Raw genomic sequence first — 56,666 nt, 5'->3', positions numbered from 1 at the left:
TTGAATAAAAGTGGTCATTGTGTTTTCGTTTTAATTTTTTTCAAGGTATTTTTTAATTTCTACCTTGATCTCATTGTTAATCCATACATTGTGTAGTAGCATGTTATTTAGCCTCCATGTGTTGTGTTTTTCAATTTTCTTCCTGTAATTTGATACCATTAGTCTCATACCATTGTGATTAAAGAAGATACTTGATATTATTTCAATCTTCTAAATTTATTGAGACTTCTTTTGTGGCTAACATGTGGTGTATCCTGGAAAATGTTTCCTGTGCACTTGAAAAGAATGTGTATTCTGCTGCTTTGAGGCAAAATGCTCTAAAAATATCAATTAAATCCATCTGGTTTAATGTGTCATTTAAGGCCACTATTTCCTTGTTGATTTTCTGTCATAATGATCTATCCATTGATGTCAATGGTGTGTTAAAATCCCCTACAATTACGTTGATCTCTCTTTTTATGTCAGTCAATATTTGCTTTATATATTTAGGTGCTCCTACGTTGGGTGTGTAAATGTGTACAGGGGTTATATCCTCTTGTTGCATTGATCCCTTTATCATAATGAAATGTCCTTCTTTGTCTCTTGTTATAGCTTTTATTTTAAAGTCTTTATGTCTGATATAAGTAATGCTACCCCGGTTATTTTCATTTCTATTTGCATGAAATATCTTTTTCCATTTCTTTACTTTCAGTTTCTGTGTGTCTTTTCATCTGAAGTGGATCTTTTGTACATATATATATGGGTCTTATTTTCTTATCCATTTAGCTACCCTGTGTCTTTCAATTGAAACATTTTTTCTATTTACATTTAAAGTGATTATTGATAGGAATGTAGTTATTGCTATTTTATTACTCATATTTAGTTCCCCTTCTTCTTTTTCATAACTTTGAATATATCAGGCCAATCCCTTTTTGTCTGCAAAGTTTCTGTTGAGAAATCAGCTTAAAGTCTTATGGGAGCTTTCTTATAGGTAACTAACTGCTTTCCTCTTGCTGTTTTAAGATTCTCTCTTAGCCTTTAACCGTTGATTTTAATTATGATGTGTCTTAGTGTGGGCCTCTTTGAGTTCCTCTTGTTTAGGACGCTCTGAGCTTCTTGTCTATTTCTTTCACCAGGTTAGGGATGTTTTTAGTTATTTTTTCAAAGAGGTTTTTAATCTCTTGCTCTCTCTCTTCTGGTAACCCTATAATGTGAATGTTGGTATAATTGATGTTGTCTCAGATGTCCCTTAAACAATCCTTAATTTTTAAAAAATTTTTATTTCTGCAGTTTCTATCCAGTGTTTTTTGCTATCTTATCTTCCAAATCACTGATTTAATCCTCTGTTTTATCAAACCTGATACTGATTTATTCTAGTGTTTTGTCATTTCAGTTACTGTATTTTTCATTTCTGACTGGTTATTTTTCATGGTTTCTATGTCCTATTATATGCTTCCTATATATTTGTTGAAGTTCTCACTGAGTTCATCTATCCTTCCCCTAAGTTCATTGAGCATTATTATAACCAGTATTTTGACTCTGTATCTGGTAGATCAGGTTTGTTTTTTTTATGGAGTTTTCTCCTGTTCTTTCATTTGGGACATGTTTCTTTGTCTCTTCATTTTGGCTGCCTCTCTGTCTTTGTTTCAATGTATTTATGTTTCCCAGTCTTGGCAGCATAGTCTTATGTAGTAGGTGTCCTATAGGGTGCAGTGGCACAGTTTCCCTGGTCATCTGAGCTAGGTGCCCCAGTGATGTCCCTTGTGTGGGTTATATGTGCCTTCCTCTTGTAATTGAACCTTGATTGCTGTTGGAATGTCAATGGATTGAAGTGACCCTAAGGCTGATTGGCTCTAAGGACTGGCCGTGACCACACAAATGAACTGCTGACTCCGTGGAGTGGGATTCACCCTAGTGGGACTCTTGTGCCTTCTATGACCAAACCTTTGTGTGTGCCATTTTTTGCTGTTTGGGTGCTGCTCTATTGTAGTCTGAGGCCAATCATCAGGTATGTTTGTTCTGGGGCCTCTTGGGAAGGGCTCTGGTACAGGCCAAGGTCATCTGCTGCCTCTGACTGACCTGGGGCCACCTGGTAGAAGCTACAAAGTGATCCACAGTTGGTAGCTGCCTGTGCTGGGGCACACTGTGAACTGAGGCTGGCTTCCACCAGTGCTGGACCTGGATCCACTCAGCAAGAGGCACAGGGCACACTGAGGCCAGCTGCAGCCTCCCTTGGGTTTGTAGACTTTTGAGAGTTTTTAAGAAAGTCTGCAGTGTGGGTGAAGGCGGATTGCCTGTGACGCACAGCCATTGAAAAAGAGGCTTGGGCTGTTCTCCAGTTGGGTGGGGCAGGGTCTTAGGGAGTCACCAGGGTGGGGCAAGTGGATGTTCAACAGGTTAATGTAGATTCTGATTTGGCACTAGCTTACAGCTGCAGGCTTTGTGTGTGTGTTCGTGTGTGTGTGTAGGGGTGGGGCACAACACAGGAACAATGGCTGCTGCCCTTCCAGCCCTTTCACTGAAACCTCATAATTTAGTTTCTCGCTGTATGTCCCTGGTGATTTTCAAGCTCTGTCCCTTTGCTGAAGCTTAGGGTGAGTGTTGAAGTCTGTTCACTGGAGTGAGCGATTCCATGCATGGCCCCTGTAAGAGGAACTCTGGGTTCTCAGCAGCCCTCCTCTCACCCAGATGGAATGCCTGCTGATTTTCACAACAAGATGTTGTGGGGGCTCCTCCTCCTAGCCCTGGTAGTCTGGGCTGGGGAACTCAATATGGGGCTGAGACCCCTCGTTCCTCAGAGGGGAACCTCCGCGGCTGAGATATTCCTTCTGATTCTTAACTGCCACACCGGGGTGTGGGATAGTCTATTTTGCATTGACACCCCTCCTATCAGTCTTATTATTTTATTTATTTATTTACTTACTTATTTATTTATGTTAATCCTTACCTGAGGATATCTTTTCAATTGAAATGGTGCTGTCATTTCTGTCGTCAGTAGGTTAAAATAAAGTTGCAAAAATGATGTCTACCAGCACTTTGGCCTCTGGATAAAGTCCTTACAGGTTACTGCTTCTCCAGTAGCCTCTTTAAATAGGTCTCCCTCACTTATGGCCTAGAAGCTTTGCAAATGGTTGTTTTTGTGCTGGATCTCAGGGAACGTGGGTCTGTGTGCAAGCTCTTTAAGAGCAGTTTCTCTGTTCTCTACAGTTCTTTTTCTCCTGGTCTTAATCCCCATTATTTTTCAAAACCAAATGTTTTGCATAATATACTCCAGGTCCATCCATACTGTCTCAAAGGGTACGAGAAGTGAAATAAGCCAGGTAGAGAAAGACAAACATCACATGATCTCACTTATATGTGGAATCTAAAGAACTTAATAAACTGATTGACAGAATAGATTCAATGACATGGAAGCATGGATCAGACTGATGAATCTCAGAGGGAAGGAGGGGGGTGGGTGGGTGGATGGGGAGAGATTAACCAAAGAACTTATATGTATATATGCACAAGCCAAGGACACAGGCAATAGTGTAGTGAGGGACTAGGGAGGGGGGTGGGGTGGAATGGGTCAATGGGGAGAAAAAGGCACATCTGTAACATTTTGAACAATAAAACAAAGCAAAACAACAACAACAAAAACCCAAATGTTTTGGGGATTCATTTCTTCAGTGTCAGCCCCCAGAATTGGGGTATCTGATGTGGGGCCCAACCCCTTCACTCCTCAAGGGAAAGTTCCTTTTTTGGAACAGAGGGATCTCTCCTACTTGTGGGTCACTGCATCTGGGGTAGTATCCCAGGTAAGGCTGTGTCTGCCCCTCTTGTAATTCTCAATGCATCTCTTTTGTCTTTTATTGTGAAGGCACTGTTCCTCTAGTTCAGAGGACATTTTTTTCCATATGTAGCTGTAAATTTGTTGTATCCTTGGAAGGAGGTAAGTTCAGGGTCTTTCTATGCTATTATCTTGAACCCTCCTCCTTTCAGGTATTTTCTTTTACAGTTGACATACATTATTATATTAGTTGCAGGTAAATAACTTTCAGATATTTTTGATCATTCTCATTGTGATGATGAGATGCTTTATTAAACCTGAGGATCTGAAGATATAACTGCCTGAATAGATTACTATATTTCTGCTGTGGAGAAAAATAACAGTCCTGAGTCACTGCTTTTTGTTCATACCTTCATTAATATGTTTAATATAGGTCTGTCCCTAGAGCAATTTTTTTTCACTTTTTATATTGTAGTTCACTTAAACTTATATTCTTTGAACATAATTAGATTTCAGTATGACACCTGAGTCCTTGAAAAGACAGATGTAGGTAAGTTCCTTTACAAGTAAATATAATTGAACCTATGCAGTGGTTGCATTAAATTGAGTTCTTTCAGTCATTGTATACATATAGCAATTTTGCAAGAAGGGGAAAAATATAATAGGAGTGGCTGTTGAATGAGTAACCTCAAGCTGAGTTTTATGCTTTTGTCTTTTAAATCCTATAATATACCTAAAAGATAGAGATTAGAAGGCAGAGTGGTAGCTAAGATCAGTAGCCAGATGGAACATGCTGCAATTCAAATCAACTCACCAAGGGCAACACTGTCTGATATTTTCCTACAGCACTGTCTCACTGATATAATCCTTGTTAAATATTAAACAATGACCTGATCTTTGCTCTTGAACCTTAGGAAGTTCCTATTATAATCAGGTTAGTTCAGGCAGGTTGAGAGTATAAACTCAGCTCACCCAAGGAACACACTATTATGAGATAACTGTAGTGCCTGCCACTAAAAGTCAAGATTTCTTTGGCAGTTTCAATTCTTTCAGAATATATACATTGAGGTTGAACCTAAAAGGCTATTATGTGCATGCCCCAAAATTATATTCACCAAAGAAAAGGCCCTGTGATAGTTGAGTGAAGCATAATAAGTACATACCCATTAAATTATCTGGGGAACTTTAATCAATAAAACCCAATGCTTGTGAAGTTACTTTAGAAATAACAGAAGGCAGAATTTTTCAAATACCTCTCAGGAAGAAGGCAGGAACTATGTAACATTCCCTTGGTACTGTGATAGACTGGCAGAAATGGTTCCTCCTTTCCCCCCCTACATAGTAATTCAAAACCAGACAAAAAATATAGTTCTCCAATAAATATAAATATATGAACAACTATAAAACCCTATATTATTATAATTTTGGTTTGTAATGCGACTTTTTATTCTATTAATGTGCCAAGTTAAGGTCATTATTTAATATTCAACATGAATTATACCGGTAAGGGAGTGCTGTAGGAAAATATCAGATAGTATTGTCATTGGTGAGTTGATTTGAGGAAGGGTCTTGCCCATGGTCAAATAAGTGAATGGCAGATTGGAGTGGGACCATGTTTCTGAACTCCCAAGATGACTTCCTCCCAACAATACAATTCTGATTGTGCCTTCATTTCCTCTATAATCTCATGTCTGGTTTGGTCTGCCATTTCCTTCTCTCCACTCCCTGTCTTTAATGCATGGGAGGTTGTTAGGTCACTGTGTGACTCAGAGATTCTCTGTGGCCCTTGACTACTTTCTTAGAAGGATTGCTTAGCCTCAATTTACAAAGCTGTTCTGGGTGAAACTTATAGGAGGCCTTGGCCTTGGGCACTTGGCATTGTAATATTCTGACATTCGTTTCCCACCTCTGGAGGTGGCCCCTGCTTAAAAAGAGCTGATCCAGAAGGTCAGGCTTTACCCTTTGGCATATCTTGGAGTGCTGACTCACCTGCTGCCCTGTTGGTTACTGCTCCATCTTTCATCCTCTATCTATGTCCTCTGTTCCAACCTAGCAATTCTGTGTGTTATTTCCTTGCAAGGACTTTGACCTCCAGAGCTGTGCCGGACTCCATGGAGAGAGCATGGGGCCCTTGGAAGTGGCTTGAAGAAGGTTCTGGAACAGGAGGTGAAAGGAGCATCAGTAGATGGCAGGCCAGGAGGCAAATGCTCAACATAAAAGACCCTCACTATCAACTAGTTGGATAAGCTTGTCTTCCTAAGCTCTCTTGCTCTTGCCAGACACGGTGCTTGATGAAGAAATAAAACAGCCTGGCCAGTGTGGCTCAGTTGGCTGTAGCTTCATCCTGTACAATGAAAGTTTGTGGGTTCGATTTCCAGTCAGGGCACATACCCAGGTTACGGGTTCAGTCCCTAGTTGGGGCCCTTATAAAAGGCAACCGATCGATGTTTCTCACATTGATGTTTCTCTCTCTCTTCCTCTCCCTTCCTCTCTCTGAAATCAATCAAAAATCATGTCCTCAGGTAAGGACTAAAAACTATTATTTCTACCAAGATTTCCAGCCCAATTATCTGTTAATTTCCTTCTTCTGAGAACTTTGATGGCATATGCTCCAGGCAAAAAGGAGAAAGGAGAAGGAAAGCTAACATTCAGTTATGAGTATATTGGAATAGATACTTTTAGTACCCTACACACATCCCTGCAGACAGTTTCCACAATGAGGGCTTTCTGTGCTTTAGGGACTGAGGAGGCTCTCTGCCCGCTGCCATGTGCTTGCCTCTCTGAGGGACAGGTGAAGGTGCTAGCAGCTCATGTCCAAAGAAGAAATTCTTCAGAAAGAAGAGGTGAAAAAATATCCCAGCTTCCCTTTTCCTCAACACAATTCTGAGGCACATTCTGTACCATCGATCAGGTGGTGTGCTGTGGGCTGGAGTTCCAATTTCCCACAGCATTGACTTGCTCATGATCAGACACTGTATTTGCATCTCTACCTTCCTGGAGTCACTTCTCCATCCTCTCAAAATGCGTCCTGAGATCAAATCCTAAATTAACTTTTACATCCAAATATTTGTCCCAGGGTCTGCTTTTGGGAGAAATTCAAACTCAGAGCTCTATTATGTACCAGGGGTTTTTACATGCATTATCCCATTTACTTTTCACACAAGTCATGAAATATGCATTAAATTATTTCTAGAGATGAGGATTTTGAGGTTCAGAGAGGTTAAACATATTACTCAGGGTCACATAGCTGATAAGGGTAGAACCATGACTTGAAACTATGTCTGTATGACTCCTAAGCCTGCCCCATTTCTACCATTTCAAGCAACTTTAGGGGGAAACTTCTGGTTGTGGGTCAGGAGACCTAAGTTCTAGGTTTTATTCTACCTCCACATCAATGTGTGACTCTGGGCAGACCCATTGGTTATTCTTGGTCTAAATCTCACTTGCATTCCCACCTCAGGGTTTTGCACAAGCTATTCTCTTTGCATGGGATGTTATTCCTCCATTTTCTCTCTGTGTCAGATGTCCTGAAGACCACACTCAGGTTCAGTGATTTGCTAGAAGGACTCACTGAATTCATTAAAACTTTTGATTTATTAAAGCAAAAAGATACAGATTAAAATCAGCAAAGGTGAAAGGCACATAGGACCCAAACTCCCAGTTTTCCCCTCTCAATGGAGTTATACAGATAATCCTAATCTCTTAGCAATGATGTGTAACAGTATGTGTGATATTTTGCCAACCAGAGCTCAGCTGAGCCTTGCTGTCCAGGGTTTTTATTGAGTGCCCATGTGACTGACCTTAGTTATTCATTTTCTAGCCTTCAAAGGTCAGCCTGATAGAGCATGGCCCAAGACCCCCACCATAATTCACATTGTTGGCATAAACTATCTGGTATGTTCCATTGTCCCCAGGTATTCAAAGAAACTCTTCCTAGGCAACATATTCCAAAGACTTACATGTTATTGCCTGGAGCTGGTCAGGATCCGTCCTTTCTATGGAATGTGCAGGGTTTGGACAATGCAGCCTGTTGAGTTAACCCTTTACTACACACTCTCATAGCACTTTCTTGTCATTCAAGGCTCAGCACAAATGTGACCTCCTCAGAGAGGTTTTTGCTGACCAACCATCCTTAGCTACCCTCCCTCACTTCCTATCATTTTGCCTTGGTTTATTTTCATCATTGCTCTTCTGAATGCCATATATTTTCTTGTTTGTTTTTCATCTACCTCTTCCTTCTAGAATGCAAATTCTTTGAGAGTTGTTGCCTGCAAGGCCCAGGGTGAGGTGAGGGTCTGAGGCCCACTTTTCCATTCTCATAGGTCATACTACCAAACATTTGAGGGTTTTCTAACACCTGCTATTAGGAGGTTCATTTGAATCTCAAACACATGGCTAGTCAAGGTCAGTAGGGTGTCAGATATATAGTCATCATGGGCAGATACTCTGGGGCCAGATCATCTGAGTTTAAATCCTGGCTCTGTGGCTATGGTACCTTGCACAAGGGACTTAACCTTCTCTGTGCCTCAGTTTGCTCATTTGTAAAAGGGGTTGATAATAAGAGTACCTACTGCATACAGCTGTTTTGAGAAGTAAGGGGAGTGCTTAGAATGGTGTCTGGCACAAAGAACTTGTGATGACTTTTGGCTACTCTACTTCTAGGTTCAAATGTTTACTTCTGGTTTCCTTTGTCCCTGTGCATTTATGGCTTTTAAGAAAACCTCTTATTGCATTTTATGGGTCTTCTGGAGGCTTCAAAGGTAAATGCATGTGTTCAGCAACCATGTTCAAGTTTCTGAGAGGAATCTTAAAGATGAGGCAATTGGGAGAGAATAAGGCAGGCAGAGCAGCATGAGAAATAGTGTGAAGGTGTGAGGTAGCAGGGGTTGTGCATGGACCTGCAAAGACTCCAGTCTGATGCAGTGTGAGGTCTGAGGAGGGGCACTGGGAACAGAGCTGGGATGGTCACCTCTCACCTGGGTGAGGCACTGGTAGTGCCTGATGTGGGAAAGTCAATCCTGGTGGCACTCCGATTAGATGTGCAAAGGTTGCCCTCTGAAAGAACATCAGCCAGGTGGTTATGGTCTATGTCAGAGGTGAAGAGGGTCTAACTAGGGTGGGAGTGAGGGGGTGAAAAGGGGGTAAAGTTTGAAAGATATTTTAGCTCTTCAGAATACTGCTAATACTATCTTTCCTAATTTTTATAACAATAATTTTCAAATACAGAAAATTTGAACAGAAAGATGGAAAAAATTATATAGTAAGAACTCCTGTAACTGGCCACTAAGATTTTATGATTAACATTTCTTTATTTGGTTAATCACCTATATATCCACTCTATCCATTCATCAAGTCATTTTAATTTTTGATGCATTTCAGTGTAAGTTGAAGATTGATGATTTTTCACTCCAGCAGCAGGAGTGTAATTATTTCCACCGCTGAGATATCCCTCCCATTCCTTATCTGCTGCACTCTGGGTGTGAGACCTGGCATTCCATGCGTTGCACCTCCTACCATTCTTAACATAGCTTCTTTATTTCCTTAGTTATAGTACTTCTGTTCAGCTAGTTTTCATGTGGTTCTCAATGATGATTGTTCTGTAATTTAGTGGTAATTTTGATGTGGTCATGGGACGAGGTGAGCACATCATTACCTACTCTGCTATCTTGTCTGGAAATTCCCCCTTTCATGATATTCTTACATCATCCTTTATGTTTCTGTGGTGTTCATTGTAACTTCTTTTTCATATCTGATCTTATTTGAGTCTTCTCTCTTTTTTCCTTAGTGAGTCTAGTTAGAGGTTTGTCAATTTTGTTTATCTTTCAACCAGCTTTTCATTTCATTGTTTTCTATTATCATTTTGTTCTCTATTTCATTTATTTCTTTTTTAAATTTTTAAAAAATTTATCTTTATTGTTGAAAGTATTACAGATGTCCTCTTCCCCCCCCCATTAACCCCTTCTACCCTGCACCCCAGGCTTTCATCACACTATTGTCTGTGTCCATAGGTCATGCATGCTTGCATATAAGTTCTTTGGTTAATCTCTTCCCACCCACCCATCCACCCACCCCCTCCTTCCCTCTGAGAATCATCAGTCTGTTCGATGCTTCTATGTCTCTGGATCTATTTTGTTCTTTAGATTCCACATATGAGTGAGATCATGTGATACTTTGATACTCATCTTTCTCTGACTGGCTGATTTCGCTTAGCATAATACTCTCTAGGTCTCTCCATGCTGTCTCAAAGGTTAGGAGATCCTTCTTTTTTACAGCTACATAGTGTTCCATGGTATAAATGTGCCACAGCTTTTTTATCCACTCATCTATTGATGGGCACTTGGGTTGTTTCTAGATCTTAGCCATTGTAAATTGCACTGAACATAGGGGTGCACATATTCTTTCTAATTGGTGTTTCAGAATTCTTAAGATATATTCCTAGGAGTGGGATCACTGGGTCAAATGGCAGTTCCATATTTAATTTTTTAAGGAAACTCCATATTGTTTTCCCATCTGCATTCCCAACAGCAGTTGGGTTCCCTTTTCTCCACATCCTTACCAGCACTTTTCTTTTGAAGATTTGTTGATGAGCCATCCTGACAGGTGTGAGGTAATACCTCATTTTCATTTTAATTTGCATCTCTCTGATGATTAGTGACTTTGAACATTTTTTCATAAGTCTCTTGGCCATCTGTATGCCCAACTTGGAGAAGTATCTATTTAGTCCTTTGCCCATTTTTTAATTGGATTGTTTGTCTTCCTTTTGTTAAGTTGTGTGAGTTCCTTATATATTTTGGATATTAACCCCTTATCAGATGTATCATTGGCAAATATGTTCTCCCATACAGTGGGCTCCCTTTCCATTTTGTTGATGGTTTCTTATGCCGTGCAGAAGCTTTTTATTTTGATGTAGTTCCATTTGTTTATTTTCTTCTTTGTTTCCCTTACCCTAGGAGATGTATCAGCAAACATATTGCCTTGAGAGATGTCTGAGATTTTGCTGCCTATGGTTTCTTCTAGGATTTTTATGGTTTTATGTCTTACATTTAAATCTTTTATCCATTTTGAGCTTTATTCTTGTGTATGGTGTAAGTTGGTGGTCTAGTTTCATTTTTTTGCATGTACCTGTCCAATTTTCCCAACACCATTTATTGAAGAGACTGTCTTTACTCCATTGTATGCTCTTGCCTCCTTTGTCAAATATTAATTGAGTGTAATGGCTTGGGTTGATTTCTGGGGTCTCTATTCTGTTCCATTCATCTATATGCCTGTTCTTGTGCCAGTACCAGGCTGTTTTGATTACATTGGCTTTATACTATAACTTGGTATCTGGTATTGTGATTCCTCCAACTTGGTTCTTTCTCAAGATTGCTGCAGCTATTCGGGTCTTTTTTGGTTCCATATAAATTTTTGAAGTGTTTGTTCTAGATCTGTGAAATATGCCATTGGTATTGAAAAGGCATTGCATTGAATCTATAGATTGCTTTGGGTAGGATGGACATTTTAATGATGTTAATTTCACCAATCTATGAACACAGTATGTTCTTTCACAGTATGTTCTTTCCCTCTATGTCTTTTTTCAATATTCTGTAGTTTTCCGAGTACAGGTCTTTTACCTCCTTGGCTAAGTTTATTCCTAAGTATCTTAATTTTTTTGTTGCAGTGATAAATGGGATTTTTTTTTTTTAGTTTCTCTTTCTGAGAATTCATGATTGGTGTGTAAAAACACCATCAATTTCTGGGTGTTAATTTTGTATCCTGTTACCTTGCTGAATTCATTTATTAAATCTAGTAGTTTTTTGATGGAGTCTTTAGGGTTTTCTATGTACAATATCATGTCATCTGTGAATAATGACAGTTTACTTCCTCTTTTCCAATTTGGATGCCTTTTATGTTTTCTTCTTGTCTGATCACTGTAGCCATGACTTCCAGTACTATGTTGAATAAGAGTGGTGAAAGTGGGCATCCCTGTTTTGTTCCTGTTCTTAGAGGAAATGCTTTTAGTTTTTGCCCATTCAGTATGATGTTGGCTTTAGGTTTGTCTTATATAGCCTTTATTTTATTCCCACTATTCTCACTTTGCTGAGAGTTTTTTGTTGTTGTTTTTATCAAAAGTGGGTGTTGGATGTTGTCAAATGCTCTTTCTACATCTATTGATATGATCATGTGATTTTTGTCTTTCAATTTGTTTATGCGATGTATCACATTTATTAATATGCGAATATTGTACCAGCCTTGCATCGCCAGAATAAATCCCACTTGGTTGTGGTGTATGATCTTTTTAATATATTCCTGGATCCAATTTGCTAATATTTTGTTGAGGATTTTTAGCATCTGTGTTCATCAGGGATATTGGTCTGTAATTATCTTTCTTTGTAGTATCTTTATCTGGTTTTGGAATTAGGATAATGCTGGCCTCAGAAAAAGACCTTGGAAGTGTTCCTTCCTCTTGCATTTTTCTGGAATAGTTTGAGGGGGATAGGTGTTAGTTCTTCTTTGAATGGTAAAACTCCACTGTGAAGCCATCCAAATCAGGGCTTTTGTTTGCTGGGAGTTTTTTTATTACTACTTCAATTTCATCATTTGTTATTGTGTATTTAGGTTTTCTGATTCTTCCCGACTCAGTTTTGGAAGATTGTATTTTTCCAGGAACTTGTCCATTTCATCCACATTGTCCAGCTTTTGGCATGTAGTTGTTCATAGTATTTTCTTACAATCCTTTGTGTTTCTGTGGAGTCAGCTGTTACTTCACAGCTTTTGTTTCTGCTTTTATTTAATTGGGTCCTCTCTCTTTGTTTCTTGATGAGCCTGGCTAAAGGTTCATCAGTCTTATTTATCTGATATAATAACAGTTGTCCTCCAGCTTCTTCTTCAGAACTTCAGGATATCTACAGTTACTGTTCTTTCTTCCATCTCCCTTTTTCTGTGCATCTCCAGTTCTTCCTTCGCTTGAGTCTTTTCTTCAGTGTCACTTTTGTCACATACTGCTTCATCCTTTTTGTCACTATTGTCATCAGAGGAAGTGCTTCTTGAGTCCTCATCATTTTTATCTTTTTCTTCAGTGGGGAGGCTTTTTAAGACAGAATCAACATCAGGCAACCGGCAGTGCTGCTTCTTTCTTCCTGTGCTTAGGTAAGCTACAGCTTTTCTTGACAATTTATGCTGTAATCTCCGATTTTCATCGGTGTAATGGAGGACATGATCTTCAGCTGCCCACCTATCCCAGCATCTGTTCCAACCATTAAAATGGTTTACATATTTTGGGACCTTTCTGCCTTTTTCATCTTTCCCAACAATAACATCCACAATCTTGGTATCGTACAGCACTTGCGCCTTGCCTTGGTGGGGTCAGGCTTGAAGCACAGGACTCTCTCCCCTGAGTGGAATTTAAATTTCATGCCCTCGCTTGTGCTCATTTGCTTAGAGGGTGAGGCTCCGGGGTGGGTGGGCAGAACACACGCGGTGGGGGCCTCTGTTTCATTTGTTTCTGCTCTGATTTTTATTTTCTTTATTCTACTAACTTTGGGCTTCATTTCTTCTTCTTCTTCTAGTTCTTTAAAATGTAATGTTAGATTGTTTATTTTATATTTTTCTTGTTTCATGAGGTAGCCCTGTAATGGTATAAACTTCCCTCTTAGCATCATTTTTTTTATGCATCCCCCCAATTTTGGTATGTTGTTTTATCACTTGTCTTTCTATATCTTTTGATCTCTTATATTATTTGTTCTTGACCCTGTAGTTGTTCAGTAGCATGTCACTTAATCTCCACATATTTGTCATTTTTCTCCAGCCTTCTTATTGTAATTAATTTCCAGTTACATACTGTTATCATAGAAAATATGCTTGGTATGATTTCAGTCTTTTTAAATTTATTGAGACTAGTTCTGTCCCCAACTCATGGTCTATCATTGAGAATGTTCTGTGTGCAGTTCAAAAGATGTGTATTCTATAATTTTGGGATGGAAAGCTCTGTAAGTATTAATTAAGGCTATGCAGCCCAATGTGTTATTTAAGGCCAATATTTCCTTATTGACTATCTGGATGAACTGTCCATTGCTGTAAGTAGGGTATTCAAGTCCTCTACTATAATTGTATTTTTGTCAGTTTCTCCCTTTAGATCTGTTAGTAATTGCTTTATATATTTTGGTGCTCTCAGGTTGGGTGCCTATATATTGATAAATGTTAGGTCTTCTTGATTGAATTGCTTCTTTTATCATTATAAAATGTTCATCTTTGTCTCTTACTACATTTTTTGTCTTAAATCTACTTTGTCTGATATAAATACTGCTATACCTACTTTTCTCTAGATACCATTTTCTTGGAGTATCATCTTCCAACCTCTTACTTGATGTCTGTTTGTCTTTGGATCTGAGTTGAATCTCCTGAAGGCAACATATAGTTGGTTTTTATTTTTAAATCCATCCAGCTACTCTGTGCCAAAAAGAGCCATTTAAACATCAATGAGATGGAAAAAGGTAAACAGTCTATACTCAGCAAACTCCCAACATTTTAATTATTTTTTTCAACTAAATCTTGAACGTATAACTCCTCTTCTTGCTAAAAGAAAATACATTACATGCCCAGCCAGGCGTGGCTTGGGTTGAGCGTCGACCCAGGATCCAGGCGATTGGGGTTCGATTCCCGGTCAGGGCACATACTCGGGTTGCGGGCTTGATCAATGACTCTCTCATCATTGATGTTTCTATCTCTCTCTCCCTATCCTTTCCTCTCTATGAAATCAATAAAGATATATTTAAAAATAAATAAATAAATAAATAAATAAATAAATAAATAAATAAATAAATAAATGAAAATACATTACACAATTTGGGGTTACTCTTTAATTCTTGTCCTCTCTCAGCCACTAGTTGAACTGTTTATGAGTTCACATGAGTAACACTTCTAGATGACCCTGCAGAGGGTCAGATATCTGACTACACAATGTCATATGTTCTCTTTAGTCATAGCCAAAACCAGTGGGATTTGCATCTAGGCTCCAGGCCATGTCAGTTCACAGGTCAAAGACTGGTCTGGTCTAGGCTCCTTTGGGAAGGAAAGACATAATTATTAAAACTCATTTTATAGGTAACTGAGACTAAGGCTGTTGAAATAATTCATACAGGGCCCATATATCAGTCACATTTGGTGGATCCCTACTTACAAGCTGTCTACATAACAGAGCATAGGCATCCCTGGAGTCCATGGAAAGCTCAGGGGCCACCTGGCACTGGTTCCCAACCACACCCTATCCTTGTCCCCATCTATCTATGGCATATCCTCACAAGTTTTTAACCATTGTGTTTGGCCAAAGTCAAAATCTCAGAAATGTTACCACTCCACAACCACTAGGATGACTATTTAAAAAAGTAACAAGTGTCAGTAAGAATGTGGATAAATGGAAAGCCTTGTACATTGCTGGTGGTAATGTAAAATGGTGTAGCCACTGTGGAAAACAGTTTGGCAGTTTCTCAAAAAGTTAAGAATAGAACTACCATATAACCCAGCAATTTCACTCCTGGGCGTATATCTAAGAGAACTGAAAACAGTTTCTCAAATGTATACATGTACCTGCATGTACAAAGCAGCATTTTCCACAATAGCCAAAATGTGGAAACAATGAAGAACACTGGATTAGTGGATAAGCAAATTATGGTATATATATTTAACAGACTAGTATTCAACCATAAAAGGAATGAAGTATTGATACAATCTGCAACAGGGATGAACCTCAAAAACATTACCTTAAATGTAAGAAGCCAGATACAGAAGGCTACATAGCATGATTCCACTTACATAAAACATCTAGAATGGGTAAATTCATAAAGCCAGAATGTGCATTGGTTGTAGTGAGGGGCTGGAGACAATAGATTATAGGGAGAAACTGCTCAAAGGGCACAGGGGTTTTTTTGGTGCAATGGAAATGTTTTGGAACTATAGAGGTAGTGGTTGTGCAACACTGTGAATATACTAAAGGGTACAGAATTGTTCACTCTAAAATGGCTAATTTTATGTTATGTGAATTTTAGCTAACTCAATTTTTTTTAAATCTCAGAAATGTACCCTAATTAGTACAATACAGATCACCGTGGGGCCTGCCAAGCGAAGTGGCTATTTCCAGAGGACCTGCCCAGTCTCCAGCCCCTTGCTGACTGCTCCAGGGCTGAGCATTGGCCCTAGAAGCAGAAGATCCTCATTTTGGCCTGTGAACTGATTACTTCCCTATTAGCAATAATAAGAGTGGCACGATTCAGACACTGTTCTTTTCAACCAAGAAATGACAAACATAATAATAATAATGATGGTAAGCTAGGCCATTCTTGCAGCCTGAGATGCCTTCTGTGTAAAAACTCCTCTGTCCATGGTAGTGTAAGGAGAGTGTCACCTCCACTGGGAAACCTACCCACCACTCCAAGTGGCTCTAGATCCCACTTATCTCTGCCTTCCTCAAGCTCCCAGTGCCTTTGGAGGTGTCTGCAGTGGAGCACCCCACCTAGGTCCTCTGCATAAGGCTTTTGTGATGGTCTTGTTTATAGTTTGACCCCATGGAGCATCATTGCACAAGGCACAGTGAAAACTCAATTCAGACTGATAGATAGGGCCCCATGGCTCTTGGGACAACTTTGTGACTGATTGGAATAGGGCATCTTATGCTGTAGGTCAGGAGTAGGCTGAACTTGGCTGGGCAGGGCTCCTGGAAAAAGTCACTGGGCTTAGCAGGCACCAGGGCAACGTGTCTCCTTGGGAACCTGCATGGGAAATGATGAGTGTTTGTTTTCTGAAGAGATTGTTCATTACTTTTATCTGATTATCAAAGGAGCCCAAGTCCTGACTAAAGGTCAAGAACTCCAACTTGTGAACTTCAGTGATTTTAGCTGAATGAACTGCTTGCTCTCTCCCTCCCCACGTCCCTTTGCTGTTCTTAAATCTGGTCAATTCACACAGCCTCAGAAGGGATAAAACTCTTTAATTTTTTCAGTGATTTTCAAACTATTCATCCTGAGATCCAGAGGCAGGATTTCTTACAAAAGCATGTAATGATATTCTTTCCATTTACAGCAAAAAAATTGTTTCTTTATTTATACATATTGAATTTATTGGGGTGACATTGGTTCACAAAACCATACAGGTTTCAAGTGTACAACTCAACAAAACATCATCTGCACATTGTATTGTGGGCAGAAACAATATTAAAAGAATAGAGCTGGGTCAGGTGTGGCTCAGTGGTTGAGCATCAACTTAGGACCCTGGAGGTCGCGGTTCCAGACCCAATCAGGGCACATGCCTGGGTTGCGGGCTTGATTCCCCAGTCGGGGGCATGCAGGAGGCAACCGATCAATGATGACTCTCATCATTGATGTTTCAACTCTCTCTCTCCCTCTCCCTTCTCTTTCTCAATCAATAAAGATATATTTAAAAAAAAAAAAAAAGGGTGGGTTACACAGAATAAATGTTTGTTGTTTTAAGCTGTTGCATTTGGGGATAATTTGTTAGGTGGCATAATAACTAATTTGCCTATTCTGATCTTTGGCTGCTTGTTTGATTCCAGCCACCATTGCAAGGACCATCTTTGCATATATTCCAACTTAATTTGTGTAGGTGTAGCCTGACAGTGCCTGCCACCTACCAAATCATCTGTAATACAGAAGTTTGGGGGAGTTAATGCCCCATGGGAAAGACATTTGACAAATGGGAGAGGAAACCAGCAGATACCTTCTTCCCCTTTCCTTCCATTGGCTGGGCTGTCCTAGATGTAGTGGTCATATGGCCTGACAGAAAATGGTCTCTGTTGATCAAAGAATCAATTGTTTTTGATAGCAATTGTTGCCCAGATTGGTAAGAAACCCTCAGTAGGGGTCTCCTTCCTTTATCATTTCATTCCTATTTTCTTTCACTCATGCTCCCCAGGGATCATATTCTGTAATAAAATAGTAGCACCAAAGTCTGTGTCTTGGGCTGTCTTTTCTTGGAAACCAGACTGAGAAATATTTATTCCCCGAAGGTTATTGTAAAACTCTATGGATATGATGTTTCCCTTGTGGAAAAATTTTGATTTCTGCTTAAATATTTTTAGGACTCTTTAGATTATTTAGCTTTCTATTTCTCCTTGGGTTGATTTTGGTAAATTATGTTTTCCTAGGAACTAGCCTATTGCTTTTAATATTTCAAGCAATGTTTTTCACAATTCTTAACAATTATGATTTTCTTGAGTTTAGGTTTTCAATCCACAAATTAAAAAAAAATTACCAGTATGTACTACTTGTTAACTGCTAGAAAGTGCTTGTTTTTGGCAAAGTGAATGCACAAGCAGCATGAATATTAATTGAACAACTGAGAAATGGCCAATTAGGCCCTTTTCCTTATAGACATGAGTACTGGTAGATGTAATTTTAGATTCCAAGTGATATATCACAAGTTTTACCCTTAGTAGCATACCTTATAGTTGGTACGATAGAATTAAGAATATCAATATTTCATGAAAATAGACTCATGAAATCTAGAAGCAGTTGCCTCCTAATGAGTCTTGAGAACTGCTGGCTTTTCTCTGATGTGTGGCCAGGTTGGAACCAGCCATGCCCTCCACATTCTCTACCTGCTTGAGTCTGGTCCACTGGAGAGCAGTGCCAACAGAGGTCTCCAGAGACTCTCAGATCACAGTGATGACAAGTTAATTTTACATAGAAAATTGTTTTGTTTTTCCCACCTCGAGAACAACCTCCCCCCCCTCCCCCCCACACACACTTAAATAAACCACTTCCCTAATGGTGTTTGCATTATTTTACATGACTTGGATGGCTGCTTCAGGTGATCATTCAGATCCTTCTTGGTCATTGTTCTCATTACTTGATTGCTGCCCAAATTTATCTCCCTGATTACTAGCTTACTGGCTGGTTACCAGCTTAGGAGATACTCACTGTCTCACTTGCTGTTCTTTCTTATTTGCAATTTCCGGGTTGTCCCTTGCTATCTTCCTGACTCATTAACCTTCAACTGTTTGATTCATTCAGCCAGTCTTCCATTCTTCCAACAATCACAACGAAGTGTCTGTGATGTGCCAGGCAGTATGCTGGGCCAGGGATTTGGAATCAAGAGGACAAAGTTCTTGTTCTGAAGGAGAAAACCCATGCTCTGTGTATCACATCTCCATCAGCAATTCTCATCCCTGGCAGCATGTTAGCGTGTCTTGGAGGAGAAAGTGTTTATTTTGATGATGTTGTTTTGTTTTTAGTACTGATCCTTTCTTCTCCTTTCAGATACTTTGGTGGGCCCAGGTGTCCATATTTTTAAAAGCTCCCCCCATGCACATGGATTGTAATGAGCATCCTGGGCTGAGAGTCACTCTTTGTTTCTCTGCAAGAATTGAAAGCTTTGGGACTGGCAAATCTTACCATTTGCTTAAAACATGCACATGTGGCAAGTGGACCAAGAGAAGATGAAGAAGCCAGTCATGGCCATATGAGCAAGTGTCCTGCGTTGGTACCCTGAGGCAGTTAAATTTTATCTTGTGGATAATGGGAACTGTTGGTGGACTTAAGCAAGAGAGACATGTTACAAGATCCATGTTTTACAAGGCTCTGTTGGCAGCCTAGTAGAGGATTTCCTAGATGAGGCGAGCCTAGTGTCAGAAGTACCTTAGGAGGCTACATGAACCATTAGGTTAGACTGTAAAGGCTTTGCCCTCCTTTTCAACATATTCTGAGATGCTTATTTTTTGCTTCATTTTACACTTCCTGTTTTATTCATTCCCTTCCACGTGGTCTTCTGAAAATTGCATACCATTCTCTAATTCCTCTTTCATTCATTGGTTTCATTGCCTTTTACTTTCTAGGAATGGAAACCTAAAAGATTCTGATTGTGATATGTCAGAATTGTTTGCAACATCCCTTTCCTGCTGAGATCAGTTCAATGAACACATAATTCAGTAATGGATACAAGGATGTGTGTGTCACTTTTTGGGTCACAAACAGTTCTGTACTGTTTTTGCAACTACAGTGGAAATGTGCCAGGCAGAGTAGAAGGAAAGGTCATCCCAAATGAGGCTGATAATGTGCCAAGTTATTTTAGGAGGCCCTTAGAATCAAAGCCAGCATGCCGCTTGCACAATTTGGAATAAGATCTGGCTCTGTGCCCCGGATTCATAGGTTAATTGCTTGGAAAGACTTTCTGTTCTCCATCCTGAGCTTTTGTTTCCACATCTGTAAAATGGGAATGCAAATAACAACACTGCTTATCTCACAGGGTTGTCATGAGAGTCAATTAAGAGAGACATGAAACAACTTCTTAAACTGTACATTGAAGTAGGGATGTTAATTCAGCTTTTCCTCTGGATTATCTTCCAACCTCACATGTTTGTCCTTTGTAAATATTCAAGCTTGCAACCCCTTCTTCTTACTTGTCTGTCTGTAGCGCTCTTTTTTCCCGGAGATTCCAGGTGTATGCCACATTCTGAATACAGTTATTTGTCTCTCTCCATCCAGTGGAGGCTGCTCTCAAGGATGGGACTGTATGGCTTGTAGCCCACAGCCTGGTGAGATAACTACAAAGAACGTTCATGCACTTGGCCTTGAATCAATGCACAAATGGGTAAATGTATTCATACGGTACACTTTCCAGGAGCAGCTATGGAATTTAACAGGTGCCTCCTGGAGAAAACCTTAACCCAAAGATGACACACTATGATGGTAGAAATTTCAGGCCACATGACAAACTTCCAAGTAAATGAAAGGAAGTGGGTGAGATAGTTGGGACTTTCTGCATTTTACCAATGAGATATGCACCTACTCAGTCCAGTTTTATGCAACTCTGGAGAATTTCTGGCCAGAGGGACTTAAGAATTGGCAGTGGGTATCACTTTCTACAGAAGGGCTGAAAGTGAGAAAGGATAGGGAGAAGGAAGTGTTTATACACAGCTTAAATGTCTCATTTCTTTGATTTTTAGGAACCTTTAAGGTTTTGTTCTTGACATAATTCATGACCAAGCAGACAGGGAACATGGATCTGAGTGATGATAATGAGCTAATGGAATTTACAGATGCACATATTCAGATCTCTCTCATCAGGTGACATGGACAAAGTATTACAGGCCTTCTCCTATTAGCTCCTCCTTAGTGCTCATTAAAAAATCCCCCATTGCTCAAAGCAGGAAGCCATCTGCTCTGACCCTCTTTGCCCCAGAAAAAAGCTCTTGTCATCTCTTTGGAGTCTTGCATGCTGTGTGTGCTGCCCATAGAGGGACATTTGTCATGTCATTGGTGGCTAAGGTGTTCAGGGTTCACTTGGGCATCCGGCTGCTGTTCTTCTCCTCACACCCGTTGGTCTTGGGCTTGTGTTCTTTCCAGAGAGAGGGAGCCATTCTTTGGTCATGAATCTGTCTAATTCCCTGTCTATTGCAGGACCCTCTGAAGGGTGGGACAGGAAGTAGAATGAATTGATATGCTTAGTGTAGCCATGACCATCTCGTTATTGCCTCTCCTTTGGGGGCCCCTTGTCAACAAAAATCCTGATGGATCAGTCTGAATATGCAGCAATGATGACTGAGGCACAGCCAGGCCCTCTTTTATTAACAATCCAGGAAGATGGGAGTGCTCACCAAAGAGCCACAGGGAAAGGACATGCAGGGGACCCAGCAATATCACTGCTACCAAATCGACTCCTCCAACCTTTCTCAATGCCCACTATGCATAAAGTATTCTGCTAAGGACTAGGGACATAATGGGACTAATACTAGACTGTGCTCTTAAGAAGATCTCAATCTGGTAAGGGACTGTGTGGAGACCGACAGTGTTACCGGAGGGTAGAGAGGACAATAGAATTGTCTGCAGAGACTAGAAGTTGCCCAGAGGATGAAGCCATTGTATCTGTTTAAGGATGTTGGTTAGGAAGACTCTAACAAAGCAGAATCTGTCTGAGGTAGGTTTTGAAAGATGAGTAGGAGCCTTTTAGGGGGCACAGGGAAAGAAAATGTCATGGGTAAAGATCTGTAGACCTAGCTTGTTTGAAGGATTTCAACTGTTTTTTAGTGCAAGCAGCCATGGAATAAAGGGCAGTTGAAAGATTTAATGCCAGGGGCTTTACTTGAATTTCTGTAACCTTTGGGCTTACTGATAACACCCAGTGAATTGTTTATTGATTTCCCACAGAATATGAACTCAAGGGTTGTTAAAGTGGGAGTGTCCATGATGCTTTGCTAATTATCAAGGTGAAGAGGGCATCTGCAGTTGGAGCGCAGAGGGCCCTTTAAGTGCTTGCTGCTCCAGCCCCACCCACTTCCTCACAGCATAAACAGGGAAGCATTCCAGGGGCGCAGAGTCACAGCGGGGTGGAGAAGGGAGCTTCGCACGCACACTAGCTGGCAAAGCGAAACACACTGCTGAAAGGAAAACTCAGGGGACACAATCTCAGAAGGAAAGTGGCCATGGACCTGATCCCAAGCTTTTCGGTGGAAACCTGGATTCTCCTGGCTATCAGCCTGGCACTCCTCTATCTGTGAGTTACTGTCCAGGCTCATATCCTCAGTAATCTTGGGCTTGGAGAGCTCTTCAGGCCTCCCTTTGCTTTATCTGTTTTAAAGTCCCAACGGTTAACAAAGGGGAAGTTGCTTAAATGGGAACTACAAACACGAGAGGAGTTATTATTGATCTTACCCTGAAAGAGTAATGCCCCATCTGCCTCCAACGCTCAGTTTCTGTAGCCTGGAGGGTTTGGTGACATTACTTGCTCCTGGGGTGATTTTCTGATTGACTGACAGTTTGGGTAGACCTAGACTAATTAACCAGAATTCAGCAGAGGCAGATTAAAAACAACTGGCTTCTGTGCAGTGGGGTCCTTAGCCCTTTCTCATCTTCGGGGATCCTGGAGGCACGAGGGAGTGGCCTGGGCTTTTGTGGAGTTACCTTCACCTTTCTAGTTGTGTCTGCTGCAAGAGATGTGGGCAAGGAATGGCCTTTGTGTCACTAGGTTTGTTCCTGCTTCCCTCTCTCCCACTGTCTGGCATAATTTACGTAACAGGGTGCACCCCAGACCTCACTGGGGCTGGAGTCTGCCCCCTCCTCTCTTCACACCAGCTCTTCCCTCTATTCTCTCTCTCCCCAATACGCCCCTCCTCAGTTCCCACACCGTGTAAGTGGCGGAACTATTACCCCTAAACGAGAAAACTTCAGAGCAGAAGAAACTTAGCAGAAATCTTGAAATTGTATTCCTTTCTTCCACTTCTTTCTTCTAGTCTTTGAGGAGGGTTGGCATCATTATAGAGATTTACTTTCCCCCAATATGAAATCTGCTAACTGCCTACGCAGGCATCACCCCGAAAGCCAATTTGGATTTGAATATTTTTCCATTGCCCAGCCAGTGTAGCTCAGTGGTTGAGCTTTGACCTAGGATCCAGGAGATCGAGGTTCGATTCCTGGTCAGGGAACATGCCGGGGTTTCAGGCTCGATCCCGAGCAGGGGGTATGCAGGAGGCAGCCAATCAGTGACTTTCTCTCATCACTGATGTTTCTCTCTCTCTCCCTCTCCCTTCCTCTCTTTGAAATCAATAAAAAAATATGTAAAAAATATCTTTCCATTAAGTTACAGTACAGGAGGATGAATCAAACCATCTAGCAGAGAAATTCCTTTCAAGCGTGAGATTCCTGGCACCATGAAACAGGTTGGGAGAGGAGTTATTTTGGACATGTGGGTAGGGAAGGCCCCTTCCATGTCCCATTTGACCTCTGTCTCAATTTCACTTTCATAAAGAGTAGGAAATCATGACATGAATATAGAAAATATAAACATTATTTTAATTCTTTGAAAGAAATGGTACGAATCCTGGGTATTATGGCAACATACTTTCTGTCTGATAACATTTTAAAATTAATCGATAGGGTTTAATTTCATTCTATTTAATACTAGATTTTTTACTGAGATAAAAACTCTTTCCAGCAAGTTTTTTTTGTAGGCTAAAAGAGAGCTGTTGGTTCAGGATTTGTGTCTACGAAAGTGTGTAAATGACCTCACCCTACAGAATAATGTCAGAAATATGAGTCCATTGTATAAATCTGTACTTCTATAACATAGATTGTATATTTGTTTTTAAATATACCTGCCCAGCCAGTTCTTTTAATCTCACAGTTCCGGTGAGTAAGCGAGATTGTGAGGCAGTGATGATAAGAGAGGCTTTTAGATGGAGTGGGAGAATATTTCTGTCAGATACTCCTGGTCCTGGTCCCGGTCCCACAGGGGGTCACTCACAGGGCAGCAGGGTAGGCATCTCATCTCCTTGAAGCCTGGGGATAGGGATACCGTCTAAATCATACTGTGTGGTCTGTGTGGCAGTGGGTCTGCCACTAGACACTGTCACACTGGATAAACAACACTGTAGCCTTAGAAGGCACTGGTACAGCCATGAATCAGCAGCTGTAGAGTAGACAATGTCCTCTTATGGCAACACAATGTAAATGCAAGAAAAATGATTGGCTTTAATGTTAGCTCCTTCACTTGCACCCAAAGCAGCATTTCCCTATCAAAAAGAGGAAAGTTGGAAAGAAGCCCAGGAATTCACCCAGCCCACCTCTGCCATGATGTGGAACCACATGAGCTTAGACACTATACCAGATCACTCAATTGCTGACATAGTCACTCAATTGCTTGGCCACACGTGAGGGTAACATGTTGAAAGTTCAGAAGCAAAATGGGTTTAATTGCTTTGCCATGGTTGTCATGGCAAAGGAAGGAACTGGTGTATGATACCCAGGTTTTGACAGTCACTGCACACACAACTGTATTAGCTTTCTTAGGAAGGATCCAAACACCCATCTGGGCCTGGCCAAGATGCCTCTGTTTTCCTTCAGCACAAATCCTTTCATGCAGCTTTTCTGGGTTTATTTTATCACATATTATAAGATTTGCTGGAGTTGTACAAAAGATTTGGAACCTGTACTGCCTTACAGGCTAATCTCCAAAGAAGAGGAGACAAGGTTTTAACTTTCTGGAACATTTTCTGGATACTCATTTATGTTGTACAATGCATCTTTTGCTATCAACAGGAAGGTGCTGAAGTTGGGAAGGACCCCTTTTAGCGGAAAGTGCTTCCAGGGCATGTTGAACCATTATACAGAGCCTACTTTTCAGCCACACTTTTCTTATTTGCCTCTATGGGGTGAGCCCAGGAGGCCTAGCAACTTCATCCTTAAAATGATTGCCAGCAGACTCTGTTTGTCCTCTGCTCTTCCATCTTTCAGATGGAGTGGAAGGCTTGCAAGGATCCCGAACCCCCAGTTGTGTGACTCCACGCATGACACATGAAAGATCAAATGCAGGCAGGGCTAGCATAGGAAGCACTGGCCTTACTGGGATTTTGAGATAGTTGATACACAGAAAAAGCAGTAAACTCACTGCCTTCTGAGTGGCCATCTTGATAAAATGAGTGAGCCCTGCACTGTGCTTAGCAGGTGAGCGTCACAGGTTGGAGGACCAGGTGCCACAGGGGAAGAATGGTCTAGAAATGGAGTCTTTACCCATTGGTCCCTTTATACAGTTTCTATCAGGAAACATATGGGTCAATCACCCTTCTCTAGAGCTCAAGTCAACCAGGTTGCCCGACAACAGAGACTTGGGTGTGGCTGAAAGGCACTCACATTTCTGCGATGCCAATGGAAGCCCTGAACACAGTTCTAATTCTATAGAAATAAGTATACTGTGGCTATTCCAAGGCCTCTTTAGGATTATATATTTAAGAAGCACCAGAACCTAACACAGGGTCAGGGCATACATAGAGGGAAGGAAAAGCATAAATGTCACTGACCAAACTGTAAGAGCAATGTCTTGGTAGGCTCATAGTAACTGCTATTGAGGGGACAAAGTTAAGGAAAATCTCATCATTGGAGCAGAAACATTTTTTCCCCTTTTTATACCTAGAATCAGAATCTACAACATTATGAAAGAATAAACCTACTAAATAGACATGTGTAAATCTCCTGGGAAATTCCAGCCTAAACCTCTAAGGGACACTCCCATTCAGAAATATTTTTCAAGTATTCACTTTGGGATTGGGTCCATGAAGATTTCAGCTGCTTTTATTTAATCACTGTTACTTTTTCTGGGGTTCACAGTGAAAGTGGGAAAGGAGATGATGAGCTAGTGTAACTATTGCTATTGGAGTTGCTGTTGTTATTTATCGGCTACATGTTCATTCCCTAGCTTGACTGTTCCAGTTCTGAGTCGGTGACTGGCCAGCCCCAGCACCTATTCCGTAATTCCTATAACCTGTCTTTCTCTTTCACTTTAAAGATATGGGACCTATAAACATGGACTTTTTAAGAAGCTGGGAATTCCTGGGCCAAAACCCTATCCTTTTGTGGGAACTATTCTGGGATACCGTACGGTGAGTGTTTGAGAGCCCTCTTTTGCTTCTTATGGTTACAAATCACAGCTGAGTTCCACAGTACAAGGGCCCTGCTTGGGAGGAAGTTCTGAGGTTTCACACTTCCCAGAAAGAGCATCATAGGCCTCACCCTGCACAGAGCCAGGTTTTCCCAGGGCTCTGTGTCAGCTCTTAGGAGCCTCAGGTTTTGCCTCAGTGGGGCAGCAGAGCTCTCTCGCTGATTCAGCACAAAACTTGTTCCAACTTGTGAGCATCATGCTAGGTGCAGACTCCAGGAAGACATAATCGTACTTAGGATTAGGAGAAAAGCATGACGGGGTGCCTGGCAGTGCCTCATGAAGTTGTATGTGCTAGAGTCAGACTTTCCTGTTCACAGGATATGCTCTGGGCAGCTTTTTTTTTCTTCCTCCTGGATAGATTCAAAACGTGAGTGTATTAGGCAGCCCAAGAATTCACCATTGGGTAATTTGCACATATGTACTTGAATTCTCTCAAGAACTGCTAAATCCCTGCAGTTATTTCCATGCCTCTAACTCACCCTTTTCTTCCCATGACATCTTTGGGGGATTTGAGAGATGGAACAAGAGCTTTCTGCTTTACTTCCCTGCCCTCGAAGGAGACATTCTATGGGTGTGTCCGAGAAGGAGTGGGTATAACTGAGACAAGACTGTGTTTGTCTATGGACTTCAGAGAACTACTTACACAAAATAACTAGAAAGGGTATGATTTGACAAAATTACTAAACATTTATTTTTCCTAAATGAAATTACCTCAGGGACACATGGACTGTGAATTTTGGCAAAGTGGTTGTGGTTGATCTAGCCCTGATGCTTTTCCCAGGGTCTGACCCATAACGCCAGCAGGTAGAGCCTGCATGCAAATGGCACTCTGCATCAGATTTCCTTTCCCACAGACCAGAGGCTTCTTTCTTAGATTCTATTTCTCCCAGCTAAGGTCTCAATGCCTTTATTAATCTAAGAACTTCCCATACTTTTTGCCTCTGAAGAGGAAATAATTTCCTTTCCACCTTTCCCAGATCAACTCCTTATAGATGACCCCAAGACCCACATAGATGGAACTTCCTTTGCATAGTTAAAGCATCAAATATCACAGCTGAAACTTAGCAACAAGAAGATGTATTTTTTTATTACAGAAGTGAAAATGCAGAGAAAGTGTTTTAATTTGGTCTGTCCTTCTGGAATGGTGGCATCTCCCCTCTTTTCTGTGTTGAGCTGGAAAACTGGAAAGCATGTCACTTTGTCATTCATTCATTCACTCACTCGCTTCTCGCTCAACCAACATACCTCAGACTTGTTTAAATCTTCTAGACTAAAGGAAGTCACTGGTGTCTTAAACTTCCTGATTCTGCTAGGATTCTGGAGAGGGCTCATGAGATAAATGAAAAGAATGCTTGAGGAGGAGATCAAAGAGTGTGCAGGTCACTCTTACTCTCCCTCAGCTCATTTCTGGAGTGTCTATAGGGGTAATCATTCCAGGGTTTATGAGATTTGAAAGGTAGAGTTCAGTATATTTAGATTAATCATTTAATTTTGTTTCTCCTTGCAGGGAATATTGGATTTTGACATGGACTGTTTTAAAAAGTACGGAAATATATGGGGGTGAGTATTCAGGAAACTCCCATTGGATAGACTTGCTGTTATGATGAGGGCCCCTGTGGTGTGCAGATAGTCTCAGCCCAGAGCCTATTGTAAAGCTTTTGGGGGCTTGTCCTACCAGGACCCCCGCTGTCACTAGGTGTCCAGGTCTGCATTCTAAATCAAGCTGGGGAGTTGCAGGTTATCATACAGAAAGTGGCTGCGGGACTGGCACCCCTTTCTGTCCAGTGTCTCATTATTTCTCTCTTCTCCATTTTTCCTTCCTTCAATCTCCTTTAATTAGATGAAAGGCATTATTTCAGACCCATTTAGTATATGCCTGTCATAACCCATTTCCTACATAATTGACTATTAATTAAAAGCCAAAACCCTTAATTTTATATTTGGATTTGTTCCATCCTTTTGAAACAGGGCTGTGGTTTAGGTAAACAGAATGGGAAACCATATCTGCTCAGCTTTGTTTTCACTTCCTCCACAAGTAGGGAGTTTGGGTTTTTAAAAACTTTTATGTCAAGACATCAGTAGAGGTACAGTTTGTACAAGTCTTGCTTTACCCACTCTAGCCTACTGACTTTGAAGAGATGTAGGATGTTTCTAAGCAACACTGCTTCCTGGTGGGCTGATGGACTTGAGGGTTTTGTAAAGTGGTCTCGGCCAGTTGCAGTGGCTGCTCCCACTCAGAGCTGCTGGAGGTGCGTGAGAGCAGGAGAGGTGTGACGCGGTGCTTGTGTTCTAGAAGCAAGTGGCAGAAGGCTTTACCTCTCAGTACTTTTTCACCCTCTTACCAATCCTCAGGAACCATAAGGGTCTACTGAGTTGGCAGGGCCCAGAAAGGCTACATGATGGAGTAGAAAGAACACAGGCACTGGGTCACCACTGGCCCAGGTCCAACTGCCCTTCCAACACGGACCACCTGTGAGCTCTGGATGGAGTCACTTTCTTTCTTTAGAAAACGGTTCTCTTGCTTGGGCGTGTATAAGAACCACCTTGGAGAGCTTGTTAAAAATACAGGGTGTTGGGGCCTAGCCCTCAGCAACACTGAAACTGGAGAATCTGGACTGGGGCCCAAGAGTCTGCATGTTGCTTGGCAGTGTAACAAACGCTAAGGCTGGTGTGAGGTCCTACATGTAAAGGGTTACCCAGAACCTTGTGTCTCTCCACCCAGGTGTTTTTGAAAAACACGATGGGGAGAGGGGAGTCATCCAAGAAATATGATCAATCAGACCAACCTGAGTGCCACCAGTTACTTAGATCGCTGCTTCAACACTAAATGTACTTGACACCCACTTAAACCTTCTGAGTTTCAGAAGATTTTTTTGGAAATGGGCAGCACTCAGTGCAGTGGTTCTCATTTTTATGGGTGATCACAAAACCGCTTGAAATTCATCTGAAGAGTCAAGGAAAGAGTAGGTAAGACTTGTGGAAAATGTTCCCTTTTGCTCTAGCTAATGCAAATGACTTGTAGTAAAGGATAAAATGCCAAAAGACAGTGTTACCAACCTTATAGTAAACCTCATGTAATTCAACTTATAGTAAACCAGTCAGGAGATGACACCAAATTGGAATGTGTCACACAGAAGGAGTCAGCTCTGTGTGGTATGTGTCTTAAAAGTGGGCTTGCCCTGCTGCTGACTGATGTCACCTACATGGAGCCCAAGGCCCACTTAGGATCCACATATAGAATAAAATATAAGTAATGAAAAGAAAATATTTTTAAATGACTAGTACATGCTCTTTTGTATTTTTTATTCTCTTTGTCCTTTGTTTTAAATATTTCTAAACTTGATTCTACCCAGGACTTCTCTTTAATAGTTAAAATATATCCTTTAAACAATTGTAAACTAGTAAACAAAATTTTTAAAATAGGGCAAAGAATTAATTCATGTTCCTACTATATCTTTTTGAGCATTCCAAGCCTTTTTTATTTGCAGACACATTTTTACAGTTTTGTGATCAGTATGTCTACATTTTTCATCAAATATTTTTTCATATGCAATTTTTAGGTTCTTGATACATCTTCAAAGTATACTTTTTAAGAAAATATGTCTTTATTGATTTCAGAGAGGAAAGGAGAGGGAGAGAGAGAGATAGAAACGTCAATGATGAGAGAGTAGTCATTGATCAGCTGCCTCCTGCATGCCCCAGACTGGGAATCAAACTGCAATCTCCTGGATCCTAGGTCGATACTCAACCACTGAGCCATGCCTGGCTGGGCAAAAGTATAGTTTTTTAAAACACAAATTGATTAAAATCCATTTATATAGCGTTTTATACGCCAAATAATGTACAGAGTCCTCAACATTCAGGCAATGAACTCTATTCTCAGAAGTGTTTTACGAGACGACCAAATTCTTTGCCCTCCCTCCAAAAAGATATTTCTGTTTTACTCCTGAAAATGATGCATTTATTACACCACGTCTCAAGAACAATCCTTTGAGATCCCAAAACTTCTGCAGAGAATGAAGAAAACCTTTTCTAGAATGCAAAGCCTCCACAGTGAAGGAGATACATATAGAATACATATAAGTAATGAACAGAAAATATTTTTAAATAAATTGTACATGCTCTTTTGTATTTTTTATTCTCTTTGTCCTTTGTTTTAAATATTTCTAAACTTGATTCTACCAAGGACTTCTCTGTAATAGTCAAAATATTTCCTTTAAGCAATTGTAAAGCAGTAAACAAATTTTAGAAAATAGGGCAAAGAAATCATTTATATTTCTTCTCGATCCTTTTGAGCATTCCAAGTCTTTTTTATTTGCAGAGACATTTTTACATATTTGTGATCAGTGTGTCTACACTTTTCATATAGTAGTATGTCATATGCATTTTTTATGTTTTTTATATGTCTTCACAAGTATTTTTTTAAGTAACTGAGTGGGTAGGCTCTCTCTTTTCTTTTTTTTTTAATGTTCTCAGAAAATTTACTTGCCTTCATCTATTTACTAACTTAACTTCTTTTTTGATAATGAAGTATTTTAAACATACAAAAAATAAGAATGGTATAGGAAATTCCTACACACACGCCAGCTGAATTTAAATGTTCTAATGTAATTTCTAACAATGATCTTAGGAATATAGATTCTGTAGCATCAGAATGAAAGTCTGGACTTGCAGGAGTGGCTTCAGCTGCAGAAACTTGTTCAATTTAATCAACTCTGTTTTTTGAACACAGGATCTATGACGGTCGACAGCCTGTGTTGGTGATCACTGACTTAGACCTGATCAAAGCAGTCCTAGTGAAAGAATGTTATTCTGTCTTCACAAATCGGCGGGTAGGCATCCATTCTTTTTAAAATTAAATTGTTCTTTGTTTTTAATTTTTAATATTAAAATAATAATAGAGTAACAGAAAGTTACCAAAAGAAAATACAGGAATATCCCCCTTTCATTCTGTTTCCCCTCAATAGTAATGTCTTGTATAACTATAGTACACTATCAGAGCAGGAAATTGACATTGGTACTATATCTACAGAGGTTATTCAGATTTCATAATTTTTATGTGCACTCATTTGTGTGTGTGCTGCTTATTAAAATTTATCATGTGTGTAGATTTGTGTATCTACCACCATAATGAATATACAGAACTGTTCCATCACCATAAGGCTCCCTCTTACTATTCTTTTATAGTCACAGTGTGTAGCTTGTCATTTATCAGGGTCTTTAGTGAGCAAATATATTTTTAAAATATTGATAAAGCCAATTTATCAGTTTTTGTATAGGTTGTCCCTTTAGTGCCAATTCTTAAAACTCTTTACCTAGCCGTAGGTACCAAAGATTTTCTCTTATGTATATAAACATTATAGAGTTTTATGTTTTACATTTAAGTCTGTGATCCATTTTGTGTTAATATTTGTATAAGGTGTAAAGTGTAGGTTAAGGTTCTTTTCCTCCCTCCTATGGATGTCTTATTGCTGCAGCACCATTTGTGAAAAGGCTATCCTTCCTCCTTGAATAGCTTATGCACCCTCTTCCCAGCACTGGAACCCCTGGGCTGGGAAGCCTGGTGTGGGGCTTGGACCCCTCGCTACTCAGGGGGACCTCCATAGCAAAGATATCCCTCCTGATTTTTGTCCAGCGCACGTGGGTGTGGGATATGGCTGGATAATTGTAAATGATCTGTCATTTGAGTTGACTTACTTTTCTTCTACTTGATTGGGCCTGATATTGTAACTCTCTGTTGCATTTTTTTTAGTTCAGTCATTGTACTCTTCAGTTTCAGAATTTATTTTTTTTTCTTTTTATGCTTTATATCTCTGTTGAACTTCTCTTTTTTTGTATTTTTTTTCTGATTTTGTTAAATTATACAAAAATTAGATTTATTGAGGTAAAATTAGTTAATGGCAATGCACAGATACCATTGCAAGACTAAGGGACCATGAAGAATCAGCAAATATACCACTAGATGATCTTGCTAAAATTTTTGTTTCTTTAGCTCTCTGAGCTTAGTTGGACAAGTATTTTGAATACCTTGTCAGGGCAATTTGTGATCTCCATTTCTTTGGGGTCTGTTGCTAGAAGTGTATTGTGTTCCTTTGGTGGAGTCATGTTTCCCTGATTCTTTGTGATTACTGCAGTTTTACAATGGTGTCTGTGTATTTGAAGAAGCAGTCACCTCTTGCAGATTTTATAAAGTAAGTTTAGTAAGGGGAGACCTTTACTTGTGGGTTGGGGCACACTGGAGTGCCCTTGACTTAGTGGTACAGGATGCCTCATGGGGTGTGTAGTCCTCCAGGTCTGGTGGACAACGTTGGCCAGGTAGCAGGGGTTCACAACATAACCGACTGTATGATCCTTGACAGCAAGAGCTGTGTTTTTCCCATGGTGGCTGCAAGGGCTGTTGGAGTCTTCAACAGCATCAAAAGGTCCAGTGGTGAGGGACTCGGGCAGGTGGCAGTGGCAGCCAAATTTGGTGGTATGCAAATTCTTGGGCCTAACTGCAGGCACACATGTCCAATTGTGAGATCTGGTTCCAGTGGCAGGGTCTGGGCCCGCTGTGGGCACACAAGTAGCTTAGAGTGCCTGGGCTGTCAGTGTACACTCATGTAGCTATAGCAGCTACCTACAAGCACATGTACAGCAGTGGGGCTGGTGAATGGAGTTGAGGCTGAAAGTGTGCAGGTGTGTGGCTGCAGGGGTTAGCTGTGGGCATAAGTGGCAGTGCAGTCCACTAACAGGAGTCAGAGCTGGCTCTGGGCACCTGAGAATCAGCAGAGGACTGGGTTGGTGTTATACACATGCCCAGCCACAGAAGCCAGGGCTGGCTGCTGGCACAGATCCTGAGGCTAAGGGCGTTGGCGGTGGCACAAATTGGGGCAGCACTGGTGGAAGTGGAGTGTGATTGGGCAGGAATGAGGCTCCTGGATTTTGCGAATGTGAAAATCTGTGGGGGTGTCAGCAGTAAAATCTGCAGGGGGTTCACAGCATCTGTGCCCCATTGGTTTCCTCAGCCTCAAAGGCTGTTGGGGTCTCCTGCAGAGCCGTACCCAAAAAATCATGGTTATTCATGCCACATGGCTGGTACTGGTAGTTCTTGCTCTTCTTTGTCCTTAACTATTTCTAGATCACCCTTCTATGCCTGCCAGAATAGTGGGTATAGTGAAACCACAGCAGGTAATTTGTGCAATGCCCTGAAAGGCTGGGGAAATTGTCACTCACCCTGTTGTTCTTTCTCAGCAAGGCGAAGTCTCAAAGGCTGGGGATTTCTCTCTTGGCACTGAGCAGTGCCGGCCGGGGGATGAGGTGATGCAGGCAGGCAAAATGAAACTATTATGCCTGTCCATTTTGTATAGTTATTCTCAGGTGTTTTTTTCCTCCACCCTGTTGCTAATTTTCTTGAGTGAACTCCTGAGCTCTCCTACACCTATTTTTGTGTGTGGATAGCTAATAGTTTTTTGGGGGGCAGTGGAGGTAGGATCTTCCTATTCCACCAGGTGATGTTACTTATCTCATTAATGTGATGATACCTGTAGGTTTTATAGATGCTCTTTATCAAGTTGAGGAAGTTTCCCTTTTCTAGTTGGTGAGTTTTTTTAAAATCATGAATGTGTATTAGAGACGTCCACTTAAAAAATATACATGGTGGTGGAAAAATGGAAGAAAAGTCTCCAGCAGGGTGGCTTCATAGGCCAGTCCCAATGTGAGAAATAGAATTACCTTTTTCTTTTTTCTTCTGTTCCTGGTGGGAAAATGGAAGGGAAAGGGATTTCCATGTAATTGTATCAGTTTCAAAATAGCAAATAGATTCCTTATCTGTTTTTATTGATCTCAGAGAGAGGAAAGAGACGGAGAGAGAGAGATGGAAACATGAATGATGAGAGGGTCACTGATTGGCTGCCTCCTGCATGCCCCCGACTGGGGATCGAGCCCGCAACCTGGGCATGTGCTCTGACCAGGAATCAAACCCTGATCACCTGGATCCTAGGTCGATGCTCAGCCGCTGAGCCAGGCAGATTCCTTATCTTTTAAGTAGTAACCACTATTTTATTTTAAAACCCCACCATTTTACACATCCCCTTTTCAAGTTGCTCATGCTGCAGATGTAAGTAAAGACAGAACTGGTCTGAGGCAGCATACAGTTTGCCAAAGCTACCTGTGTATCTGTCAAGAATTCCTTTCTATCCTGCACAGCCCCGGAGGATGTATTAGGACTTATTCCTATCTATTCCCCTGGAGGAGCAGTTTCCCCGACACATGGGTGCTTTGCATTGAAAAGGAGATTGAAATATAAAGCCTGAAAGCACATCAGGTGTCTGGAAGTCTCCTGCACCTTCATGAGATGCTAGACATTTGGGATAAGTATTTATTGAGTATCTAGCATAGGATGTGCTACTAAGTAGGCAGTCACCAAATATTTGTTGAATAATTGATGCCATTTAACAACTGTTGAGACTGTCAAAACTTATGTAGAACAAAATGTCTTTTGCTTTTAACTCTAGCCTGTTGGTCCAGTGGGGTTTATGAAAAGTTCCATCTCTATGGCTGAGGATGAGACTTGGAAGAGAATACGAATGCTGCTGTCTCCAACCTTCACCAGTGGAAAGCTCAAGGAGGTAAGGATATAAGAGGATATTTAATTTGAAAGTTAAAGAATGCATCTGGAACAGGTAGAAAATAAGGTAGTTTCTTTCCAAGGGTAGCCTGCTGAATTTGAGCTTCCTAAAAATGGTCTTTCATTTTTATGTCCTAGAAGTGGCATTATAAGCTTCATTATAAAATATCGCTTACTGCTCCATGCTTGAGAAAGGTAGGTTCTCTAGGACACGAGTCTTCACATTTAATTGCGGGTGGTGCTGTATTTTGTGTCTAGATGTTCCCCATCGTTGGCAAGTATGGAGATGTGTTGGTGAGGAACCTGAGGAAGGAAGCAGAGAAAGGCAAGCCCGTCACCTTGAAAGAGTAAGTAGGAGTCCAGCTGCTGCGATTCTGAGCTCTGCCCCAAGGCCTCCAGCCGCCTGACAGCCGAAACTCCCACTGTTGAGTTCCTCTGGTGACCAAACAGAAGTAGGTGTGTGGTGTTAGAACTCCAGGGGGCTGCCCGAGAAGACGTGGCTCACCCAGAAAGGCAGGGCAGCCAGGAGAGAAAGATCTTTTCCTGTGTACATGCACCAGGATTAATTTGTCTGCTTAATTGTCACCTTGGATATTCTGGAAGACAAAAATACCCAGCTTAGAAAGTAGAAACACGATTGTAGCAGTTTTGGTGTAGAGAGTGTGACATAGGGCAGGGAAGGCACTGCTATGTGTTGGTGGGCAGTGGGTGGCGCAGGGAATTTGCAACGTGGAACTTGGAACAACTTAAACCCCTTCATGATTTTGGTGGGGATACCAGCAAAACACTAAATACTAAACCTTACCATCACTTCTCCTTTCCTTAGTCTCAGAATAAAGAAGGTCCTGTACAGACTATGGGTAGGGCGAGCATGTCATTTATTTTCTAAAGTAAGATACTTCCGCCCGGCTGGATGTGGCTCATGGTTGAGCATCGCCCTTTGATCCAGGAGATCATGGTTCAATTCCTGGTCAGGGCACATGGGCAGGCTGTCGGGGGCGTGCAGGAGGCAGCCCATCAATGACCCTCTCATCATGGATGTTTCAGCTCTCTTCTCCCTCTCCCTTCCTCTCTCTGAAATCAATAAAATATATTTTAAAAATCTTAAAAATGTAAGACTCTTCTAACTATGGGGGAACAACAGAGGTAAAGTGAGACTGATCTGGGAAAACTGGGGACATGTGATCACTCACCTCTGAGATTCCCCCAAATCGATTTTGGAGTGATTTATTATTAGTATTTTTTAAGCCAGGAACATTCTTAATTCTTACATTTTACAGAAATGAGCCTGCCCTCGAGGCAACTTCGGATCACTGGAGTTGAGGAGAGTGGGTCTTTCAGGAGCTTTAGCAGGAGTGCAGAGAAGGAGGGATGGTGTTCCTGGCAACTCAGACCAGTGCTGCTGTTCTGTAATGTGCTGGAGCAGAATCAGCTCTGAGCACAGATACTGTGTGAGGCAAGAGCCACATCAGTGTCACCTTTCTTGATTCCACTAGGAAGAGTTCATTGTCTACCCTTTGTCCTGCTCAGGCACAGCACTGGTACTATTGTCCAGACTCCAAACACTACTGTAATTTGCCTGGTTATGTGTCTCCATCCCTCTGACTGATCTCGTGTGCTCACAGGTGGGTCTAACTTGCCTTAGTGTGCCCATGACCCAGCATAGGGCCAGCTGCACCTCATGACTGAGTGTGACAGGAGCACAGATTCTTTAGATGGTCCAGCAGATGGTTTTGACAGTTGTGTGGCTCTTTACCTGTCTTTGCCTGGGTATATGAATTTACATGCCCCTCTTGTTTTTGTTGCATAAGGATAGTAGAGAGTTGCTGATTTTAATTTTCTATGTCTTTCTTTCTCTACTCAGCATCTTTGGGGCCTACAGCATGGATGTGATTACTAGCACATCATTTGGAGTGAACATCGATTCCCTCAACAACCCACAAGATCCCTTTGTGGAAAATGTCAAGCAGCTCTTGAAATTTAGTTTCTTCAATCCGTTCATTCTCTGCATAAGTATGTGGACTACTGTATTTCTTTTTCCTTGTTCCCCCTTTCCCACCTCTCCCTTCTCTCTCCTTCTTTCTCCTCTCTCTCTTTCTATAAAAGCTCATTTCAGATATAATTCACATACTATATAATTCATCCATTTAAAATGTACAATTCTATCATTTTTACAACCTAGTTTCTGTTGACAGATAAACAGATAAAAAATGTGGCATACATAGATAGATAGATAAAATGGGTGCTATCTAGCCATAAAGGGGAAGGACGTCCTGCCATTTGCAACAACATGGATGGACTTTGAGGGCGTTATGCTAAGTGAAATAAGTCAGACAGAGAAAGACAAATACTGTATGATCTCATTTAATGTGGACTCTAAAAAATACTCATTTTTATTTTGTTTTTATGTATGGTATAATGTATGAGCCCAACTTCATTCTTTTGCATATGGCTATCCAGCTGTCCCAGCATCATTTATTAAAAAGCCTGTTTTTCCCCACTGAATGGACTTAGACCCGTTCTCAAAATTCAGTTGATCTTAATCTGAGTAGACATTTCTCTAAAGAAGACATACGAATGTCCAATAGACATATGAAAAGATACTCAACACTGCCACTCATTTTTAAAAAAAGCAAACTGCCCAGCCAGGCGTGGCTCAGTGGTTGAGCATCGGCCTAGGTTCCAGGAAATCAGGGTTCGATTCCCGGTCACGGCACATGCCCGGGTTGCGGAATGCAGCCAATCAATGACATCATCATTGATGTTTCTATCTCTCTCTTCCTCTCTCTGAAATCAATAAAGATATATTAAAAAAAAAAAAAAAAAGCCAATTAAAACCACAGTGAGGTATCACCTCATACCTGTCAGAATGGCTACCATCAATAAATCAACAGACAAGTGTTGGTGGAATTGTGAAGAAAAGGGGACTCTCATGCACTGTTGAGGGGATTGTAAATTAGAGCAGCCACTATGGAAAACAGTAATGATGTTCCTCAAACAATAAAAAGTGGAACTACCATATGACCCAGGAATTTCATTTCCAGGTATTTACTGAGAAATTGAAAACACTAATTTAAAAAGATATATACACACCTTATGTCCATTGAAATATTATTTACAATAGCCAAGATATGGAAGCAACCTAAGTGTGCATCAATAGACAAATGAATAAAGAAGTTGTGGTACATATATAGAATGGGATATTAGCCATAAAAAATGAAATCTTACCATTTGAGGCAACATGGATGAACCTAGAAGGTATTATGCTAAGTGAAATAAATCAGACAGAGAAAGACAAATACCATATGATTCCACTTCTATGCGGAATCTAAAAAAACAAAACAAACAAAATAGAAACAGACTCATAGATACAGAAAACAAATTGATGATTGCCAGACGGGAGGGCAGTTGAAGGGATGGGTATAAAAGGTAAAAGGAATTAAGTACAAATTGCCAGTTATAAAAAAGAGTCATGGGGATGAAGAGTACCGAATAGAAAATATGGTCAGTAATGCTGTAATAAGTATGTATGGTTTCAGGTGGGTAATGGACTTACCAGGGTGATCATTCATATGGTATATAAATGTCTAATCACTATATTGATCACCTGAAACTAATATAATATTGTATCTCAACTGTAATTTAAAACTAAATTTAATTCCTTTTAAATTTAGTTGACCTTAGGCACTTGAGTTTATTTCAGACTCTAAATTTTATTCTATATGTCTATCCTTATGCCAGTATCACATTGCCCTAATTATTGTAAGTGGTAAGTTTTGAAATCAGGAAGTGTGAGTTTTATAAGTATATTCTTTTTTTTTCATACTTGCCTATCCTGGGTCCTTTGCCATTTTATAAAAATTTTAAATTTAGCTTGTCATTTTCTATAATCAAGTTAGGAGTCTGATAGACAATGCATTAAATCTGTAGATCAATTTGGGTAGTATCGCCATCTTAACAAGATGAAATTTTCTGATCCATGAACATATATGTTTTTCAATTTACTTAAACCTACTTTAATTTATTTCAACAATGTTTCATCATTTTCTAACTATAAGTTTTGCTCTTCTTTTGTTAAATTTATTTCTAAGTATTCTCTTGATTCCAGGTATTGCAACTGGAACTGTTTTCTTCATTTCACTTTTGAATTGTTTATTGCAACTTATAAAATTACAACTCACCCTGTATATTGATCTTGTATCCTGAAACCCTACTGAACTTGTTTATGAATTCTAATAGGTTTTTGGTGGATATTTAAGGATTTTCTGTATACAAGGTTATGTTGTCTGATTCCAGGGGTAGTTTTTATTGTCCATTTCCTATGTCCATACCTTTTATTTCTTTTCTTTTTAAAGCTCCTTCCCCTGGCTAGAACCTCTAGCATAATGTTGAATAGAAGTGGTGAAAGAGGCGTTCTTGTCTTGTTCCTAAGCTTAGGGGAAAGCATTCAGGCTTCCACTCTGAAGTATGGTGTTTGCTATGGGTTTTCCATACATGGCCTTTACCAGGATGAGGAAATTCCTCTCTATGTCTAGGTTGTTGAGTGTTTTCTATCACAAAAAGGTGTTGTATTTAGTCAAATACTATTGCTGCTTGTACTGAGATGATCATGTGGCTTTTGTTTTTTACTCTATTGGTATAGTGTATTACACAGCCTCGCATTTCTGGGATAAACCCCATTTGGTTGTGGTATGTAATTCCTTTTATACATTTCTGAATTGAGTTTGCTAGTGTTTTGTTAAGGATTAGTGCATCCATGTTCATAAAATATATTGGTCTGTAGCTTTCTTTTCCTGTGATATCTTTGTGTGGTTTTAGTATCAGGGTAATATTGGCCTTGTACAATCAGTTTGGAAGTGCTCCCTCCTTTTCTATTTTGTGGAAGAGTTTGTGAAAAATTGGTGTTCTTTAAATATTTGGTAGAATTCACCATCAAAGTCATCTGGTCCTGAGCTTTTCTTTGTGGGTAGTTTCTTGATTACGAATTCAGTCTTTTTTCTTGTTATTGGTCTATTCTGTTTCTTTATGAGTCAGTTTCTATAGTTGCGTCTTTCTAGAAATTTGTCCATTTCATCAAAGTTATCTAATTTATTGGCATACAGTTGTTCATAATATTCCTTTATAGTTTTTAAATTTTTTAATGTCAGTAGTAACTTCCTGTTTTTCATTTCTGATGCTAGTAGTTTGAATCTTCTTTTTTCTTGGTCAATTTATCTAAATGTCTTCAAAGAATCTTTTGATTTCATCGATCTCTATTGTTTTTATTCTTTATTTTATTAGTTTCTTTCCTCATCTGTGTTATCTGCTTCCTCCTGCTGGCTTTTGGTTTTGTTTGCTCTTTCTTTCCAGTGTGTTAAGAGGGAAAGTTTGTTTATTGATTTGAGATCTTTGTTCCTTTTAAATGTAGACACATAGCCACAGGCTTGTCTCTGAGCACTGCTTTTGCTCTATTGATAAATTTTGTTATGTTTTCTTTTCATTTTGTTACGTTGTCTCTTCAAAGTAATTCCTAATTGCCCTTTTGATTTTTTGTAGGACCCATGGGTTATTTAGAAGGGTGTTTTTTAATTTCCACATATTAGTGAGTTTCCCAATTGTCTTTGTTATTGATTTCTAATTTTATTCCCTTATGGCTGAAAGATGTGCACTGTATTATTTCTATCCTGACTGCAAATTCTTTTTTAAAATATATTTTGGTTAATATTTGTATTATTATACAATGCACATTTCTTATAAAAAATGTCAGAATTGTTTTAAAAGACAAAGAAGAAATAAGACTCTCCTATAATTAAACACTCATATAATTGTTGACATTTTAGTATCTAGTGTTCTACTGTGTCAATGCATGTGCATCTGACTATTTCTTGAACAGTACATTTAATTAAAGTTCAGACTCTGGTCTGGTTTATTCAGAGACAATCTAGTTTAAAAGATAAAAGGCAAAGCTGTTGAGGGTTGTAATTCTGTTCCTTTAGTCACCCAAAAGATGAGGAAGGGGCCACTGATCCCACTGCTATAATGATGGCCCCTGTGCGTGGACTTGCCCTTGCTCAGCCATGGGCTTGTAAGTCTGAGCAAAGGTCATAGAGGTACTGGCTCCTGGCTGAGAAGCCTGGTGTCTTTTACTCTTCTGACTGGTAGGGAAAATTATAATTGCTCCAGGTACAGTTTGTATTTTCATTGTATTTCATTGTGTTTCATTTGTATTTTCTTTTTTTCTTACAGCACTCTTTCCATTCCTTGGCCCAGTTTTTGAATCATTTAATATTACTCTGTTTCCAAAAAGTGTTACTGATTTTTTCAAAAAATCTGTAAAAAAGATGAAAGAAAGTCGCCTCCAAGATAACCAAAAGGTAAAATCTGGTGTGGTTGTGTGAGTGTGTTTCCTCTTTGATAATTTATTGAGCTGTGTACGTATGATTTGTGCACTTCTCTTTTCTTAGGTTAGTAGAGAACTGTAGGTTTACAGGAGGAAAGTTATAACATTTTGTGTGGAATGAACAAGGTGGAGGATAGGAAAGGAAATACCAAGTGAGTCAGAGAGACGTCTAAAATGTAGTAATAGGCACAAGGGTCAGTATATCACTGCATGGATGTTATTGAGAAAAAGTTTTCTACTTTCCTTCAATAAATTGTCAAAGTATTAAAATTACTGTGTAAAAGTGATTTTCCTGGTATCACAATTCCCCAGATTTTAAATTTGCAAGAATCACATCAGTTCCAAGCCTCGTATTTTACACATTCTGCAGTGGTGTCCCCCCGGGACCCGTGGAGCTGCTCCGCGTTAACTGCAGCTGCTCAGACACCGGGCAGGGCCGCGGCCTTCCCTGGCGTTGAGGCTGCAGGCTGCCTAACCCAGCGTTGCCTTCACGGACCTGGAGGCCGGCACGAGGATGTCTGCAGGCCGTGGGCTAGGGCTGGGTGCCCCAGGGTCGCACCGAACATGTGGGCAGTTCTAGGACGGTGGGCACTGAAGCTGCTCACAGAAAAACTGCCAATGAACTTCAGATATCAGGAGGTTAATCCATGTGGTCGTTCACTGAGAATTAAGGCGAGAGGGAAAGAAGGCTTCGATCCGGGACATTTCTGTGAGCAAGCAGGTATGACAGGAGAGGGGCCAGGCAACTCTTTGGCCAGGAAGCTGTGTTCAAAAGTGAGAGAAGCTGAAGATCAGAGAGAGTGGGGACCAAAAAGCAGCTGGACATAAGGGCTAGATTTTTCTCGGGGAAACATCCTGCTCTCCAAACTTGCAGCTGGATGTTTTTATTCCCTGATGACTCAAGCAACACTAGACACACTTCTGGACTTAAAGGGGCCATTTTATTACAAAAGAAATTTAGTGCTGCACCCTTGATTTATTCCTTTCTAACACTGAAATTTCTCCTTCTGCTTCCAGCACCGAGTGGACTTTCTTCAGCTGATGATTAACTCCCAGAATGCCAAAGAAGCAGACTCCCATAAAGGTACACTAGGCACGCTTCAGAGGGCCAGTGGGGGGCTCAGAGGCAGCGGTGGTTCTGAAAATGTGCAGGACGTTTTCCAGGCAGATAAGAGTTTCTGCCAAATTGAAGACATATGCTCAGATATGAGTGGTAGCCAGAGGCACTTTCTAGAAGCATGTGCCACAGCTATGTTCAAAGCTTGAAGGGTACCATATACAAGAATTGTATGCCCAGAGGTCAGTCAGTGGTCTGCGGATCACCCACATCAGAATCTCTGGGGAGCTTGTTTCCAGTGTCTATTCTCTGGCCTCATCCAGCTGCACGGAAATTTGCATCAAGACTTCATCACATCGGGAAGCACATTGCCCCAGTGTTGGTGACCTTAACTTGGAACACTTGGTTAAAATTGTGTTCCGTAGCTTAATCTACTGTAAAGCTTTATTTTTCATTTACTTAGTGGCAGAGTCTTCACTGGGGAAGCCTTTGAGGCTAAGTAAGTATTCTGTTCCTCTTTATACATCCACCTGCTAGTTTTATCATCCACGGATGGTTTTTGACTACGATGGTAGCAAAATGATGACTTTCTAATTGCAACATTTCTTCTACATTTATGAGTTGATGTTCCACTGTAAGGGAGAGCTTTCATTTCTCCTCATTTATTTATTGGTTTTTAAATTTTATATCAATATGATCTCATTTATTAGAAATTTACTCTCTTTACGTCATTCTTTTCTCAATACATCATGTTTTTCTTAAATTTTTATTCTTTCCTTCTTTCTTTTATCTATCTACCCACCTAGCATCTTTCTATCTATCTATCTATCTATCTACCTATCTATCTATCTATCTATCTATCTATCTATCTATCTATCTATTATCTATCTATCTATCTATCTAATCTATCATCTATTCTTCCATCCATTCTCTATCTATCATCTATCTATCTATCTATCTATCTATCTATCTATCTATCTATCTATCATCTATCTATCTATCTATCTATCTATCATCTATCTATCTATCTATCTATCTATCTATCTATCTATCTATCATCTATCTATCATCTATCTATCTATCTATCTATCTATCTATCATCTATCTATCTATCTATCTATCTATCTATCTATCTATCTATCTATCTATCTACCTACCTACCTACCTATCTAATCTATCATCTATCTGTGTGGTCCAATATAGCTTTCTGTAATGAAGGAGAACATATTCTATATCTGCATTGTTCAATAGAATTACCAGTAGGCACATGTGGCTATTGCACACTTGACATGTGAGCAGCACAACTGAAAACTGAATCTTAAATTATATTTAATTTTAATTAGTTAAAATTTAAATAAACACATATAGCTAGTGGCTACCATATTGGGCAGCAGAGCTCTAAACTTGGAATATCATGAGGTATTTCCTAACTGAGGGAAGGAATTTGATAGTTGAATTTACCCCCAAGAGCATAATAAAAATCATCTTTGGAAAATTGGAACTCTGTAGACCTGTCTTGTTTTAGTTGTGAATTACAAGGTTGTGGGGAGTACCATGTTTATTTCGGTGCTCTAATATCTAAAGGTCCGAATCCAGTCCCAAGCAAATAGATTAGAGTTTAACCACATTTATTCTCTCAGGAGAAAATAAAAAAGGGAGCCAGGTGGAGGGGATCAATGGGGGGAAACATGGGACACCTGTAATACTTTCAACAATAAAGATAAATTTAAAAAAAGGGGGGGGCAGTTTGCTCACAAGAGCTGTTTGCTGAGCATAAAGTAGAGTAGAGATGAGAAAGATGACATTCAGGTCATGATTGAATAAACTTTGCTAATTCCACTCACTAGGCCCTATTTTTCTATTTCATACTGTCCAGTGCCCTTCTGTTGACACATTTATTCTTCAGCTATTTCAATGCCAATGATTAGACTAGGATCAGTCAACACTTTTCTAGCTTTTTGTCTATCTCAGCAGTTTCTATATACATCTGAGATCATCCATTTGAAGACATGTGTCCCAGGTCTTCTATTACCTGATGCCTGCCTCTTCAAGGTATAATCCATGCTTCTCAAGCTAGATTGTGCACCCAAATCACCACATAACTTGAAAGTTCATAATTGTGATTTGATCATTCTAGTGTGGGGTTTGAAATTCTGCATTTCTAATGAGCTCCCAGATACTGCTGATGCTGCTGGTCCATGGACAATACCTTGAGTAGAATAGTTTATCTGTAGCCCATTATTGTTCTCTTAAGTTCCGAAAACTTAGAAGAAATATCTTTTAATTTTCTCTACCTAAACCTTAGTATTGCAAACTGTCTCAAAAAATTTTCAGGTATATTCATACAAAATGATTTAAATTTTTCCTGGGGGAGAATGCTACCCCATATTACTTGTAACTAAACTACTTTTAGGATTCTCCAATAACATACTGTGTTTGTTTCACAAGAACACTCTCTCTGGAATTACACAGCTCAGTTAGTGGTGAGAGTGATGTAACCAGGAGCAGATGGCCAAGAATGGTGTCGTCCTTTGGAAAAACTGGATTGACTCTTTTTTTTTTTTTTTGCCTTTTTCTGGATCTGTAGTATACACATTAGAGTGTGAGCCCACCCAATTTGTTCTGAATTAATTTCCTCTTTTTTCTTCTAGCAGTTTGGCGTTTCATTTGCATTTCTCATCATCTAAACTGTGATGTTGTACACTGACCTGCTTTACCTAAAATGTCTTTTTTTTCCCTTCTAGCTCTGTCTGATCTGGAGCTTGTCGCCCAGTCTATTATCTTTATTTTTGCTGGATATGAGACCACTAGCACGTCTCTTTCCTTCTTTATGTATTTGCTGGCCACACACCCTGATGTGCAGCAGAAATTACAGGAGGAGATTGATGCAACGTTTCCCAATAAGGTGAGTGGGTGATACCTGGAGAGGGAGGGAGAATGTGAAGCCTTAGCAAGGATGCCTCCTCACCACTTCTTAGGAGAATTTTTGCAAAGAGCATAAGCATCAATTCTTTTATCTGTGCTATTTAGGAAGGATGTAAAGAGACAAAAACAAATCAATTTAGGTAATATGTGCTTTTCACAGATTATAAGATCTTTGAACAAAGTGGTTTTCTGGCATATCAGTTATCTGTTATCACAATAATGTCAAGTAAAAATAAAAATTAAGAAACCTCAGTGGCAATTAACAATAAACTCTTATTGCTCAAGTGTCTGGGTAATTATCTGTGTTGATATTGACAGGACTTTCTTTGGTCTGGCTGTTAGCTGATCTAGACTGGCCTTGGCTAAGCTGGTGGGCGACTCAGCTCTACACATTCTCCACACATCTCCCATACTCCAGACAACTAGCCTGGGTGTGTTCTTCTCAGGTCATGGTCGAGGGAAAGAGCAAGAAGCCCAAGCATATGGGTGCCTTTGAGAATTCTGCTTGCATGACTCTTAGCCAACATTCCATTGATTCAAAACATGCTACATGGCCAGCCCCAGCATCATAATAGGAGGGCACCACACAATTAGATGACTAAGGGCATGGACACAGGCAAGGGTGGAAAACTGGCACAAATAGTGCAGTCTACACCCTGGGTAAACATTGTAGACTAGGAGAAGCCTGATATACAGGAAAGAGCATAGGGTAGGAAATAGAAGACAGAGATCTGAGTCCAGACTATGGTTTTGGACAGGTCATATGACTTCTCTGAGTTATAAGCCTTTCAGGTATAAAGATTTTAAAACCTACCTAATTAAAGATTATCTTTCTTCTCAGGGAAAGCCCACATTGGCATTCTTTTGATAGTAATAAGATGGAAAGGTCACTAAAAGACAGAGACTAGCTAAAGCATTGTGTTCTGCTTTGTTATAGTAATAATTACAACAACAACACTGATAGCTAACATTTGCCCCTTACTGTATATGTCTATCTTAAATGTCTTGTATTTATAAATGAACTTAATCTTTAAAATGTTCTATATTAGCCAGGATAGGCTAGTTTATACCTCAGTAACAGATTGGTCCTCAAATCTCAGTGACTTTACATAGCAAAAGTTTACTTCTCATGTTTATATGTCCAACATGGATTGTTAGAAGAGGATGGGAATGGGAGTCTCTGTTCCATATAGTTATGTGGAACTATAAGCTAAAAAAGCCCCACTTTCTTGTAGCTGCACTTTCTGGAACACAAGGCCTTCATCTTGGTTGGGAAATAAAGAACTAGAGTGTTGCTCACTGGATTTTCAAATGTTTTGGCTCAGAACTGACATACATCACTTCAGCTCACAGCCCATTCTCAAAGCTGGTTTCCCTAATTTCAAGTGGGCTGGGAGATAACAGGAGACTACATGGATATTGGGTGAGCAGTGAATGTCTCTGCCGCACATCCTATGAAGTATCAACTCTAATTATCTCCATGTAACATATCAGAAAACTGAGCTACCGAGAGATGAAATCACTTTCACACACTAGCCATATAGCTAGTGGTGGAGAAGCCACTAGCCTAGCCCTTAACCTCTGCAATATTGCCTCTTCAATATAACACCACATATTGCCCACACTGCTTCAGATATCTGACAAAACTGGAACTGTTTGTGGTGTGAAGAGGCTGGCTTCTGGGGCTGGAGAGGCTTGCCTGAGATCTTCACAGCTTACAGTGAAACCCTGAAGCAACAACTAGGAGACTGTTCCTGCAAGGCTGGATGGCACTGAGTGGGGTTCCATCTCTATATAACCTTCGCTAGAATGAAAGCGTGCGCTCTGGTAGCCAGCATCCAGTCACACCCTTCTTTTGCCATATTTGGTTTAGAAAGGAACTTGTTTCTCTCCACGTTATTTATAGAGTTTCTGTGTGTGTAGTGTTTCCCTCCAAATTATATAGATAATCTAAAGGGTTAGCAAGCAGGCTTTTTCAACTAAAACACTTTATGTCAAGTAGGGATTTTTCTCTTTTACACATTCTCTTTCCTTGGTACAGAAGTGTGGCCTCTCTTTTGAAAGGAAACAGTGACGTTGACATATTTCAGTTAAGAGTATGGGTCATAGTCTATTAGTCACATTTGTTCACATGAGATTAAAAAAATCACCACATAATAATGTGAGGGATTTGGGGTCCTGTTTACGGAATTGTCCCCAAGGTCTCCCCATAGTCATAACTACTCCACACATCTCCATGGCCATTAAGCAAGCCAAAGGACAGGATAGATATTAAAATGTCTATAAATCCTAAGGTCTTTCACCAAAAGAAGTTATTCTTTGGAGCTCCTAACATTTCTACAGAACTACATAGACTGAGGTGAAAGCTGATCTCAAATCTCAATTTATCAAAATCTGTTTCTTTCTTCCCAGGCACCTCCCACCTACGATGCCCTGGTACAGATGGAGTATCTCGACATGGTGTTGAATGAGACTCTCAGATTATTCCCAATTGCTGGTAGACTTGAGAGAGCCTGTAAGAAGGATGTGGAAATCAATGGGGTGTTCATTCCCAAAGGGACAGTGGTGATGGTGCCAAACTTTATTCTTCAACGAGACCCAAAGTACTGGTCAGAGCCTGAGGAGTTCCGTCCTGAAAGGTACTGGGCCCCGGGAAGGGGAACCCACCCTGATCCAGGCTGGTTGGAGCATATTCTGATGTCTGTTGGTATAGATGATGAACATGTGGTTGTACAATCATTTATTTATATACCTTTTTATTTTTATAAGTTTGTTTTTCCTACACGAGTGATTTTATTTTACAATCTCTAGACTAGAAAAAAAGAGTCCTAGTTGGCTCAGTGCTTAGAGCATTGACCCGCGGATTGAAGGGTCCCGGGTTCGATTCCGGCCAAGGGCACATACCTCAGTTGCAAGCTGGATCCCAGGTCTGTGCAGGAGGTGACCAATCAATGTGTCTCTCTTACATTGATGTTTCTCTTTCTTTCTCTCCTTTTCACTCTCTCTGAAAAGCAATGGAAAAAATATCCTCAGGTGAAGATTAAAAAATAAGTTGTATTTGTCTATAGTCCCAATACCTTAATACAGGTGTCATTAATAATGTGATGTATGTCATTATTGGCATTTTCTATGCATATGTAGATTTTAAAAAATTAGAATGATAGTATGTTTTACATTACTTATTTTATTTAACAGTAAACTATAAACTACATCCTATGTATAAAACACCATTCTCTATATATATCTATATATCTATATATCTGTGATTGTATGCATATGCTATAATTTACTTAATCCCTATCTGATTTTAGGAATATGGCTGTTTTTCTTTAAGTTTTTCTGTGCTATTCTCTTTAACTCTCTGAATTTACCGCCAGTGTTCCCACGTTCCATTTTTTACAAACATTGGCTGCTGTTCCTCTATCATTATTAGGAGGGTGCAGGCTGACAACCTGAGAGGTCCTCACCCTGCTGGTTTAAGCAGCCCCTTGAGGACAGAGGTGAATACAGGTCCCCCAGTCTGTCTTGGGCTGCAGTCCTGTGTCAGCTTCCTCCTACGCTCAGTATTTGGTGACTCTCCAAAGGGAGACCATCTGCTTCCTAGACCTTCTAAGACACTCCTCCTTAGGGGTCTTTAGCATGTTCTTCTGTAAATTCAGAGCCAAGGCCTGGCTTTGGGCACAGCTTGAACTCTGGAAAGAGCTGATGCTTCCCATTTATTGTATTGGTGAGCAAAATTGGAAAGAACTATTGAGGACACTCCCTCAGATCTAGACTTTTATTAGCACAACTATAAGATCCCTAATGGTGTGCATCTTGTCTCATTTGCCGTGGTGTCTTTAGCTCTAGCATAGCTTATACACATAGTACTTGTTGAAAGAAAGTTAGTTGGCCCGGCCGGGCGTGGCTCACAGGTTGAGCGTCGACCTGGGATCCAGGCGATCAGGGTTCGATTCCCGGTCAGGGCACATGCCCAGGTTGCGGGCTCGATCAATGACTCTCTTGTCGTTGATGTTTCTCTCTCTCTCTCCCTCTCCTTTTCTCTCTCTGAAATCAATGAAGATATATTAAAAAAACACACACAAGAATTAAAAAGAAAAAAAAGAAAGTTAGTTGACCAAGTCCTCTGTTTTCTGAGCCAGGGGACCTCTGTGGTTCCCCCAAACTTAGAAGTTCCCCCCCCCATAGCTTCATGAACATGAAATCAGAGACCTTTCACTTTAAAAAAATTAACTGGGGTAACATTGATTAATAATATCATATAGACTTCAGTTGTACAGCGTTATATATAATACAACATCTGTACACTCTTATGTGCTCACCATCAACGTCTAGTCTTCTCCCATCACCTGGCATTTGACCCCCTGCACCTTCCTCATCCTCCCCACACCCTTTTTCCCCTCTGGTAACAACCATTCTGTTGTCTGTATCTGTGATTTTATTTTTATTTGTTTGTTTGTTTATTTGTTGCTTTTTGTCTTGTATCCCATGTGTGGCTGAGATCATGTGGTTCTTGTCCTGTGCATTTGGTGTATTTCATTCAGTGTAGCACCCTCAGGATCCACCTATTTTGTTACAATTGTCAACACTTCACTTTTTTGTGGTGGAGTACTATTCTGTTGTATATATGCTGCATATCTTCTTTATGCAATTATCTGTTGCAGGACACTTGTTCTGTTTTCATGTCTTGACTATTATAAATAATATGGTGGTGAACATAGGGGTACATGTATGTTTATGAATAAGTGTGTTCAAATTTTTCAGGTACGTCTCCAGAAGAGAGATTGCGGGGTCAGACAGTAGCTCTTTTCTTTTGGGGAGCCTCCATACTGTTTCCCATGGTGGCTGCACCAATTCCTATTGGTACCAGCAGTCTCTAGGGTTTTCCTTCTCCACATCCTCGCCAATATTTATTTCCTGTCCTGTTGATAGCAACCTTCTAATGGGAGTGAGATGGTATCTCATTGTAGTTTTGATTTGCATTTCCCTTAGAGTTAGTGGTGGTGAGCATTTTTTCACATATCTGTTGGCCATCTTGTACTTCTCTTTGCTTCACATCTATAAAATACTCTTTTTTTTTATACCTCACTCGAGGATATTCTTTTCCATGGTTTTTCAGAAAGGGTGGAAGGGGAAGAGAGAGAGAGAGACATCAATTGGTTGCCTCCCATAGGTGCCCAGACTGGGGCCTGGGATCAAGCCTACAACTGAGGTACATGCCCTTGACCAGAATCGAACCTGAGATCCTTCAGTCCAAGGGCTGACTCTAACCACTGAGACAAACTGGCAGGGGTTATGAAATACTTTTAATGAGTATATGTGTGCTCATCACCTGCCTTACAGCCGTCAACCCATGTCCACCGCCCCATCCACATGCCACTGACACCCTCCTCCTGATTTCCATATTAAGGCACACCATCTGTAAATATTCTGAATGTTCTCCAAAACATAAAAACTCTTAAAAAATACATAACCACAATGCCATGATCACTTTTCCCAAATACACATTTTTCCTTAATATTATCAAATATTGAGGAATCAAATTTGAATAAAGCATAGGTCCAACTCTCAAGGAATTTATAGCCTAGTAAAAACAAATAGACAAGGAAGCCATGATCATACTAGAGCAGAGCAGCATGATATGCCCATGTAAGTCATCCGATTTAAGCTATTCAATGAGGGAGAGAGGGGCAGAAGGGGAAAGGTCAGAGGAGGGGGGAGGAAAAGAGGGAAGGGAAGGGAAAGAAAAAAATAGCAACTTAACTAATAGGAAATAATTATTCCCGCTTCCTTCCTCCATGAGACAAGTATGAATTTGATGGAGGCAGGAACCTACTTTTCCTTCAATCAGTCTCATTTACTTCTTGCCTTTCAGAATGTGAACGTCTCAATACCCTGAATGTAATTTAGTGTTTACAGATAAATTTTCCTTTAAACAGCATTCATGTCATCTCTTCAATGAAACTGAAAGCTCCCATAGGGTAAGGGGAATGGAAAGGATCTGTAGCTTACAATTCTCACAGCAAAATAACCATAGGAGGATCTCACTGACTAGCCCACAGGAGCATCCTGTATACTACTGGTTGAGGTGCCTAAATAAGAATTCCCAACATGTAGCTCTTGTGGTGTTTATGTTTTACTCATTGTTTTCATCTACTGTTGTGTAACCAGGTTCAGTAAGGAGAACAAGGACAACATAAACCCCTACACATACATGCCCTTTGGAAGTGGACCCCGAAACTGCATTGGCATGAGGTTTGCTATCATGAACATGAAAGTTGCTATCGTCAGAGTTCTGCAGAACTTCTCCTTCAAACCTTGCAAAGAAACACAGGTCGGACCCTTACCATGTTACCATTGTCTAGATAATGCTTTGCTGGGAAATTTTTTAAAAAGTGATATATATAATACACACACACACACACAAACACACAAACATGCCTAAGAGTTTCCATTGATTCATGCCAAGCAAGGCCCTATAATAAGGCTTATTTCTAGGACTCACGCATTTATTATGCAGCTCCTTTCCTTAAGTAGGCTTTCTCAGAGAAGAGGAGGGTGATGGAGATGGTTTCCATCTTGTTTGTGGTTTTGGGCAGCTGTGTAGCAGTCCTGTAAGTGTGTACAAATGGGGGACTCAGCCCTGAGAGGGAGTGGGTCTCTGGCACACCTGGGGTGGGTAAGACACTCTCTGAGAGCTCCCAGTCATCTGTGGCTGGTGCTTCTCACCCTCCATGATAATTTTCTTGCCCTTCAGTCAGCTGTGATCAGAAGGTGACTGTGTTGGTAGCTCCCCCAACACTGAAGAAGTGATTGGGAGAGAATAGAGCTAAAAAATTAGTCAAAACACTATATATGTCTTCAGAAGTTTACTATTTACACTACACTTGGGAGCCAGGAGATGTTAGAAAACAGGCACAAAGCTTCACAACGACCTTTTCCCATCATGAAACTGGAAGGTTTCCACAGGGAGAGGTGGCTGGACTCTAGAAGTCAAGGATGGTCACACAATTAAAACATGTAATATGTACTCAGGGTTACTTTGCAAGTTTCAACATGCACAAAATTAACTCTGTGTAGCTTTTCCAAAACGTTTTTCATAATGCCTAAGAATCTGGTTTAAATTTTAAAAACTCATCCTTTTTACTTAAAGTTTAAACCAAACATAAACCAACATGATATTGTCTCTGGCCTGGTACAGAATAGGTGTTGTATTGATATTTTCTTGAATGAATGTATTGATGAATGCTTTCACTGACCAGTCTTGAGGCAGCTTACTAAATAAGTATAAAAAAGCAAAGATAGATTATGCTAAAAGTAATTTTTATATGTTTGTACAGCACTATTGCTCAATGTATCTCATCTACTTTGCTTCTGTTGTTGACAGTGCTTCATTAACTGGTTCTCATATGCTGTTTAACATTTGCAGATCCCTCTGAAATTAGCATCTCAAGGACTTACTCAACCAGAAAAACCCATTGTTCTAATGGCAGAGTTGAGAGATGGGACTGTAAGTGGAGCCTGACTTTCCCTAAGGACTTACACTTTGTTCTTCAAGGGAGCTGTATGCCCAGACACAAGAGATCTCAATGTACTTTGTGAATAAAACCCAGAAATGAAGATGAACTTAATTTATTGCACTTGATGAATGACTAGGGATTCTGTACATTCATTTAGCTCTCTCAATGTCTACATAGAGTATTTAGTCACCTCCCTTATATTACACAATATAAGGGAGGTGACTAAGTGCCAGATATGTAGACCCAGCTTACTGGGTTCTTATAATACTATCTCCATCTACTGTTTCTTAACACTAACCAAGAATACAAAATTTTCTACAATTTTATCAACAAACTTTAATGAAAAGAAGAATTATTGTGGTAACAGCAGTAGTGACATATCACATTTTATTTTGAATATTCTATATCATATATTATATTGAGCATCTCAATAAACATCTCTTCACAGTAGAATCATCTAATGCTTTCGTGCACTGTAGGGGGGAATCTATAGAACCAAGTCAGTGGGAGCCAGTGACTAAATGTTTTTAATCATCACAATCACTGATTGGATGGGGCCTTTTTCACAACTCACTCATATTAAGATAAGTGAGTAGAAAGGGGATGGCACAAGGTTTGGCTACATAAAGGAGTAAATGTATTAAATAAGTAAATGTATTATGGATAATGAAAGCCAGGCTCCTCTCTCCTAGAGAAGAATGTCTATGATTCAGAAAGAGAGAAAACTCAAAAGAACCCTATGGCCTCAGAGACTGGAACTGAATGTATTGTGTAAATTCATGCTTTTCTACATAGAAAGATGATAGCTAGCTAGCTACGTGTGTGTGTGTGTGTCTGTGTGTGTGTGTTTACATGACTGTGTATACATACAAGTAAAGGGGGAGGGTCCCAGCAGCTGTCCTGATAGAAGGGTAAAGATTGCCACCGCCAGCAGGGTGTGGTGGCCAAGATGGAAGGCTCTCTCTGAATTCATTAACTGGATCTGCCACTTAGAAGCTGGGTGAAGAACCTCAGAATCCTCATCCATGAAGCAGGGATGATAACACCACCTACTTCATGGAAGTTAATACAGATGAGACTCCCAGAATAATTCCCAGCACATGGCGAACCAGCAACAGTGCTGGCCATTGCTGTTAAGATTTATACTTTTACAACAGCACTCTCTGAGCTGCAGAGGTCATGGAAGCAGCCAGATTTGCCACAGATTAATTTGCAGAAGAGCCAATTTGTTGAATGACTCAGTCATTGGATTCCGGAAGATACTTTCTGAAATTTCATTTCTTCCCCATGTTGGCCTCTGTGATGCTGCACTATGATGTGAAGAAGTGAGTTTTCTGTAAACGCACTTTACTATTTACTTCTGGACTTACGTCTTTCCTGACATCTGCCCTGTTACCTGCATTGTCCCTTTCTATGGCCCACCCTGCTGCCCTCATTCTATTGGCACATTGGTATTTTGGTGAACTATCCCTTAAACAGATTTTACTGTTTTCTCTATTTTTGTGGACTATGGCAGTGACAGAACATTCTAGGTCTTAATGTCTTATGGTTTTGGTGAATTGATTTATCTTGAAATGACTTTAGGTAAAGTGTCAGAGGCAGGCACTGGGCTTATAGCCAGCTAGCTGCTCCAGGTTTCAATAGTCCCTCAGCCCTGGCCACATTTGCTGAAAGCTCGACCCTCCCTATTTCAGAGACTTGGAAGTGGCTTACATCATTGTTCCCATGATCCTTCCTGTTACGCATGCCGTAAGAACTGGTAGTGATTAATTAATTGGACTATTTACAGAGTGATGTGACCTCTGCACTCTCTATTTTATTAATTTTTTAATATTTTTATTGATTTCAGAGTGAGAGAGGGAGAGAGAGAGAGATAGAAACAAGAATGATGAGTCATTGATCGGCTGCCTCCTGCATATCCCCTACTGGGGATCAAGTCCACAACCTGGGCGTGTGCCCTGACCAGGAATCGAACTTCGATCTCCTAGATCATAGGTTGATGCTAAACCACTGAGCCACGCTGGCCGGGCCATCTTACTAATTTGGAGGGTGACTGTGCAAAGTGAAGATGATTCCTTCATTCATATAGTCATTCAAAACCTCCATGCCAGGTATAGAACTCTTAGGCCCCAGGAATATAGAACTGAATAAGCCATGGCTTCTACCCAGGAGGATTTCATAATTTAAGTGGAGAGACAGAAACATAATTATTGTACAATCATGAGCCCACAGACACCATTTTTCTGGCCCATGAGGGAAGGAGACTAGATCTGTATTAGTCTACTAAAGCTGCCATAGCAAAGTACAATAGACTGGTGGCTTAAACAGCAGAAATTAATTTTCTCACAATTATGGAGGCTGGAAATCCAAGGTCAAAGTATCAGCAGGATTGGTTCCTTCTGAGGCCTCTCTCCTTGGCTACCAGATGATCATGTTGTCCCTGTGTCTTCACATAGTCTTCCCTCTGTACCTGTCTGTGTCTGAATCTCCTTTTCTTGTAAGGATACCTGTCATATTAAATTGGGACCCACCCATATGTTCTCATTTAAAGTTAAATAGCACTTTAGAAGCCCTGTCTCCAACTATAGGCACATTTTGAGGTGCTGGAGGTTATGATTTCCACATATGAATTTTGGGGGTAGGGAACACAGTGCAGCCTATAATAGAATCTGAGGGGAGCCCGTGGGCCCGCACATGGATGTCACAGGAGGACTAAGGGAACCCCACACACAGCAGTGAACATGCACTCTTATCAAGGCTGGGTGGAGGGTGGGGCTAGGCCCTTGACGCCTATTAGAGGCCCCAGGTTAGCAAGGGAGACTCTCACGCCTGATAGAACCATGAATGCATCAGTGGACCCTTGAAGACCCTCTGCAGAGCCAGGGCAGGAAGAAGCCATCACCTGCAAGGTACAGGGTGGGGTGATGATCTGAGGCCCACTTTCCCATTTCCATAGTTCACATCCCCAAACATCCCAACCTCATCCTGGGAGGAGCTGGAAAAGAGGGGATCAGCAAGGCCAAACAGAAGTTTGTTACCCAAATGAAACCAAGGACTTGTTTTATGGAAACAAAAAATTCTTCCACCCCAGTTTTATCAAAGGGAAGGCCTCATGGGGATGATGATCTCATTTATGAAAAGAAAAAAATCTACATTTTCTTTGAGCATCTGTGTGTATTTTCAAAAGTGCTATATCTCTTATTTCTATAGTTGGTGCCATAACACGATTGATTGATGAACAAAGATGAAATGAGGGTGAAAGATCCAAGATGGCAGTGTAAGTAAAAGTTGCACTCACCTCCTCCTATGACCACATCAAAATTACAACTAAGTTATAGAACAATAAACCTGGATAACCATCTGGGGACTAGCTAAACAGAAATCTTCTAACTAAAGATATAAAGAATTCGTATCAAGACCAGTAAGAGGGCCGGAATGGGAAATGGGCTGGCTTTGCACCCACATATAGGGGTTGAGAATCTGGAATGATATCTCAACTTCAGAGGTCCCTCATGAGGAGCAGGAGGCCCCACCTATGTGCCAGGCTCTCCAGCCCCCAGTACCAGTGCTGGGAAAAAAGAGCCCACAAAACATCTATCTGTGAAAATCAGTGGGGATTCGGTGCAACCAGGTGAGATAGTAGGTTGCTGAAAACCTAGGCATCTTCATCAAGGACCTGCACACAAAATCTCACTTGAAGGCACTCACCTTGTGCTCTGCCAGAGGAATGGCAGCTTGGAGGGCGCTGGAGTCATACAGGGTGAAACTGAGTTGTGTGGCTTCAGGGTGAGGGCCATTTTCCTGTGCACCCAACAGGAGCCACCGTTCTTGTGCAGAGCCCTCTTTACACACAGGCAAATCTTAATCTGCTTTAGCCTGATGAATTCTACTGGCTCTGCCCTGATGACTGCCTGAGACCTTGCCCCACTGCAAAGTCCTCAGGCCCCAAGAACATGGTGACTGCCCTTGGTGTACCCTGAGACTTTGGCTGAGTAGCCTCAGACCCAGGATGT

The 56,666-nt window shown here is 40.5% G+C and overlaps 1 protein-coding gene across 1 annotated transcript; it reads left to right on the top strand.

The window, feature by feature from the left end:
• The first annotated feature begins 22,007 nt into the window (after positions 1-22,007).
• Positions 22,008-52,764, top strand: LOC308554664 (cytochrome P450 3A12-like). The gene is made up of 13 exons (XM_081132015.1): positions 22,008-22,228; positions 26,012-26,105; positions 27,672-27,724; positions 30,897-30,996; positions 34,660-34,773; positions 35,031-35,119; positions 36,637-36,785; positions 40,998-41,125; positions 42,169-42,235; positions 44,953-45,113; positions 47,546-47,772; positions 51,305-51,467; positions 52,563-52,764. The coding sequence occupies exons 1-13, from the start codon at positions 22,158-22,160 to the stop codon at positions 52,656-52,658; spliced, it is 1,512 nt and encodes a 503-aa protein (XP_080988141.1). The 5' UTR covers positions 22,008-22,157; the 3' UTR covers positions 52,659-52,764.
• The last annotated feature ends 3,902 nt before the right edge of the window (positions 52,765-56,666 follow it).

This window comes from Miniopterus schreibersii (assembly GCF_964146895.1).
Source record: "Miniopterus schreibersii genome assembly, chromosome: 3".
NCBI classification, from domain to species: domain Eukaryota; kingdom Metazoa; phylum Chordata; class Mammalia; order Chiroptera; family Miniopteridae; genus Miniopterus; species Miniopterus schreibersii.
The sequence above is the reverse complement of the archived record's forward strand: the minus strand, read 5'-3'. Positions and strand labels throughout refer to the sequence as shown.

Excerpts from the sequence above, each read along its gene's own strand:
- LOC308554664 (XM_081132015.1), top strand. The coding sequence starts at position 22,158 with ATGGACCTGATCCCAAGCTTTTCGGTGGAAACCTGGATTCTCCTGGCT. Across the intron at positions 34,774-35,030 it reads CCAGTGGAAAGCTCAAGGAG|ATGTTCCCCATCGTTGGCAA; the intron begins GTAAGGATATAA and ends TTTTGTGTCTAG. Across the intron at positions 47,773-51,304 it reads GAGGAGTTCCGTCCTGAAAG|GTTCAGTAAGGAGAACAAGG; the intron begins GTACTGGGCCCC and ends TTGTGTAACCAG.